The sequence below is a fragment of the Pipra filicauda genome, unplaced genomic scaffold (genome assembly GCF_003945595.2).
Source record: "Pipra filicauda isolate LSUMZ 115617 unplaced genomic scaffold, ASM394559v2 scaffold544_size365909_pilon, whole genome shotgun sequence".
Lineage (NCBI taxonomy): Eukaryota > Metazoa > Chordata > Aves > Passeriformes > Pipridae > Pipra > Pipra filicauda.
In genome coordinates this window covers 184,429-255,330 of record NW_024104692.1, presented here as the reverse complement: position 1 = coordinate 255,330, position 70,902 = coordinate 184,429, and the positions used below count along the sequence as shown (strand labels likewise).

General features: G+C 54.1%; 1 protein-coding gene across 3 annotated transcripts; it reads right to left on the bottom strand.

The window, feature by feature from the left end:
* Positions 1 to 31,497: 31,497 nt before the first annotated feature.
* Positions 31,498 to 67,604, bottom strand: LRFN5 (leucine rich repeat and fibronectin type III domain containing 5). 3 transcript variants are annotated; one of them, XM_027742083.2, is made up of 4 exons: positions 67,388 to 67,604; positions 40,431 to 41,838; positions 38,731 to 39,443; positions 31,498 to 31,903 (listed from the first exon to the last, which is right to left on the bottom strand). In XM_027742083.2, exons 2-4 carry the CDS (start codon positions 41,816 to 41,818, stop codon positions 31,794 to 31,796), a joined length of 2,211 nt encoding a protein of 736 aa, XP_027597884.1. In that variant the 5' UTR covers positions 41,819 to 41,838; positions 67,388 to 67,604; the 3' UTR covers positions 31,498 to 31,793. The 3 variants fall into 3 exon arrangements, with proteins under 3 accessions (XP_027597884.1, XP_027597881.1, XP_027597882.1); XM_027742080.2 differs by lacking the exon at positions 31,498 to 31,903 and having other exon boundaries at positions 36,412 to 39,443; positions 67,388 to 67,603; XM_027742081.2 differs by lacking the exon at positions 31,498 to 31,903 and having other exon boundaries at positions 36,412 to 39,443; positions 67,400 to 67,603.
* Between the last annotated feature and the right edge of the window lie 3,298 nt (positions 67,605 to 70,902).

The following is a 70,902-nucleotide window of genomic DNA, read 5'->3' as shown; positions in this document are numbered from 1 at the left end:
GGATTTATTTCTGGCAGGGTAATTAAGACACCTGTTAATTGCCGCACTTAAGTACCGCAATTAAGATCTGACCTGATAAACAACAGGTGTGGCAGGAGCCCAGTGCTCAGATTTGTTTTACAGTAGGTGTGGGTGTCTGCTTCCCTTTTTGTTCATTTTAACCTACCTTAGCAAATTATGCCCAATTCCTGTTTCCAGTACAAAGACAGGAGAAAAAATAAAAAAGACGGCTGGCAGCACTTCCCAACACCTGAGACCTCGGCTATGGAAATCCTGGGTTCTCCAGTATTGGGATTTTCGGGGTACCCTCGGTTCTGTTTAACCCCAGGTTTCCCTGCGGATCACAGGCAGCACTTGCTGCTGGACACCTTCCCATCGCTCTCCCGACAGGCATCACCCAAGGACAGTTCCTGCAGCAGCTGTCACCACCACCGATCCCTGTGTCCCGATGGAGCACAGCAGCCCTGACAGGATGGGCCAGCTCCCTGCTGCTGCTGGTGCAAAGTCAATTAATTCTGTTTTATGGGGCTACTGGAGCCTCAGTGCAGCGGCTGCAGAATTGACATCACCAGAGTTTCTCCTTATTATAGCCCTGGAGTAAGGAAAACATAATTACTTCACTTGCAGCAAACCTGGGTCCCTAGTAGCCCACCTGGAAAGCCTTTCATTCCAGCTGTTCCCCTCAGGCAGCAGGAGCAGCTCCTCAGACAGGCTTCCCCGACAATAATGTGGGATACTGTGGATGGGCTGAGGTCAGCCAGGCTGGTCACCTCTGCAACAGCTGCTTTTATCACTCACTAAATTTCAAACAACCATTCCTTTGTACTTAGGCTTGAGTAAGACCCTGACCTTGCAGCAAGGCTCTCAATCCATACCACAGCCTGCGGGTGGGATCACCAACTGCCTTCCCTCCTTTCCTGCCCCGGGAGCTGCAGCTCGTTCTCTACCCAGAAGTCACGGAAGGAATCACCTGCAGCTCCTGCGAAAGACAAACGGCCCCAACCCCAGGCACGTCCCTGCAGTGGTGCAGGGCAGTGTGTCCGTGCACCCACGGCGGGACTGACTGTGTGGATGCACACGGTGTGCGGACCCCGGGAACACTCCGGATCCCGGGAACGCCCCGGACCCGAGAACGCCCCGGACCCCGGGAATACTCCGGATCCCGGGAACGCCCCGGACTCGGGAACACCCCGGACCCCAGGAATGCTCCTGATCCCGGGAACGCCCCGAACTCCACACTGCACAGTGAGCAGGGTGAGTGCTCAGACAGGGCCATATATTTTCACTTCCTTGTAAGCAGCTTTTTAGGTCCTGCAGGAGGGTGTGGGGGTGAGGGAGGTGGTGCTGCCCAGCCGCACCCAGCCGGGCTCCATCGCCTGTGGCAGGGTGACAGGGTGCTGTGCCCTGCCCTGGCTGTGCTGACCTCTGCCTGGCCCTGATCGGCCTCCCCTCCTGCCTTCAGTGCTGTACCAGGGCTCAGGGAGAGCCACAGTCCCCTTCCATCTCCTGTGAGACCCCACTGCCCGCAGGGATCCCGACAAACCAACTCACCCGTAAGAACAGGTGAGCAAAGCTGGGGCTCAGGCCCATCTGTGATGTCCCCAGGAGCAGGCTCTGAAAGGCCACCTTAGACAGACCATGGATAATTCATTTATTGCCACTTGCAGATAGAGCTGAATTTGCAAAGAAATTCTGATAGTCCAGGTGATATAAGTGATAATCCAGGTGATATATATGATTTAAAGTGTTGAAGAGCCTCAAGGTAACAAGAAAAAAAACTAACCAAACAAAAACCCCACCAGCATGAGCAGAAACCAACTGAAAAATCTAAAGTAAACAAAGACAAGAGGAACATTATATCTTCAACCTTGTAAAGCACAAAGCATTTGTAAATAGATGCTTAAGGCTATAAAACAGTAAAAAGATACAAAAGGCACAAAGATGATGTTTCTTTTACAACAAAATAATTAATATTATTATTATTCTGTTGGCCTCAGCTGAACTTGCAGGTATTCAGGCAAGCTCTCATACACTACAGACTAACAGTGCTCCACCACTCCGTACTCCTGCTGCTCCCTTTGGAGGCAATACATCAACTTCCTGGAATTTTATCTCCATGTAATGAGCCAAACTGTTATGACAGCGAGACATATGCCTCTTGCATCTAAACACTTTGAAAACCACCTGTTTTGGGTTCCTTCATCATTAAATGGTTTCAATGAAAATAAAACACAGCTTCCTCCAGACAGAATACCTCAGGAGGTGTCAATGTTTGGAACTTTGGAACAAGCAGGATGTTGTAATTCTGACGCTCCAGGAGATAAAAGGAGCAGGGAGGAGCAGAGGGGCCAAGGCCTAGGCTTTATGGAAAGGAGCATAAATCAAATCACAAGAAATGAAAGGTTCTGTGCACGACCTGCAGTTGGTCACTCACTGGGAGGACGCAGCAGGTCCCGGTGGGGCTCACAAGAAGCCTGGAGAAGGATCTCTCAGGACAGCTCTGTGCACACCTCCCCTTCACAGCCAACACAAATCACCTCATTCCAGGTGAGCAGGGGCAGAGCAGGCAACTGGGATCATGATGTGGGAGCGAGGAACATATTCCAAGGGTCTGTCATCAGACACTTCATGAGCTTCCATGGGCAGGTGAGGAGGAGCCTGCCCCCAGAGACCCAGATCCATACACCTGAGCATCCCACTGCTGAGACCATGGGGAGCAACTGCTGGTTCCACACTTCCAGCTCAGGGCTCTGCTCCCAGGATCAAGCCAAGGGGGAGCACAATCATGTTTTAGGGGGATCCATTGTAAAACCAGTCTCCTGAAGACCAATCCAACTGGGATGCACAGCACACGTACCCCTAGTGCTTATATAGACATATATATGCACATATAAGTATAATTATACACCACGTATGTGATGGAAAGAGCTGGAATTCTGCAGTCTGGATGTGGCGAGAGTTGGCACCTGAGACCTTCAGAACACTCAAGAAGCTTCTCTTCAGCAATTGTTTTATTTCCTATTTGGGATAAAAAGCCACAGACTCAGACACGAGGACAATACATTATGCATGCTGAGACTTTGGACTTTATTCCAAATATGTAATTTTGTAGTGAGTGACATTTTCTAGAGAGATTTATGAAAGAGCCAAGGCAGTGCCACTCACGGCTGTGCAGGAACACCCTGACGTGGTGTGTTTCTGGGAAGCAGGGGATTTGATTTTCAGCCAGAATTTCCTTGTAGGTCCTGAGCAGCCCAGGGTTTATCCATGTCACACATCACAGTGACCTTCTGTGAGCAGAGCTCTGAATAGGCTGCACGTTGTGTGAGAGCTCTGCCTTGGCTGCTGTGAGATAACTGCACATCCCCCTGGAGAGCCCACCACCGGCACTGCCGAGGTCATACGGTTTGTTCCATAACCATGGATTAAAATATTCCTGGCCAGCACTGAGGGGGCTGGAGGGGATGTTCCCCTGGCTTGGAGCTCATGTTTCTCTTCACAGGTGCCCACAAATTGGCTTTCTCACACCAATTTCATTGAATTCTGGCCATCTTGTAAGTCATGTGAGCTCCCAGATCCTTTTCTGAAGAGCTGCTACTGAGCCAACCATTTACCACCCTTACCTTACACATGATTATTTCCTTTTCTATTCTATTTCCACCAAAATAAGGAACTTTCCATTTGTCCACACTTTTTCATACCTTTTTTCCAGTTCATCTGCTTGAAGACAGGCCAGAAAATTTCCTCCAAAGCATCCTGCATCAAATCCAGAGAATCTGGCTGAGACAGGACACACTGTTTCTCCAAAAGACATGCAGCCTTGGGTTAAAAAACTCAAATTATAAAAATTCATTACAAGAGAGCTGGAGAGGGACTTTAGACAAGGGCCTGGAGGGACAGGACGAGGGGGAATGGCTTCCCACTGCCAGAGGGCAGGGTTGGATGGGATATTGGGAAGGAGTTCTTCTCTGTGAGGGTGGTGAGGCCCTGGCACAGGCTGCCCAGAGCTGGGATGCAGCTGTTTGAAGAATAACCTTCTTTTCTCACAAAGTTTACACTGTGACAGAATTTCTTTCAATTCAGTGCACGAAGATTAAGATTTGAGTTGGCAGAAGGGAGGAATTGGCCCCATTTTGCAGTGATTGGCAGCCACAGGTGCCACAGGTGCTGCTTCCTGCACTCACTACGCCCCATTTCCTCGGAGCCTTTCCTGCCGGGCAGCATGGACCTCCCTGGAGCAGGATCTCGGGAAGTTCCCATGGATCTCTGCTAGAGCTGCTTCCTCCAGACTCCCAAATTCCACCGTGGCAGAGGTTTCACACTGCTTTTGCACAGAGTATCAGGGCAGTGAAGGGTTTGTTACAGTTTATTCCAGCTGTCCCTAAAAATCACTGTAACCGCTCTGCTGCTGACGGAGGCAGCTCTGACACTCACCTGGACCAGTTAAGTGAGTCAGTAGAATAATTCTTTCAGTGCTGAATATTTGATATTACTCCAGGACCCTGGTGCCTGGACTCTTGTCCTGATTTTTGCTGCAGGGACGTGAAGATATCTCAGAGTGGCTGATGGAGACACTGGATCACAACATGCCCTAAGCCCACCACCGGGAGACACGTGGTGCTGGCAGCTCCCCAGGCAAGCCAGGGCTCCCGAGCATCCTTCCAGAGACCCTGCTGGCATCTCCTCAGCCTTGCTCTCCTCGCCCTCCCCAGCTGCCCTTCAGCAGCAGTCGGGGGGGTATGAGGTGTCCTGCTGTGACATTTTCTTGCAGATTTTTGTTGCTCTGTTTTCAGAGCACACTTCTGGTTGACACTCTGCCAAAGTGAGCTGGATATTCTATCCCTGTTCCCTTTATGCTGATATTTGAGGCAAACTCCTTATCAGAATCATCACCAAAACTATCAAACAACCGCTGCATCACCCACATTTGCCATGTTTCTAGAACAACAACAGCTGCAGTGCCTGAGAAATCGTCTCCCTGTGCCAGCAGCAATAAACTGTTCTCTGCTTTGGCCACAGAGCTGGAATACACGGGTCTCTCAGCACCGTGTCTGTTGTCTCACCCTCTGATGCTGGTTCCACAGTCCACTCTGGAGTGTTGTTGTCACTTCTGATCAGCTCATATGCCCAACCCCAAAGGGTTTCACACACAGGTTTTGCCATCTGGTGAGTTCCAGGAGGAGGAGGCAGAGTGGTAAGGAGTGGGGTCAGAAGGGCCAGTGGCACTGTGCTTCCAGTGTCGGGAGGACTTTGGGCACTGCAGTGGTGCAAAACTCACACTGCTTCTGCACTCGGTCCTCCTCCTGCCTGGAGGGACCCAGAGTGGAGAACCACAGAATGGTTCAGATTGGAAAAGACCTCCAAGATCAAGTCCAACCATTCCCCAGCACTGCCAAGAAATGTCCAGGACAGGGCAAAGGGATCTAGGCAAAGGGAAGCACATAAGAAGCATTTTCAAAGATACTCCAGTGAGAAAACCCAGGCTGTCCTCAGAGTGTGGTGAAGGAGCACCCAAGCTCACCTGCTTCCCAGAGTAAGAGCCTGCAGAGCTCACTCCTGCTGACTGCTCTGTGGTTGGAATCCTCAGCAGCAAGGTCTGCCCTTCACCTTTGCTCTTCCTGGCTGGAGCACCTCAGCCAGAGCCACTTACTGAGGTCCCACCTTTCGGATGAGGTTCATGTGGGTCATCAGCTCCTCCAGGGTGGAGCCCAGCTGTGCAAATGAAAGGATTTCCAGGGAAATGCCAGCCCCCCCTCCATTTTAATCCCCATCTTTCTCCAGATCTGTGATTACTGTGGCTCTACTGTGTCTCCTCCTGCCGTGCCACCTTCCCACACGGGACCAGTGCCTGGGGGATGCTCAAAGGAGTGAGGCTCATCCCTCCCAGACACTGAGCCTCCAGGCTGGCAGCCCTAGAAACAGGCAAGCCAGGCTGGAGGCAGGCTCTGTGCATCCCTTGGAATGGCCTGTGGAGAGGAATGACAGCCAAGGGAAGGTGATCCTGTGCCGTGCTCCCTTGGCAGAGGTGGCAGCAGATGCCTCACAGCCCCAGGATTCACAGACACAAAGCACTCGAGGGGGGAGCTCGATATTTGGGCTTCCTGTGGCTTGTAAGGATGGGAACCAAGACAAACACCTGACCTGTGCTGGTGTATGTGACCTTGGGTTACAAGGATGCCAGGATTTATTCCATCTGCTCTTGCTTCCATGTGTTTAGTTGGTTGGTTGGTTTCTCCAAGCGTTAACAGGATCACCTGAAGACTGAAAGGAAATCTGAAAATACATTAAAAAGCCCTTCAGGCCAGTGTGAACTGCTTCAGCACCTCTGCCTCAAGTCTCCACCACAATCTGGTGCTCAGGCAGGCGAAGTGTAGAGTTGTCATGCACTGATATCTACATGTTAAATTATTCATCCTAATTGGTATCTAAAGCTTTGCAATATTTGTTAATTTTATAAGAATATATTATTCTTTTTTTTCTTTCATGGTAGCAAACAGCATTGAAATATTAGAAAATGAAATAGGAAAAAGGATGTGTTATACTCCTTGTTGTAAGAATATTCACTGGAGACACACAAAGTTTTAATGTTAATGTCTCTGCATCACTACTCCCTGCATGCTAAAGTAGGTTTGGAAATGCTTGAAAGGTTAAATCTTTTGCAAATGATGAAACCAGACCATTTTGGAGCTATAAATCCTGCTCATCTGGGAGAGTTGTTCTTGTGTAAAACCTCATGTTTTCTTGAGAGACTGAACTGAATATTTATGCTTAGCACATCAAACACAAGGAAGGCACAGAGGTTCACTTGTCTGCGGTGGGTATTTAAGAGTTTACTGTGGATAATTAAATCTAGAAATCATAATTAGTCACTTATCCAAATTGGAGTACCCAGTTTTTCCCCATTTACCCTTCCAGCATAGCACTGGTGTTGGTCACTGGCTGTCCCAGAGCGATGACTTTGTAAATCCAGCTGTTGTCACTTATGATTTCACCATGCCCTGGTGGCTCCCATGGCACAGAAGCTGCCTCAGACAAGTGTCCTTCCTGGTACAGGAGCTGATGAGCCAAACCAGGAGACTTTGGGGAGCATCTGCCAAGAGCCCCCACATTGCCCAGAGCCAGTAGAGCTCGGGCAGAGGGCAGGGCTGGTCCCCCCTCTGGGGGGGGCTCATGGCAGCACCATCTGTGTTGGGAGCTGGGTCTGCTCACAGATGAGGCACCTGCAGCCTCTCTACAACTCACCCCACTGCTACACAGGGCTGGAAAGGGAGGCTAAGGAAGGTGAGCATGGGGACCACAGGTGGAGCTGTGAGCCAGCAAACAAGCAGAAGGGGGGACAAGCATCCTAAGCAGTGTCTGAGGAGGCGTTTGGGGTGGCCTCAGTGCTGGGCATGGGGAGGCACAGTTCTTTTTTTTGTGGAGGACACAGTGGCTCCAAGCAGCTGCCAAAGCACAGCCAGCTGTGATCAGCAAGTGGGAATGGTGGCACTTGCCAGGAAAACATCTACTGGAGCAGCCTTTCTGGGGTTTCAGACAGGCAAGGACAGAAGCATGGTGCACACTCAGAGTGCTGCAGCAGAACCCCAGCCCTGTACACCCAGCTGATGGGGCAGCCAAGGCCATTCCAGGCCATTCCAGGCCCTGACACATCAACCCCAGTCAGCTCATGAGGCAGCCCAGAGAACCAGGAGAAACCAAATGCAGCAGGAGGACCTTCTCAGCTCAGGCTGAAACACCTGGCAGAGGGAGGCAGGAGTCACATGAAGCTCCAAACCTGTCCTGGCACTGAGTGTCTGCAGAGGGCAGGAGAGGACCTGCCAGGGTGCAGTGGTCCCCACTGCCAAGTGCATCTCTGCAGCCCCAGCTCCCACCTGTGGATCTCCCAAAGTCTAGAGCTGTGCTCCAGATGTCCATCCATACAGCCCTTTACCAGGCAGTGCAGAGCAGCCCCTGGGCCCTCCAGCCCCACTTCCCAAGCCATGGCAATATCTCAATAAATATCTCTTCTCCAGGTCTCTCTGCTGCTACCTGCAATGCAACCCCACCTGCCGTGGGCCTCACGAGTCCTGGGTTTGTTTTCTGGGTTATTCCAACACCTCAATGCTCACAAAAGCAATTTTGTAGAAACTTGCTCTTGCCAAAATACATTTTGTGTGTTTTCCGTTTCTTCTTAAATAAATACCTTCCCCGTGCAGCAAAATAAAATCCAGAGAGAGAAAAAGGCAGAAGAAAGCAAACAAACAAAAAAACCCCAGCTCCTCCACAAACACCTCCACCAACCACCAACTATTTGTGGCTCTTGCGACTCTGATAAGCCGGAGCAGGATGTATGGATTTATTGATTTGGTTGTTGCAGGGGGATTTTTAAACATTTTCTTGGCTCAGAGCAGGATTTTAGTGTTTCTCTGGGTCTTATTGCTGCTTTCCAAAGCAGAAGCAAAATAATGGAGGCCTTAGTTTGGGACATTTAACCTGCCATGTACCCCCCTGCCCCTCTGGGTTGTTCTGACTCGCAGTCTGGGAGGGCATGACAACAGAGTTGTCCCTGTTTGGTCCTTTGTTCCTACTTCTCATTCACCCAAACAGAACACGAGCAGAATATATGCATGAAAAAGCACCTGCACACCAAAATCATCTCACCCTAAACCCAAACACCTCGTGCCAAAACTGCCTTCACACAGCTGCAGATAAATTCTGTTCTGTCTCAGCCCGAGCAACTGGTCTTCATTTGCAGCAGAAACAAACAGTATTCTAGAGCCACGTCTCACTCCTGCTCTGTAAACCTGGGCCAACGACTTTCGTGTCAAGAGAAATCCAGTGCTGTCACACCAAGATGGAGAACGAAGCCTCTCACAGCAGCTCTGAAAAACCTCAATTCCTCCTCCCTGCAGAAGATGAGTGAAAATACCACTTTCTCTGGAGGAAGGTGAGGGCTCGGCTCTGTGTGGGAAACCCAAACACCTCATCTGCGACGGGATCCCTGCTCAGCCGGAGCTGTCAGACTGCCTCCACCTCCCCTCCAAGATGAGCATCCCAACATCACTAAAAATAGACACTGGTGGTTAGGTTTTATGCAAATGACAGCTGGAATAAGACATGGTTTCAACACAGAATTTTAAATCTCCCAGAAGGGAAGAAATGGATTGAGAGGAGCCCCTTTTCCCCAGTTAGGGCACCCCTGCAAAGCTAGGCCTTGTGCCCCAGTTTTTTAATTTTATGGCCTTTTTAGCAGGTGTCTTCTGCTCTCACCCAGCCAAAGTAGAGTCTGTCTCCTCCCAGCACCCCACAAGAGCCATGACATGATGCATTGTTGCTTTTGTGTGCATTTGTAGGAATTAAACAATTAATTGCTGAAATAATTATGATTTTATACCAGTTGATTCTGAATCGAGGTTCTGCTTCACTTCAACAATTTGTGCGTCACGAAGAGGGAGCAGGAGGCTCAGCCACCACACCAGCTGGTATCCACAGATCCCAGTCCACAGAGAGCCACTTGGATATTCCTGTTGTGCCATGATCTCCCCAAGGGAATGCCCTGGCTCTCACCACGTTACATGAGGCTGCTCATCACAGAGCTGCGAAGCCCCAGTGCCCAGGGCAGTGCCTGTACATTTGCCACCTGCCCACCAGCATTCCTCCATTTCCCTTTGGCATTTAAGGAGCTCAGGGCTCAAGCCCAGCGCTGGTCAGGCTGATGTGGGGTGAGGTGGAGCCCGTGGCAGCCCTGCAGCCCCCAGCTCTGCACAGGGGTTCCCCCTTTCCCCCCTGCTCCTTCCAATGCCTGCAGTTGCCCTGGACACTGAGGGAGGGGGGCTTGGCCCTGGGGGGCACCCCTGACCTGTCAGCTCCCTGCAGAGGGGGTGAGGTGGTGGGGAGAGCCTCACAGCCCCAGCCCTGCTCCACCTGCCTGGTGGAGACCTCTGCCCCCACAAACTGCTACTGAAAACCAACCAAAGGGAAGGGAAAAGGTCAAGAAACAACAAATAGCACAAAGGCTGCACGGGAGCACAGGAGAAACGGGTCCAGCTGTGACCTAAGGCCAGGGATGCTCAGTTGCACCCATTAACACAACCATGGGACCTTTGCCTCTTCCCTGCCCTGTGGCAGAAGACCAGAAGTTCTTCTCCATGTAATGAGCTCTATCCACCTTTTGTGTGTCTCATTCCTTAGCTCCATCTCCTGAGCCATGACCAGAGCCAGCTCAGCCTTTTCTCTGAGCTCACAAAAGCATTGCCAGTGCCATCCCTTTTCCCCTCCCTGGCCTCCTGCAGAGGATGCTGAGTGGAGAAAGACACAGCTGGCTGCTTTTATCTCACCAGGAGTGCAGGAGCACGTGGAGTCCTTCACCCTAAAGTGAGTCTTTCTTCTTCTCTAACCCCAGCAAGGCCAGGTGTCACAGAGTTCAAGCCATGCACAGACCCGAGTGACCACAGGTTTATGGTGAGGATGTGCTGATGTGATGCCAGAGGGTAGAAATGATGGCTGCAGGGGAGCTGTTTGGATGGGAAGGCAGCAGCAGAGCTGGTATGAATCACTGCCAATTGCCAGGACATCTAAAATTACACAAAACATCTACACATAGTCTGGAGAATCACAAGCTAAGTGCCAGTACCAGGCAGTTTTCTCCCTGATGACAGCAAGTTACAGACACGAACCCATTTGCCTTTATGTTTTCAAAGCAAAAAATATTATGATTGTTCTGCCTGGGTTGTCACAACAAAAGCATCTCCAGGCTGTGGCCACTGGCCTGGGGGCAGGAGCCAGAGGTGTCTGCCACAGGGTTCTTCCTCTGCCATTGCTCTGTTTCTTCAGGCCACTCTTGTGATTCTCCCTGGTGTAATAAAAAACGTCTTTGTTGAGCATCCAAGTGCCCTTTGGAAAGGGTGTTTCTGGGGCCTGGCACAGACAGACTCCATGCCCTGGCCCGGGGAAGCCGGGAACAGCCCTTGCTGGTGAGGAGCACCCTCACTCCTGACTGGAAGCACAGACTGACACCTGCCCCAGGTACCCACGTGGGGAGGAAGGAAGCAGAGTGGGGTGAGGAGGAATTAACCATTGGAAGAGTGCTATGTGTGTGCTTTGCACAACAGGCTACCACGAGCACTAGTTTCTAGTAAGAGACCGATAGAAATGCTCTGAAATCTATTAAAAATAAGTCTAAATATCTTGGAATAGGTAAACAAAGAGGAAAAAATGCAGACTATGGCTCTGACCACTTCCCAGCCACACACAGACATTCAGGGCAGAGCCAGAAGGGTTTTACCATCACATCTGCACAGGGACACTTGTGTGGCTCAGCTTTACAAATCAACCTCTTTGATCACACAATCCCTGAGGCTGGAAAAGCCCTCCCAGCCCATGGATCCCCCTGTGCCCGATGCCCACCTTGTCCCCCAGCCCAGAGCACTGAGTGCCACGGCCAGGCCTTCCTGGGACACCTCCAGGGCTGGGCACTCCAAACCTCCCTGGGCAGCCCCTGCCAAGGCCTCACCACCCTTTCCATGAAGAAATTCTTCCTGAATTTCCTTCCTGATGAAGGAAATTAGGCATCTTCATTAATTTAAAAACAAATTATTAGATCTTCTGGTGTTCTCAAATGTTTTCACCCCTTTACTGGAAACATCTGAGGAATGAGTTTATAAGAACTATTTGTAGAAACCACACAGCAGCCTGCAAAACAGCAAATAGAGCCATATCCTTGGGAACTGGGAGGGAAAAAGATATCTTCTAGTCCTTGCACTACAGGTTCAAAAACATAAAACTCATCAAAAAGATTATTTGAGGAAAAAAGAACCTGTTTAATAAAATTGCACCTGTCAAGGAGCAGAAACACAATTACTTAACATGCAAAATCAATTACACCGTGGAAATAGCAAAGCTCCTGACTGCAGTGTTGTTAGAAGTGTTTTCACATATCATGTGAAGTAGCTGCAAAAGCAGATTGAGAGTTTTTAGAAACACAGTTCTTAGCAGATGAAATCTCAGCCAGTAGTAGGCAAGAGCCAAGAAGTAGGAGCATTATCACCATCATCCCTAATTTAGGAAAACATTCTTGAAGAAATTGCTCCAGCCAAATGTGTGTAACATTTGGCTCCAATGGAAATCTCACCTAAGCCAACATGTCACAGGCAAGGCAGGGTGGAATTGGAGATCTTTGGTCTCCAAGGTGCTGAGCTGGCATTGCCCTCAGGCTGGCAGACCCCCCCAGAGGCTCTTTAAGGGGATCATGGTGTGAGGTGAGGGATCCGTGGCCCTTTCAGGGCTCAGCTCCCTTTCCAGATCTCTCGGTCAAGCTGAGGGCTCTGGCCTTGGTGTGTCCCTCCAGCCTAGGCAGGGTTCTGTCCCAACACCTCTGTGCTGCTGGACTCCTCTGGCCCCATTCCATGCATCCTGCACCCTGGGAAGTGGCTGCCTTAGCTCGGGCTCTCACATGGCTCATTCTGGCTTCCAGCTCAAGCTCCAGCTTTGAGAACTTCCAGCAGCTTTCACATCTCCGGGACAAATTTAGATTTTTTCATGCTTTGCCACATTGCAGAGCAATTAAACATTAAACATCAGCAATATGGCAGAGACAGAACTGCAGTTTCTGTTATCCTTTTGCTGCAGCTCTGTGACACCACATGGCTCCTGTGCAGGTCCTGGAAAGTCTGGGATGTTCACTTCAAGTGGGCCTGTTCAAAGGTGATGAACTAGAGTAAAACCTATACGTGATCCCAGAGCTCTGGGCACGATGGTGCATCACCCACCCAGGGCACTCCAGCCCTCTCCACCACCTGCTTCCCACCCTCTTTCCCCTCCTGTAGCTGCTACTGTTGCTCCATCTGACTTTCAGAGGGCAGCATTTCCCCAAGGATGAAGAGACACGAGGATTAACCTGTCCACGTGGTCAAGGCAAAAATTACCCAAGGCAGTAAAAGCCCTTTACAGCACAACTCTTATTGTCGATTCACAGCAACAATTATGACGAGAATCACACACAGATGGGAGTCAGAGAACTTCAAAACTTCACCTCCACCAAAACCACGGGTGAGTTACGTCACTCCTTCACACTTGGCTCTGCCTACCACTTTTGAGAGAAGGGGATGTAAAAATACAAGCATATCCATGTTCCTCAAAAGAACTTAAGAATCAGGGCAGGAAACAGGTTCTAAAGTGTTAATACACAGGGAGCTCTTTGTGACACATAATTATCAATTTGTGCAGTGACTGCATAATTAATGTGTGGTCTCATCTCATTCTCTTTTAAATGTATTCCCACACTGCCTAGAAGTTGTTGGCTAATGAATTAAACAGTTTGATGTTGATGAATCACAATTTTGCCTATCAATATTAAAATATTGCCAGAGGTATGTTTTTCAGTTTGGGTCATGAAAGTTTAAATTGTAATACTGTCAGAAATACAGACATCCTGTTTTCCCGAGCTTTGCTGCAAAATCAGAAGAGTCCAGGTTTTGTTTTCAGCTTTGGGGCTTTTGGACTATTTTTATTTGCTTTCTTCCATTCAAGAAGTGACAGGAACATAAGGTATCTTGCAAAACTTCAGACTTATCAATAATAGCATCTGAAACAGAAGAAATCCAGTTACTTGGGAAACCTCAAGTCGAAACTAGTTTGTTCCTTGGACTATGACTAATGTGGTAAGTGGGACCAGATGGTGAACGCTTCAAGAAGCCTCTGCTCTCCAAAGAAGTGTTAATTACCACCAGAGCTGCAGCAAAAGGATAACAGGGAAGAACAGGTCCCAGCCCAGTGTCAAAGTGACAAGGAGCAAAGGGCACCTCGGCAAGGGAAGCACAGAGGGCAGGGATAGATGGGATATTGGGAAGGAATTCCTGGCTGGGAGGGTGGGGAGGCCCTGGCCCAGGTTGCCCAGAGAAGCTGTGGCTGCTCCTGGATTTCTGGAAGTGTCCAAGGCCAGGTTGGACGGGGCTTGGAGCAACCTGGGCTAGTGGAAGGTGTCCCTGCCCATGGCAGGCCTGGCACTGGATGGGCTTCAAGGTCATTTTTGAACCAACTCATGGTTCTATGAAAAGCCACCCCACTCCAGCATGGGGAAGCAGAATCCAACACATCTGCTCAGCGTCAGCAGCAATTCCCAGCCATGGTCGCCTGCAGGGACAGGACCCACAGCACCAGCACATCCCAGCACTGCCCTGTGGTGTCCCAGCACCAGCTGCCTCTCTGCTTTGTGCCCAATGAAGACGTTTCTTGCACACTCACAAGTCACACAGATTTGCTTCCAAGGCTCTGTGAATGATGAACTGCCCAAGTAAAATCCACACAGGGTTGTGGATGAGTCTTTGGGAAGGAGGGAGAGCAGGCTCAGGCAGCAGCCAGGGAGGAGCAGGGCTGGGCTGCAGAGCTCTGGGATAGCAAATCCAGGATCCTAGCCTGCTGGACTCAGACCAAGAGCCATGCTCAGAGGAGGAGGAAAGCCAGAAAATCCATGGAGGCCAGGGAAACTAGCTCCTTGGAGAGCTCAGCAGAGCCCAGGCTGCACAGGGAGATGGAGAAGTGTGAGTAGCTAATGGTGCCCAGGTTGAGAAAAAGATGCTGTGGGTGAGCTGAGCTCCCCCACTGCTTCAGTGGCCACCGAGGGCACAGACCTGGGTGAGGGCAGAAATTCCACAAGATCAGGTCTCCCAAAGCCAGGCAGGACTCACAGACCAGTACCCCATTTCATGAATTAAAGGAAAAGAAATTAAAACAGATAAGATAAAGGACATAGAGAGTATCATCTCTGCCTCTTTGAGCAACACTGACAGAGTGTCAGGTGGGGACTTCTCAGAGGTACAAAATGAACAGCCCGAAAACAAGCCCAAGGTAAAGCAGATTTCAATCCCACAGCAATGAGAATTTGCTGTTTCATTATGGATTTCCTGGAGGGGAAGAAAAAACTAAACCACAACTGCCTCATGAGGTACCACGAATAAGCCACGGGCAGCAAACACGAGCTCAGAGGGCTCAGCAGCCCCAGCAGCTGCGAGGCCTGGCTGCCACCACACCCCCAGCCAAGGGGACGAGCAGGTCCGGGGTCAGATACTGATGACACGAGCAGATCCATCAGGCTGACAGAGCACAGTCTGCAGGGAACCAGGGAGCTCCTTGCAGTGCTTTAATTTAAGACAGAAAGCAAAGACTTACTTGGGTTATTTTACAAGCAGAAAGAATAAGTCTTGGAAGGAAGTGTGATGAGAGCTCTGCTGCTTCGGTAATTTCACAGCTGAAAAGGTCACATTGCAGAAAAGCCAGTTCTTTAAAAAACCCCTCCAGAGGTGAGGCTGGACTGAGTGCCCAAGGAAAGTGGTTGTTAATGTACTCTTAACCTCTGCACCACTGAGAAGGTAATACCTGAGAGCAGCTGCACCACCAGCAGTCTGGAAAAACGTGAATTCATGAAATGCCAGCTAAAACTGGAACAGTCCCATCAGCACCGCTGGGGCTGCAGGATTGGCCCAAAAGCTCCAACAGGAAAGGCTCCAGAAAGGCTGGAGAGGGATGTTTTGCAAGGGCAAGCGGTGACAGGACAAGGGGGAATGGCTTTAAGCTGAGAGAGGGAAGATTTAGATTGGAAATCAGGAAGAAATTCTTCCCTGTGAGGGTGATGAGGCCCTGGCACAGGTTGCCCAGAGAAGCTGTGGCTGCCCCTGGATCCCTGGAAGTGCCCAAGGCCAGGTTGAATGGGGCTTGGAGCAACCTGGGCTAGTGGAAGGTGTCCCTGCCAACAGCATGGGGTGGATGGATGAGCTTTAATGTTCCTTCCCACCCAAAACAGTCTGGGATTCTGTGATCTGAAAAGAGGGTGAGCCTCTGTTTCACAAACCTGGTTCTCTGTCTCCTGCCATGCCCTGAAAGGCAGACAAAGATCCCAGCTCGTGCAGCACAACATCCAGCAGAGCTGAAGCCCCTCAGTATGGACATGGGTGGTGTTGCCCACCCAGATGTGATTCCAGACACCAGTCCAGCCCTGCCTGTGGATCCACTGGCTTCACTTCCACCAAGAAACAAGGAGCCTCCTCAGGGTGCAGTGAGGATGTCAGTGATCTCAACAGCTTTTGGATATAACGAAACACTGAAAACTCCAAGAAAAATCTACACCCAAAGGACATGTCAGTAGTCCATGCTGGCATCTGGTTACAGCCCGGTCCCCCACCTGGGGAGGGGTTTGGAGCAGGGACACAGCCCTGGACACTGCTGACAGGAGGAGCCAGCAGAGCCACCCTGGGGGACTGTCAGAGTGAGGGACGAGGAGAAAACACCCCAGTGTCAGAGCTGAGAGGGGTTGCACGAGCCTGCAGCGAGGGGCTGTTCCACAGGGACACCGTCCGAGCCACGCTCCAACTGCTTCCCAGGGAAGATCTGTTTCACCTCTGGAATCAGCACAGTGCAGAGGGAGGGTTGCATGTCCTGGACAAACTGCTACACAGGGAAGAAATGGTGGTGCCTCATCACACTGCAGCTGTCTCTGGCACCCTGCCATACACCCAGTGTGTGCTGCACATCCAGCAGAGCAGGAGCTTTCCTGAAGCCTGGAGTTAAGGTTTCCCACATAATTCATCACCCAGCACAGTTTGTCAGGCATGGATGAGCGATGACTGGACAGTTCATCCTGCCATGCTTCTCAGCCATCGATCAAAGGGATTGTCAATACTCATGTCATTGATCACTAAACCCAAGGAAAGAGGGGACTATGAAAAGTCAAGGTACGGATTCCTCTACCAACATTTCACAGTCACAGAATTAGAAGGTTGAAAAAAGGCCTCCAGGATCATCAAGTCCTACCGTCAACCCAGCACCACCATGTTCCCCACTAAACTGTGTCCTCAAATTTGAGTCCCAACAGCTCTGAACCTCACAAAAAACATCCCAGTCATTCAGTCCTGTGTGTGCCATCCTGCCTGAGTTTGTCAGGTTTTAGCTCCCACTGACTGGCTTTTGCTAGACTTTATTTCTGCTGGATTAAAAGAGCTGTTAGAAGCTGTTTGTATTTCTGGCTGCCAGCTCTGCAAACCTCTCCAAGGCTCTGATAGCTGAGCCAAGTTTCTTCCTGGGAAAAGGGAAGCGTGAGCTCCAAATAATAGAATTCATATGCTAAACTTAATCTTCAGTGACACCTGTGCAAACAAAAGGCCTCCAAAGGCATCCCCACAATACAACTGACCGGGCACGCCAGCGGGAGCCGCTGGAGAGGCAGAGAGAGCTCAGCTCCAACTCAGCTCAGCTGAGCTCAGCTCCAACTCAGCTCAGCTCACTGCCGAGCTCAGCTCATTGCTCCCACAGCTTGGGGACTCAGGGGCCACAGCAGCAAGAGGGAGCTCAGAGAGGTTTTGTGTCACAGACATCAGGGAACTACTCATGGGAAGCAACTGTAAGGAATGTCCTTCCAGCACGCTGGTGCACCCAGTTCCCTGACCAAGGGGTCCAAGGAGGACGTGGGACCAGCCCTGTGCAGTGGTACCCGAATGTGAGGGCCCCGTGGGGACAGCACAGCAACATCACCCCCCTGCAGAAGGAGAGGGGACAGGGCACAGGACAGCACAGGAGGCCCTGCCAGGGCAATTCCTCAGACTCCTCACACCCAGTTTGGCCCTGGCAGCTGACAGACAAATCCCACAGGTCCCAGCATGCCCCCACTGGGGCTCACAACTCACCTACAGCATCCCTCCAGCACACTCAGTATCTCTCCCACACTGATTTCCAGGTACTTACCCAGAAAAGTGCAGTGTAGCCAATTATTTTGTGTCTGTGGCTCTGTGAAACACATCGTTCAATTGACAAATTGACCAAGAAAACAAGCGAGGCACTGCCCCCCTCCCCACACCTCTGAGCTCCTGCAGCAGGGAGAGGAGCCTTTGAACAGGGAGTGAAGTGTCACCCAGACCTAGAGGAAATCTTAATTGGATATAAGAAAAGATTTTGTATATTCAGTGTAAAGGAGACTAAGCCACTTAGAAAAGGATCAAACAAATCCTCTGAAGTGGGACGGTATTGTTTGATCAGCACTCGGTGCCTTCAAACCGAGCGGAGATTTTCCCCTTTGGTTGGGGAAGGAGATGATCCAGTTAAACCGCAGGTTTGGAGCCTGTTGTGCTGCTGTGCAAGCAGGAGAGCATTATTCCCAGGGCAGGAATTACCAGCCTCCTATGCAAACCTCATCCAACAAAGGATTCCTGTGGTTTGGAATCCAGAGCAGGGATGAACCTGCAGCCTGTGAAGGAGGAAAGGCTGGTGTCACCAGGCTCAGGACCTCAGCAACAGGGCAGTGCTCCCTCCCCTTCCCTCACACAGGATAAAGGAGGAGCAGAAGCACTTTCTGTCTGTGTAGAAGTAAATGCCCTGACTGACCTAGAGGCGAATTTTGTTGGACACCATCTGCTCTGGACACTGACAGGAGATACCACAGAGCATTTATTTCTGCTTCCAGCCCAGTACCCTTCCCGTCTGCACAGACAGGAACAGCCTTGCCCCGCAGAGCTCAGGCTGTTTATTGATTTATTTTCACATATGCTGAGCTCGCAGCCTGGCAGCTCATCAGAGGGTTTGTTTCAGGAATGCCCTTGATCCCAGCCTGGAGCCACGCCCTCTCCAGCCTCAGCACTCAGCTTCCCAAACGGCTGGAGAGTGAGCAGGGACTTATTAACTCCCATACAAGCACAGGGCATCGTTTTGGTGTAAGCAAGGCTCACTCCTCTCTCCTGACACACCTCAAACAGAACTCAAACCCAGCATCCCTGCGGAAAGAACCTGCAGAGCCATGTGCTGTGCCAGCCACGCTTTTCCTCACCACCATCCCTTGGAGGAGCTGCTGGCAGGGCCAGAGCAGCGAGAGGGGACCCCAGGCAGAGATGAAGCCAGCAGGGCAGTGCTGGAGACACTGCTGTGGGACACAGCTACCCTCTCACCACCCATGGGACCTCACAGATCCCCGGGGCTGGGTCTTTCTCCACAGCAAAGGCTGCCTGGGGCAGGTTCACAGAGGATCAGCAGAGATTTCCCTCCCCACCCAATCAATACCCTGTCCCCAGATCCCAACAAATCAGCAGCTTTCCAGAAATGCTCCAGTGTGTCTGTCTGTGCAGGACAGCTGACCCCCTGTGCCATTATGGAGAGAGTTTCATCTGGAGGCTTTTCCGAGACAGAGAGAGGAAAACACTTTTCCTAATAGCAACAGCACGGAGACACTGGGACAGGGTGTGCCAGGCACCCGAATCAGACAGGCCAACTTAGGGATTGCTCTTTAAACCAAATTGCAAAATTTAAATTAATCGAGACAGAACCTCATCTTCAATTTCTGCAAAACAGGTGTCCTGCACCTCAGGACAAAGACCTTTTCTGGAGAGGAACAGGGTTGTTCTGGGAGGACAGAGGCCAGGGGCTGCCTCTGCACCTGAGTGCAGAGTAAACCTGGTGAGAAGTGTGAGGTTATGGCTCTGCAGGCAGAGAGATGTTTCCGAAAAAGTAAACAACATTTTGTCCACACTGGGTTGTCAGTTTTCTCAGGCTGGGCCAGTGCTCTGTTCTGTCAGTGAGCCAAGGTGGATGAAGGTACCTGAGGCTGAGGTAAAGTTCTTTTTGGTTCAGGGGTGAGACCAGCAAGGCACCAGCAGGACCAGAAAAATCCCCACAGCAACCCTTCAGCAGGGTCTTGGCACAGCCAGGAAGCTGCATTTTCTGCCCCTTTTGTTTGACCCTATCCTGACTGTTCAGCAGTCACTCCATGCAAAGAGCCCCCCAGCATTCCCAGAGCAGGGCAAACACGGGTTCCCACAGGCCATACCATTAACTCATCCCTAGGACCAGAACTCTGCTGGTTCCCTGGGCCTCCCTCGTGCTCCCCACACACAGCCAGCACTGAGCCATGTCAGTCTGGTTCAGTCTGATCACGGGTTTTACATCAGTAGGAGTGGAAAGTTTTAAAGGATTTGTAAAACATCAGTTCAGTGGCTGTGTTTGGTCCTTACGTGTTCTCTGCTTTGCACCTGTTCTCCTATCAGAAGGCCTTCCACAAAACCAGGGTAAAACACACTCAAATGACAAACTACTCTCTTAAGCTCTTAGTCTTTACATAAGTTAACATAAATCAGATAATAAGAATGATTATTTATATCCTTAAATTGTGCTGTATTTTAAATCCTTTCTTCACTGAAATGCCAACAAGAATATAAAAAAAAAAAGCAGCCATCTCAAAAAGCTGTGCCCCCAGTGCAGGTGTCTCATTGGCCTCTGCAAATTCCACTTTTTGTTTGTTTATTTTGTCTGTGTAACATAATCACCATCACTTTCATATGTTTATAAAATAATTCCAGGGAATAGGGTGGGAATTATGAACAAAAGCTGCTGTGAACTGAAGAGAATTGCCCTTCCAAAGGATTTTGGGGCCACACAGTCCCTGCTTTGAGGGAGTTCCCATGGGACCACATGGAATTAGTTTTCCACCAAGAGGAGTCATAAGACAAGCCCCACTCCAGCAGGTGACAGAGTAATGATAACTCCCGTCTTCACTAACAGAAACAACAGAGGGATGCCAAGGTGTCCAACCCCAGAGCTGCAGTAAGGAAGTCTGGCAGGGTATTGCCACTGAACAGTGATTTTCCCTGCCTCAAAATCTCCATCATTTCAAATAACAGCAGAGAGTTTTCTCAATAATGAACTCAAGGACAATTAGCTGGAATCATCCAGTGAAACCCAAGATACCTCAGAGGGAGTGTTATGGCTTGCCATAAAAGTATATCCACTTCATTTATTCCACTCCAGGTCGTGTCACGGGCAGAGGCAGCGCGGTCCGAGGGGCCGGATTTGCTGCCGCTCCCATTAACGTTCCACCAGCTCATCGAAATATGAGCAGCAGTTATTATTAGTCCAGTTACAGCAGCACTAACACACTCCAAATTAGCTAGTAATTATTTAAAAATTCATTAAAAATACAGTTAAAACCTCTTTAGGTGAACTCCCTGGTGTTTCTGGAAGGAGGAGCTCCCCGTGCTGGGGCCCAGGGGAACCCAGGGTCTGGCACCCTCCTGAACCTGCACTCTCCACATCACACTCATATTAACTGGGAGGTCACAGATGGGTCGAACCACCCGCCAGGGCCGTTTAGTGAATTCCTTGCTTATGCTAACAAGGGAAGTTAAAGTGCAGCCACAGCAAACTCTGGCAGCAGGGTTTGTTCTGCCAGGTATCAGTCGCTGCCCCAGTATAAACCAGTGCCCCCAGCTCAGATCTCCTGGTCAGTACGGAGCCCACAGTGCTCCCAGAGCGACGGCAGAGTCAGCACTAAAGAGATATTGGCTGGTTAATCGGCAAGGAAAAATGTCAAGAACCAGCTGAGCCATTATAAAATCCTGGGGAAGATGCTCCGGGAAGGAGGAGGCACACGGGAAGCGACGGCCAGACGTACCAGCTGGCCCAGAGCCACGGCCACTATCCCCATCCTGATTTTGCTGGGAGCAGGGAGGTGACCTGCACATGGCACTGCTCCCACAGGATGCTGGAGCGAGGGCAGGAGCATTCCCACTCCCTGTGGATCTACTCCTCAGGGAGGAGCGCGGGGCAGGGACGGGCACAGCTGTTCCCAGGCTCCAGGCTGCTCATCCCCACCCTCCGCAGCCACACAGCAGGGGGAGGCTGGGACAGCACAGCAGAACAAGGACACTCCTGGCCTGGCAGCGTGACAGGCGCCAGCCGAGCTCCCTGCCCTCGGGGAGCCCTCGGGGATTCATCCACCATTAATGGGGGGTGACGACTGAACAACCAGCCGAGTGTTGCTGGATGAGAACGGGAGCTCAGATGGCTTCTCCTGGGGCACTCCAGGGTTGTACCTCCCACCTGAGCTCACTGTTGGAATAATTAAGAGTTTGCTTGGGTTTAGAACCTTCCAAACACAACACCCTCCTAGGTTTGGCCCAGCAGTTTTGGCAGCAGCATTTCAAAAACACGTTTGTGTAAACCAGCCTGTCACATCCCAAGCAAAGCCTTCGGAGCTGCCAGGAGGAACCCTCTCCAATCCCAGCTCCGGCTGCCAGTGTGGCTCTGGGCTATCCACAAATGCAGGCAGAGGGAATAAATTCAAATTTTGTCTTTTAAGAAATTCATACTGTCTCATGCCATCGATATCAAAGCAACTGGATGCAAATTTGATATTCAATACTTATTTTCTTCCAGAAAACAACTCCAAAGGGATGACTAAATTACTTCTCATTCCAGCTTGGATTTATGACTTTCTCAAACATCATATGGATGCGTTTGTCTGCCTCTATTTTTTTCACCCTTCCAAGGTCAGGAAACTTCTTTAGCCCAAGTTTACAGGCAGACAGCCAAGGACGCAGCGTTTTCAGGGTTTTACAGCACAATATCCATAACAAGCAGCAGCACTGCCCAAAGTGTCTGAGCAGAACTAAAAGTAAAATATTGAAGTAATCCATCACAATCTGTTTGCAGCCCAGAAGAACATTTGATCCAAGCTCACATGAGGCCTCAGGCCAGCCAATAACCCACACAGCCACGGCTCAGCCAGGCACTCCCATTCCCTCAGCATCGTATCCAGGAATGCACCAACCGCTCCCCCTGCACTCACCTGCCCCAAGACTGGACTAGGTGGCAACTCAAGGCACAGGATTTATTTCTTGGCTCATATGAGGCAGGAAAAGATGAGGCTGTGTGGGATAAAAGGTCCAGCAGCAGTGACCTTGCTTTGCCCCTTTATTAGAACATTAGAAATAAAGTGGTGCCTTTCCCAAGAATGAAGAACAACGCATGGAAAGTCAGCTCTCACCAGACAGGCTGGATGCCCTGCCCAGGGCTCGCTGCTGATGTCCAGGTACCAGCACCCCAGTTCCCATGCCAGGGACTCTCAGGGACTGCGTGTGACACTGACAGAGCAGGTGACAAATTCAGCACCTGGAGTGTTTGGTCTCTCCCACCCATCACCTGGTTTGCCACGTTTGAGCCTCCTCTCACCAGGAGAGGAGCTGGGGAACACCTCACACGGCTCAGTAGAACCACTGAAGGCAAAAGCCCACACACAAAAAGGCACTTCAGAGGTGATTTGTTTTCTTAACACATTTTGATGGGAAAAATATATTTGAAAGGACTTTGATATTAGTGAGAACAGTGGGAAATGTACGAGAATTGAAGAGGTTCCAGACAGAAAACAACTCGGAAAAAAGCAGGTTCTTAAAAAAAAAAACAAAACAAAAAAACCCCCAAAGAAACAAAGAAACCAACAAAAACAACACCCAAAGCAAAACAAAACCGAAACACCCCAAACAAAAAAATAAAACCCAAACAAACCAGCCAAAACACACCACACCAAAAGACCTGGTCATCCCACCTTTTAAATGAGCCAACTATCAGGGGAGCAGCTCCAAGTGCACTTGCTAAGATACACAGACTTTCCCATGTAAACCTCTCTTTTTCACCACCTCATTGATTCTGAATAGGGGTAAAGACAAATGACACTGAGATTAAATTTAAAGCAAAGTCAGAGATACCAAAGAGAAGAGTAAATCTTTTTGAGAGGGGGAAAAAAACTCCCAACAGATGAGATTAGAAAGAGCTGTTAAAGACAATTTCTTTGTCCACATCAAACAGTTACACTCTCCATAAAGGTAATTTGGGAAAGCAGAAGGAAACACCAGCTCCTCCCGCTCACTCTATTAACTCTGGAGTGCTTTTATAGCAGCAGCAGACACGGAGGCACAGCCAGGGAGAAGGGAAAGGGGCTTGATGTGAAGAGCCACAGATATTCCATGTTAGTTAAATATTCCAAGGCAGCTATCAGTGAGCAGGGGCTATCAGAGAAGCTGGTGAAGAGCCACAGCTATTCCATGGCAGCTGTCAGTGAGCAGGGCCCATGGGAGCAGCTGGTCACTGCTCTGGGCTGCACGGTTGGGGCAGCAGGAGGTCGATACCCAGAGATGATGGGGGTGGCTGGGTGGGGGTTTGGGTGGTCTCCCCATCGCCAGCCCTCTCCCTCAGCAAAGGGAAGCACCACAACTCACAGAAGCACCTGCCTGGGGCCACACTCCAGGGATGCTCCAAGGATCCAGCACAGCAGGGCCTTGACCTCACTGTGACACCCCGTGGGACTCCCTGCACCACTTGGGCCGGACCTCAGCAGGGCACCAGGAAGGAACTGAGACCCCCCACACCCCCCCAGCCCCCCCCTCCTCCTGCTGACACTGCCAGGCCATGCTGGAGTTCTCCAGGTTTTGCTGTGCTCCAGAGCATCCAGCTGTGCACAGCTGGCAAAGCAAGTGCTATCACACAATCCCAGTGGGATAAAGATAATGAAGATTTAATGGAAAAACATGATATAAGTGTTACAGAGTCCCCTCCCTTTCTTTTTCTTCCATCAAAGCATCAGTACGTGATTGGGAACTGGAAGGTGTTTGCCTGGGTCAGAGAAGGACTGGGTTTTACTATTTCACCATGCGAGGATGGAATCCAAAGAAAAAAACCTGTTTACTCCATCCATAGTTCCTCCACCCAAAAAAGAACTACCAGCACACAACCCTCTCCAAACCTCTGCTAAGCTCCAATCCATTCCTTTTTAAAACAACATTGAGTTTTTTGATTTTGTTTAAGGGACTGCATGATTTTGGGTTCTCTGAAGGCCCTCTCCATCCCAGCCACCTGAGGAGTGGAAGGGCAGGGAGAAGGCACCAAGGGCATGATCCTGGGGCTCAGGCTGCCAGGGCAAGGTTGCTGCCAGATCCAGACTGCACGTCCTGCAGGCTGGAGACATAACGAGCCCTTTGGGATTTTCCTTAAGGCACTAGTGAAGGGGAGGGAGGGAGCTTGTTAAAAGAGAAATCCTGGCCAGCTCCACTGTGAAGTCTGTTGGGTGAAAGAAAACCATCACGAGTGCTGGATGCTGAGCCCCCGCTCAGCATCCAGCACTGCCCACACCCGGCGTCACCGCTGTGAATGCAGTGAGGATTTCATCCTAAGTGACACTCACTGACCTCTGTTCCACACCACAAATGCACTTTATGTGAAGCAGAAGGAAAATGCCTGAAGAATCGTAAATGCCTTTTGAGCAGATCCCCACAAGAGCCTATTAAGGACATTTAATTTGACTCTGCAGTTGTTATTGACATCAGAACCACGTGGGAAGAGCGACTGAGGCAGCAGAGTCCCTCCCTGGTGGAACAGGCACATCCTGACCTGGCTGTGGAGGGACAGACAGACAGCACAGAGAGCAGATGTAGCTTCCTGGGCAAGGGAAACTTGGAGCCACCGTGCCGGCGCAGCCCAGTGCAGTTCAGCCACTCCAGAAGAAACACTTCTATCCAGAGGAACAAACCCCCGAGCCCAGGAGCCTTCAGCCTGGACTTGTCCAGGAGCTGGGAGCCAGCCATGTGGTGACCACGAGTCCAACAGCAGAGTGTCACAGGCTGACTGCCACCAATGTTTAACCGTGTTATAAAAGGGGCCTTAGGACCCACATTAAGCCCTTGCAAAGTTTCCTGGGATGAACCCTCTGAGAAGCTTCTCATCCTATCACCCGCCATCCTGCCCTGTTCAGGCCAGATGTTGCCTTAGGGAGAGAGGAACAGGACTCGAGGCCGCAGCAAATTCGGACACAGGGCAGGCACTGCCACCACTGCAGACCTGGCACACCGTGTTCCTCTGCCAATGTCAGCACACAATTAATAACCTTCCTCTGTTTCCAAGTGAGAAACAGAACCCCAGCTCCAGCTCTCCTATATTGCAGGGATTTTTTAAGCTCAGTTTATTGCAACCTGTCAAGATGCTCTCTGTAATTTGTACCCCACTGCATCACTCGGAAGCACGACCAGCACCCTCAGAGCCAAGCTTGATGGGTTATTTGTTCAGTTAATGTGAGGGAGTAATGGGGACAGAAAAGACACTTGTGCCCCACATTTATCTATGACATCAGCAAAAATATACAAATATATTTCAACCCTGTTTAAGAGGCAGCACTGAGACTCCACAGAGCTCCAGACACAAGTTTATCCAGAGAGAGAAGAGGAACAACGGCACAGCATGTTCTAAAGCAGCAGTGCTCCTGTTGTACTCTGCAGCACCATTTTTAACCAGAGACTACTCCAGCTGTGGTGTCAGACACAGCCACTGACTAATGAGTCCAAAAGGTCCCCTGCACCACACTGGCCAGGCACTGCAGAGCATCTGACCAGGACTGTCACCACCCCCAGAGCCACAATGCCCCCCAGCTGCCTTCCCTCCTCTGCTCCTATGCCAGGTTTTGTGACTGCTGCGACAGGATTGTCAGATCAGCCTAAATCCAGGCTGGATGGGATACAGTGAGAAGCCTTCTTAGAAACTTACAACTGATTTTTTTTTTTCTTTCAAGAACAATTTTTAATGTCACCAGAAAATAAGCGTTCTTTAAGTGTTTGCCTCCCATCCACCTTCTTTAAGTGGTTACAACCCAAAGAAACCCACTGGCCACGCATACTTGACTTTAAATTTTCTCTGGTTTCAGTGAACTGCACAACAAACAACGCACTTGCGGGGAAGGAAATGTTCCCTTGGAGGCTGTTCAAACACACTGACCCAGAGCACCAGCAGCTCCCATGCACACCCACCTGTCCATGGCAGAGCCCTCCCTGGCTCCAGGGCTGCCCTCGCTCCCTGGCACAGGCAGAGCTGCTGCAGGGCCCTCAGTATCTGCCCCAAGGCAGAGGATATCCTAGTCAGGCTTGGAGATGGAGTCTCTTCCTTATAACCAAGCAGGCGAATGCCTCCCACCTGCAGGGAGGGTGGGCTTGGTGGGCTCACCCCAGCACCACTTCTGGCCCAGCTTCACCCAGAAAACCAGGTGCAGCCCCTCCTCCCTCCTCACATCCCCATTCCCTCCTGAGCCCCATCTGGGCCAGTTTCACACCAGTGGCTGATGGGCTGCTCTGTGGAGGGGCAGCTGGTTCCCATCACCCTCATCTCTCCTGCTGCAGTTGGCACCCCTGCTTGGCTGGCACCAGGTTCCATCACCCTTGGACAAGGCACAGGCAGTGTGAAACCCTTGGAGACAAAGGACATGCACGTTTGGTATCTGGGAGATCCGTCTGGCATCATTTTTGCTTCCCCTGGCAGGGTCAGCTCCCAAAGGCAGTGCTGTCCCCTCCTCTGCAGGGGCTTGGGTGACCTCTCAGAGTTGCCTGGATGGACAGGACCTGGGGGGTCTCTGCCCTGGTCCTTGCTTGGACCAGGTTACTCAGGGCCTTACCCCCTTGGCTCTCACAAACCTCCACGGACAGAGGTGCCACAGACTGTCCTCCCTGCTCCACTCCCAGCAGGAGGGTTCTCCCCACATCCAGCCCAAGCCCCTCCATCAGCAGCTGGAAGGGCAGCAGGACCACAGAGTCCAACCTCTGCCTGCCTCATCCAGAGCTCTGGCACAGAACACTGAGTACAAAAACCTGTTCATCTCCCTGATGTTCTGGGAAGGCTCAGCCCCAACAGCAAATTACCCACGTCTGTCCTCTGAGTCAGCGACAGGACATCAGGCCAGGCACAGATTAGATTCCACCTATTTCAAAATTCAGTAGGGCTTTAGGACTTTAAGGGAAGAACACTCCTAAATAATGAAGATGAATAATAGACCACTTTGAAAGGATGAGTGTTTAAGAGCTGTGTAATTAGTGCCCCTCAGCAGTGTGAGCACAGATGTGGTGGTGCATATTGCACCCTGAAATGATTCCAGAGGACTGTATCATTTCCAGTATAACTGGAAAAAGGGATTGCTGTGCCATTAAGCAGATGACAACAGTGTGGTGATGCCCTCCTTATGTCACCCAACTTTTCTTGACTGGTCGCCAGGGAAGGTCTCTTTTAGGAGACTTGACAATATGATCCAGTGGCATGTGTCAGTTGACTTCTGATCCTGTGTACACAAGGGAATTTATGGAAAAAAATTATGGGAAAGCATGGTACCTTAAAGGGTGGCCCACAGTCAAAGCTGAAGGGTCTTTCCCACTGTCCTCAAAAGTCCCCAGGTGTCTCTGCCATGTCTCTGTCCACGTGTCTCACCAGCCTCTGTCTGGGCAGGTCCTTGGCAGCCCCAGAGACTCGGACAGCAGAGAGCTCGTGACCCAGACCCCGAGCCCACCGTCACACAGTGGGACTGCTCCAAGGAAGGCACCTTGTGGATGTCTGCAGCTTCCTTGTGCTGTTGGCAAGGTCAGTGCCAGCTCTCCCAGGATGTGCTCTCTCAGGCTGAGCAGGATGTGCCCAACTGAGCAGCTTTCCCACCCCCTGAGCCCCCTCAGTGCCCTGTGGGGAGCTCGCCTTTGGTTGGGGTCTCTGCTGCCATCTCTGTTTTTCAGATTCCATGAAAATGCCTCTGGAGATCCCAGCTTGCAGCAAACACAGCTCCCACGCAACCACATTCCCTGCCCAGTTGGGAACATCCCAGAGGAGCCAACTCCATGCTGCCCCAGGACCCAGCAGTCCTGAACATCTGGAATGTCCTGCCTGTAAGTGCTTCTCTGGTCTCATAGTTTTCAGGCGATAAAAAGCAAACAGAAAACCCCCCAAAAATCAACCAAAAACCAAATGAAAAAGACCAAGGAAGTTGTCAGCAGTGTCTGCCAATATTGAGCGACATTTGCATCAGACATGGAAAGGGAGATTCACATCCCCACTACAAATCCAGTCCTATATGGAGCTCCTGCTTCCCAGGGTGATCCTCCTTGGGATGCTCTGGGATCTGTCTCTGAACAGCAAGTTTTTCTTCAATTAGTTTTCCCCTACGAAAAAAAGAAGAAAACAAACCCCAAAAAACCAGAACTAGGCCATGATAAATCTGTGTATTTCCAGGAAAACAAGGTTTAGTTTGAAGATTCCCAACTAGCTTTCCCTGGTGCCTTGCAGGATGGCAAGGGCCAAGTGCCCACTGCAGTGAGGAATGCTGGTGGGCTGGAATGTCCAGGCTTTTCTACCTGAGGATGCCCTGGAATAGCACAAGACATGAGCTATCACACACCATCCTTTGGTCATCCCACAGACCCCGAGAGCAGCGTGCCAGGCTGCCTGAGCTCCCCAGGAGGCTGCTGGGGCCGGGGCTGCTGCATCCCATCGGCCTCTCCTGGACCCCTGACTGGCCACCAGCTCCCCAGTGCCTAGAGACACATTTCCTGACCTTTGTCAACCTCCTGAGAGAAGCAATTCCAAATATTAACCCGCTCGCTCCCTGCAGTGGGTCACTGACCCCGAGCGGGGCCAGGCCCATGGGGCCACTCACGAGGAAGCCCCCGACGCTTCCCAGGGGGAGAGGAGCCCAGCCACAGCCCCGGCTGGCACAGCACCCACCAGGTGCTAAGGGAGGGCTGCTTCTGGGCCGGAATTCCCTTCAGTTTTACAACTGAGATGATTTGCACAATTCTTCAGTAAGCATCCAAGTTCTCAGTCTTATAACAAGTCACTTTTGCTTGTTGTTATGATGATATTCCTCTAAACCTTTTATGAATGAAACACCACTAAAGCCACCCTGGGAAGTGCAGCTCTGGTCCGCCAAGAGGAACACTCCTGGCACCATCCAGCTGGCTCACTCTACTCCACAGACCTCCCAGGTCTGTTTCCCAAATCTGATTCACAACTTCATAGGATTTTGCCCCATGAAAGCTGGATTTCCAACTAACACCAAGCTGACAGGTGGAACTTATCTTGACAATTAATTAAAGGGTACAGAAAGGAACCAGCAAGAGGAAAGCAGCTCTGCTCTGTTCATGGAAGCCTGAAATTGGAGCCACTGAATGAGGGGAATAACATGATATTCATGTGGAATGAAATCCTGAGCATGGACATGCTCTGTGCAGCCAGAGCTCGGAGCATGTTGGTGTAACAAAGGTTTTGGCAGCAGCACAGACAAAGGCAGGATGTCAGAAGGAATCCGCAGCCCCAGCCATTCCCATACCTCACACATCAGGGTCACGGATTCGTCCTGCCTGGCTGTTCCACAGACCTCAGTGTCACCTGCTTGCTCTGAGTAAAGTCCTGAACTTCAGCGTGGGAGTCACTCCAGACTGCAGTGAGGAAGGGGATGGGTCTGTGGACTCAATGTCCACTGAAAATTTTATTGAAAAGTGATTTATTTGGGCTCATCCTCTTCCAAAATTCAAACCCCAGTTGCACTGCACAGCAAGGCAAGGGAAGAGCAATAGGTGCTGTTACTATAATCCACAGGAAATCCAGGCTGTGTGCAGAGCCAGAAGGATCCCTGATCAGGCTTCGTGGGAACGAGTGATGAGTCCAAGCCCTGATCAAATCCCATGGTTTTCCCCCAGAAGTCTCCACTCAGTGTGGCATTCCATGCTCTGGATGAACCATGGATGGTCTGTCCCAGGGTCTGTGGGGCCAGACCAGCACTGAATTTTTCACACAGGCACAAGCACTGGGTGCCAAGCTTGGGGTCCCCTTGCCGACGCCCCAGGGTGAATTCTTGCTCTGCAGCATCAGAGGAGACCTGACAGGTGAGGCTCCTGGCTCAGCTCAGCCTCTCCTTCATGGGCTGCCATGTCCTGGTTGTTGCCTCTGCTGGTACAGACAAGCCATGGGCAAGTTGCTCAGGCAGCTGCCTGGGCTGAAGTCCTTCATTGGCACGGCAGGACAGGGGCCATCAGTGGGACCAGCCCCCCCCAGGGAGCAGTGGGGCCGGGGGAGCCCCATCCAGGCAGCCCCAGCTCCTGGCACAGCCCCTGGGAGGCCAGTCCAGCCGACAAGACACGCTCTGTGTAGCTGTGATCTGTTTTCCTGAAGTTGTGTTAAGCCTGGCTGATTCACTGTGGCTCTGAGGAGGCTCTAATTATATCTGTGAGCCAGATGAGATGCTGACAAGGGAGAAAAGAAAAAGCAAAAAACCAAAAACACCCTTAGTCTTGTTTGAGGAGCAAGACGAGACAGGGAGAGCTGCTGCCACACCAGGCTGGCAGTGTGGCTGGAGGGGCTGGGGCAGCATGAGAGAGGAAAGTCCCACACCAGTCCCCACTGTCCCCTTGCCCCAGACTGTCCCCTTAGGGCTGATATTGCACCAGAGCTCCTGGCACACCGTGCTCGGCGCTTTGCCTGTTCCCTGGCACTCCTGGCACATAGTGCTGGAGCAGCCCATGGTGCCATCACCCAGCACAGCCCAGGCTCCCCAGCTGGTGCAGAGGAGGGGGGCTCTGCGGGGCAGCACCTGGTGCCCCAGGGCTTTCCCTCAGGGGCAGATGGGGCTCCCTCTCTGCCCAAAGCCTGTGCCATCACCCAGCACCAAGGGGCAATGCTGGGCAGCTCTCCTGCAGCATCAGTGCCCAAACCAGATGGTCATCCCAGGCCAGTGGCACCAGCAGCCATGAGCTGGGGCTGGGGCAGGGCACAACTCACTGCTGCCACTCAGACACGCAGGGACCCCCCACCATTGCCCGCTGCAGTGCCCAGCCCCATCCCACCCAGCACAGCCGGGTGACAGACCCCTCTCTGGATCAACCAACCTGCCAGGCACAAGCCCCTGGATCAACCAACATGCCCACGCTGTTGTAGTAAAACATTTATTGTTCAGGTGATAGAAGCTACCGTGTTTACAGCTCGTGACCTCACCACTGGCAACATGGAACATGACCTGGGACTGCAGCTGTTGCCACCAGATTTTTTGTCAGAATTTTTAGTTATAAAAACCTTGGACACCAGAAAAAAAGGTAATTTAGAGTGGCAGATGGGAGATGGGCAACCTGTGAGGGGGGAAGACAGTTTTATCGAGGCAGCCGACCTCGCTGTGGCCTCGGCTGCAGCTTCAAGTAAAGGTTTCAGTGGGGTGAGTGCGGTGCGACACGTCAATCCTTGGAGAGTTGGAACCGGATTGTTTTCTGCCGAGTAAGAACGTCGGTGGCAACGTTTTCAGGGAGTGGAGAAGGGCTGGTGTCCTGCAGAGAGGCCCCGGCTTCTGCGCAAAGAAACAGAACAGACAGTGAGGGGACAAGGAGCAGGACCAGCCCTTCCTGCGGCCGAAGCCGTGCTGATGTGGGACCACACTGACAGTCCTGGGAGCTGCTGAGGGCAACCCAGGCACAGCACCACTGACAGCCCTCGGAGCTGCCACGGGGCTGGTCTGGACACGGCACCCACTGATGGTCCCAGGAGATGCTGCATGGCCAGCTCAAGAATGGCCTCACACCAAGGGTCCCAGGAGCTGCTGCTCCGGGGCCAGCCCGGGCAGGGAGCAGCAGCAGAGCCTGCCCTCGGCCCCAGCACCCACTGCGTTGGTGCCACCAGCACCACGGGGGCCAGGGCACAGCAGGGGAGTGTGGTGAGTAATGGGAGATTGGGCTAATGGGAGACAGGGCTAAAGGGAGTCAGGGCTAATGGGAGAAGGAGCTAACGGGAGACTGAGCTAATGGGAGACAGGGAAAATGGTACCAGGGTCCCCAGCCCCTGGCTCAGCCAGCAGCTTCAGCACCGACAAGGAGTGCTGGCACAGCACTGCTGCTGCTGCTGCAGCAGGGAAAACCCAACTAACAAAACAACCCCCAAAACCCCTAACAGAACCAGCAAAGCTCATTGTTCCAGAACCGGAGACTTCTCCAGTTTCTAGATTTGCTCCTGCTCTTGCCAAGGCCAAGGCTTTGCCCCCGGCAGGGACCCCGACCCCGCACAGTGCCAGGGATTCCCACATTGCTGAGGATGCCAGAGCGGAGCAGAAGGTGGGCACGGACACAGCACTCGCCTTCCCAAGGTTTGCATGCATGAGGAAAGGTCACTGCAGCGAGGACATGCCATGTGTCACTGTCCTGCCCCGAGCCCCCACATCGACCCACGGCACAGGGAGAGCCCTCGGGGCAGCTGTGCCACCGCCTGGCCTGGTCCTGCCGCCCCGGCACGGCTCCACTTACCTCGGGAGTGCAGAGCTGCCGCTGCCAACACAAACCAGGCACCACGGTTAAACTCATCCTTGGTTTGCTGCGGGTTACAGCCCCCAGACTACAGACTGGCCACGGGGAACCTGGGCTCAGGTCGGGCAGAGGTCCCTGCATGCCCACCGAGGGGTCTGGGCCCCTACCCCAACTGGTTCTCTGCATTCCCTCTCCCAAAGGGAATTTCCCCTCCAGAGGAGATGGCACGGCTTGGTGGGTGCCTCCAGAGCAGCAAACTGGCAGTGCAGAAGGAAAACCAGCTCAGACCCAGCCAGGCACACCAGCCTGGGCTAATCTTCCAGATTCCTGACTTGGATGCTTAAAAAGTTCAGTGCTTGAAACGACCTGAGGCAACACAGCACCACAAAACCAGGAGCTTATTCTGTCCATTTTCATACAGACACAGTTCCCAACGTGGGGTCTGCAGCCATGTGCCATGTTTGCTCTTTTCCTTTTGAGTTTCCTTCCTTCTCAGCCAAGCTTCTCTCTCCAGCAGCAGCCTTCACACCAGCTCTTGTGAATAAATCCATTGTATGAAAAGTCCACAGTCAGCAAGACCAGTAAACTTCACCTTTTGCAGGGCTCATGTTACTGGTGCGGGGTGTAGGTGCTGTAACCGGCACCGCAGCCACCCCATGCACCAGGACTCCTGTCCCACAGGATCTGTGCTGCTGCGACAGGCAGACCCCAGCCACACTCCAGACCTCAGCCACACTCCAGGTCCCAGCCACACTCCAGACCTCAGCCACACTCCAGACCTCAGCCACACTCCAGATCCCAGCCACACTCCAGACCTCAGCCACACTCCAGACCTCAGCCACACTCCAGATCCCAGCCACACTCCAGATCCCAGCCACACTCCAGACCTCAGCCACACTCCAGACCTCAGCCACACTCCAGATCCCAGCCACACTCCAGATCCCAGCCACACTCCAGATCGCAGCCACACTCCAGACCTCAGCCGCACTCCAGACCTCAGCCACACTCCAGATCCCAGCCACACTCCAGACCTCAGCCACACTCCAGATCCCAGCCACACTCCAGACCTCAGCCACACTCCAGATCGCAGCCACACTCCAGACCTCAGCCGCACTCCAAATCCCAGCCACACTCCAGATCCCAGCCACACTCCAGATCCCAGCCACACTCCAAATCCCAGCCACACTCCAGATCCCAGCCACACTCCAGACCTCAGCCGCACTCCAAATCCCAGCCACACTCCAAATCCCAGCCACACTCCAGATCCCAGCCACACTCCAGATCCCAGCCACACTCCAGACCTCAGCCGCACTCCAGATCCCAGCCACACTCCAGACCTCAGCTGCAATCCAGATCCCAGCCACACTCCAGATCCCAGCCACACTCCAGACCCCAACCACTCTCCAGACCAGTGACAGCACAGGGCACAGGTGTTCCTGCTCAGAGCTGACTTCCCTGGCACTCAGTGCTGCTGTGTCCCTGCCCACAGCCGGCACTGCTGCCGTGCAGGTGAGGTGCTGCTAGTCGGACCCCTCCGTGGTGCCTGGTGGCTCCTGGAACAATTCAGCAGCCATGGGGGGTGCAGCACCACACAGCCACTGGCACAGGACTTGGCACTTCGCCTGTGGGGAGCCCTGGCTGGGCCAAGGGGCCATTGTGGGCGACTGACCCAGCACAGGCCAACCTGGTAGCACCAGCTCTGCCCCAGGCCCAGCACCCTGACACACATCCAGGCACACGGGGACACGTTTGCAAAGGGGAAAGGGGGGATCCACATTTTCTATAAGGACCCTGTGGACTGGCCACAGTTTGCTGCTTTTAAACCAGAACTCTGACCAACAACAAAATTACTGCCAGGGAAGACACCGTGCAACCAGGTGGCTGCTGTTAGTGCAGCTTTAGGGGAGCAATGGTGCACCCCAGGTGGGCAGCAGCACCCTGGAACACACTGGTGAATGTTCCTGAGCGATGGCAGTGCAGAGGTGTGTCCACTCTGTGAGTGGTCCTGCTCAGGCTCTGGTACCACTGACACTCCAGGGTCACCGAGGCTCCGGCACCGCCGAGGCTCCAGGGTCACCAAGGCTCTGGTTCCCCTCGGTTGCTGGGAAGAGAAGCAGTCATGGTAGCAGCTGTGGCTGTTACTCCTGTTGAAGCCATTCCCGGGAAAGCAGTGTGCCCCTCTCTGTGCCGGGTGCCTGCCGTGGCTCTAGGCATGGTCTTGCCATGGCACGGAAAGGGCCTTGCTGCACCTTCTCGAGGGCGCACGCGGCTGCGCGGGACTGTCACCTGTCACGGCTCAGTGTCACTCCACCGGCCCGGGATGCTCCCAGAGCAGTGCCCAGCAGGGCTGTCATGGTTCCCAGGAGGCAGGAGCATCCCTGTGCTCCTGGCATCAGACCTCTAGCCTCCAGCAGCTCTGTCACTGGCAGGGATGAGACCACCTCATGCCAGTGCCCCAGCAGGAGCCCTTGGGCAGGCGGCATGTCCTGGCAGTGCCGGGCCCTTCCCAGCCAGAGTGACGTGTTCCCAGGAGCTGTGTCCTTTCTTCCAGGCATGGGGCACACAGCTGTGCTCCCCAGCTCCCCCTCCCTGTCTGCAGGGCTGCGTGGGCATGAGGACGGCTGGCAAACGCACGGGGACACGCTGCAGAAATAAAGCCACGTTGGCACCAGAGCGGAGCAGCACCATGTATTGATGGTAAGGACACGCCTGGGCACAGCAGGAAAGCAGCAGGGAAACAACAGACACAACACAACACTCTCCTCCTCCATCCAGGCATGGCTGCACCAGCCTCTAACACAGCACCACCTCCAGAGAAGGCCTGGGCCCAGGGGTGTGTTTCAGCCATTTCAGTAAGAGAAAACTTTCTGAAGCAGTTTCTCCTCCTCCAGTGCCTGTGAATAAAGACCCTCTTACCGCTAAAACCTCGGACAATCTATATCCGAGCAGGAGCACATGGAGCCGAGCCAGGGGTGGCACCAGGGGCTCATGTCCCTGCAGACCCCTCTGCAGCTGGGGGTGACACTGGGGCCACAGTACATCACACCTCCCGTCCCCCTGATATCCCCAAACTGCCCGATGCGTTCACACCAATCACCTCCAATGGTGAGCAGTTATTCCAATTTGGAGAAGATGACCGATGTTATTCTGATCCAGGAGCATCTCAGCACTTTTTCTGCCTCATACTCCTGGCAAACTCTGATTTTGCTGAACAGAAAGGACAGAGAATTTCCTCCTCCACGAGGCTTCCCATACTTCGAATCAAGCCCGAATAAAACACGATGTCCCACTGCACAGTTACTCCAGTGGGAACAGCCAATTTCGTGCCTGAGGCATTCCCAAGGGATGCTCCTCTCAGTCAGGGAGAGGAATTGGCACCAGAGGAACCCACAGCTGCCCAGGTCTCCATTCCTGCACTATCAGCAGAGAATTAAATCGAACATAGGGCCATGTGGTCCCTCTGCGCTGCTGACGCAGAGGCACCATAGACAGAACATCAGCTGCAGTGCTTAGAAAATTACTCCTTTGAGTAAAAATTTAAAAATATAAAAATAAACTTCCCTAAACCACAAGAAGCCATTAATATTTTAACACTTTCACAAAACATCAGACACATTTAGGTCCAACTTTAGACAACATATAAAGCATTTTCATTTGATGTTTTTAAAAAGCACAATTAAACCCAACCCCTCAGCAGCAAACCTGTGATGCTCTCCCTGTGCCCCAATACAGAGGGAAGGTGCCTCTGCAGCCCCTCACCAGGGCTTGGACCTTCGTGTTTGTTCCATGCTGGGCAAAGCCTTAACCATCATTTTGCCAGTCCCTGGACACACCATCCCTGTCCTTGGCAGCACCTTATTTCACAGCTCCCTTCTGTGCATGCAGCCCTTGAGGAGCACATGGGCTGCCAGAGCAATCCAAGGAGGGATTTATTATAATTTTTTCTAACTTTCCCAGCAGGAAGTGGTTTTTCTCATTTTGTGGCTTCGTTTCGTATTTGGTCTCTGCATTTCCCAAGGGAAGCAAAAAGGGTTTCTAAAAAAGAAACAAGCCTCTTCCTTTTGTGTTCTCTACACAACCCTCATCCAGACTTTGTTCTTCCATGATGGGCAATAAAATCACCCAGAGCAACCCACGACGGCCAAGAACACCATCCTCACCCTGCAGAGTCCCAGAGACAGAGGCAGGGATACCAGGGGACATTCCCCTCACAACTGCCTGGGGCCAGCTGCTGCCCTGGGTAGAGCCAGGTTGTCCTCAGGCACCTGGTCTGGGTTATGTTGTCCCCAAGAACAAACACACAGGGCGTAAAATTTAACTGTTCTCTCACTTTAATGGCTGCAAAGCCCATCTCGAACCTATTATTTGGCATCTGAGAATGCACAATGCACTAATGTTCAGAGTTAAGCTGTCGCTAATTTGAACGTGATGACCATATGAGTTTAATTAATATTAACTGCAGGCTTCCCTTTGCAGAGCAGAGCAGCACACGCAGGGCTGCCACCCACCCAGCGTGGGGTTTGCACCTGCTGTCCCCCACTGCTGCATGTCCTGTCCCTACAGAGTGGCCCCAAATCACTCCAGCCCACGGGCTCCGCAACCAACAGCAGGTTAAAGGTGAGACCATCATCTTTAAGTCCCCTCACTGTGCTCAGGGACTGAAGAGAACTGGAACAAAACATAAAGTTTACAGTAAACATGCCCAAAAGTCTAGGACAGCAGGAGATGACCATCATCATCCCGATCAACCACCAGCGAGGCGCTGAACAGCCCCGTGCCTTCCTGCTGCAGCCCTGCCTGCACCCCCGGCCCCGCTCGCTGCCCTGCCCGGCCCTGCCCCACAGCCCGAGGAGCCCCAGCCCGGCCCCAAAGCTCCAGGGCGGGGGCGATGCCTGTGCCGTGGGCTGCGGGTGCTCAGGGACCGCGGGTCAGACACCCTCCTGAGGAGACCTGGCGGGGCCCTGCCGCTCCACCTGGACCCCTCGCCCTGGCACCTTCCTCGTCCTCGTCCCGGCCCCGCGGTGGGACCCGGCCCGGCTCCGGCGGGGCAGTCACCGCGAGGCTGGCTGGGGTACCGAGTGAATATTTTATTTTACACAACATAACAACACAGTGTTGTTGCTCCTGTACAGCATCTGCCTAAAAACAAAGGCAACACCATTGTCACGGAAAAGAAATGTACAGTCTGACCAGTTTAAAAAATATCATTTTACTGATTGATCCAGAAGTGGTTATTTGTTAGCTTGGAGGAAATTGCATTTCCTTTATAAAAGGCTTTTTCTGTGAAAACTCTCTCTTTTGTTTTCTGCTACTGCAGAACCAGGAAGCCAGTCCTAGAGCAGGGAAGGCACTGGTGCTGTTTCGTGCTTTTTTTCACCCCTTAATCTTTTTTTTCCTTTTTTTTTCTTTTTTTCTTTTTAAATCTCTGAATGTTGCCTTCAATTTTGATATTAAATAAAACCAAACAAAAACTAAATAAACCCCTGTGTGCACTGGGTGGCTTATACAGAACCCCGCATGAACAAGCCATTAATCAGCGAGATAGCAGTGGACCTCCAAATCCAATTCCCCTGGAGAGGGAGTTTCACGCAATGTTTGGTGTTTTGTTTATCGTTAAAATAAAATTTAAAAAAAAAAAAAGAGAAAAAGAAAAAAAAAGCAGGTCACACAGTGCTTTCCAATATCCACTCAGAACTGGAGAAAGTTGCTTTTCCGCTATCGGCACCGGCGCTGTCTGCCTGGACTAGCATCCCGTTCATGGACAAGCTCCGTTTGGAGCGCAGTCCGCCGGCACCGGCGCCGCGGGGCTCCAGCAGCTCCCCGCCCAGCGAGCGCCGGCGCTTGGCCCGGGATGTGTCGGCCGGCAGAGTGAGGAACTTACTTGGCTTTGATTGTGCTCTTTTGTACGTGGGGGCGGCGGGGGCCGCGGCGGGGGCGCGGCTTGGCAACTGCAGGGCCGTGGAGTTATTTCTGTTCGAGTTCTGGGGCTCGGCGCTGCCGCCAGCCTCGCCCTGCGGCTCGGGGACGGGCTTGGGCCCCGACTTTCGCTTCTGCTTCTGCGAGAGGGAGGTGCTGGAAGTCCAGGTGGGAGGCAAAGCGGAGGTAGTGGTGGCCGAGTCCTGGCTGGAGCCGGTGTCCGGCGACTGCATCGTGCCATCGCCGGCAGCCTTGCAGCACTGGACACCCTCCTCGTGCCCCACAGCCTGCTTGGACATGGACTGCGACAGCACCCCGCTGCAGCCCTGGATCTGAGCCCCGTTCGTCTGCGAGTACACGTTGCTGACCTTGGTGGCCTTCTGCTGCCCGTTGTTGTTGCACACCTTGTAGCGGATCATGAGGATGATGATGAACACGAGCACCGAAGCCACGATGATCCCACCAATGATGATAATCATGGTCCCCCCCAGGAACTGGGACTGCATGAAGTGGCAGCGCACGTAATCCTGCTCGGTGGTGAACTGTGTGCAGCCCACGACCCTGGTGGCCGTCAGCGAGGTGATCCCGTCGTCGTAGATGGCCAGGACGCACAGGTCGTACATCGTCCCCGCGGCCAGGTTGTTGACCAGGAAGGTTTTGCTTGTGGGAGGTATCATTCTGGGGGAGAAGGAAACCAGCGTGAATGACCCTGGCAGACACACAGGCACCTCCTGGCAGCCCTGAACATGATGAGCACCACGGCTTGGCTGTCCCACCTCTGCCACAGCCCCCACAGGGCTGATCACTGTCCCCCAGCAGCTGCTGCCCAGTGTTTGATGTGGCGCAGTCACCACCAAGCTCCCCAGCACAGCTTGGCACGGCAGAGCCTCCCATCAGAGCAACCACATCAAAAGCAGAATTACAGAATCCCAGGCTCGTTTGGGTCAGAAGGGACATTTAAAGGTCACCCAGTGCCACCCCCTGCCATGGGCAGGGACACCTTCCACTAGCCCAAGTTGCTCCAAGCCCCATCCAGCCTGGCCTTGGACACTTCCAGGGATCCAGGGGCAACCACAGCTTCTCTGGGAAACCTGTGCCAGGGCCTTCTCACTCTCACAGCCAGGAATTCCTTCCCAGTATCTGATTTGTATCTACCCCCTTTCAGTTTAAAGGCAGCACCACTTGTCCTATTAATGGGACAAAGAAATTCATAGAAGAAATAACCAAACAAAGACAGTGTTGAAGGGTGTGATGGCCACGCCCAGCAGCACAGATCTCCCCTGCACTTCCCCAGCACGGACACCGCCGGAAAGTACTGCAAGGAACACGGTCACGGACACTGTCCTCCCTCTGCTTCCAGAAAGCCGAGCACATTAAGATCCATTTAATCCATCTACTCTCACAACCCTTCTCGGATCAGTTCAGAGGATTAGAGGTCCGTTTGGATTATCTAAAAATAACACCATCCAAGGTAACTTCCCCATCTGTGAGTAGAAAATGGCATGAGTCCTTCCCAAGGCTCCCACCATGAGCTGCCAGGGGCCAGGCTCTGCTCGGCCAGCCCAGCACGGCACGGGAAGTCTGGCAGATGAGCTGCCGGGGCCGGGGGCCCCACGCCAGCACCGAGCACCCGGTACAGCCCTGCACAGGCTGGGGCAGCCTTACCTGTAAACAAGGGAGTCATCGTAAGTACCATTGTACTGGATTTGGAACATACGTATCCCAGGTATATTCCTCTGGAAATTGAATTTCAGCAGAGCAGTGGAGGACGTTGCTTCCGCAACAACCACCTTCTTATCCTGGCTGACTTTTGTATCCCCGTTGCTACTGCTCGCGTTGGAGCCCGACTTGGTGGACGTGGAGATATCCGAGGAGCCCGGGTCGGGCTCATGGATGTGGTTTGTGCTGTTCAGCAGGTGGGGGAGTTTGATGATGTGCAGGTCCACCGTCTGAGTGGCCTCCCCTGCCGGGTTGGAAGCAATGCAGGTGAAGGAGCCTGTGTCCTTCACCGTCGTGATGAGGATGTCGAGCGTCCCGTTGTCATACACCACGGACCTGGTGGCATTGGAAATCAGTTTGCCCTCAGGTGAAATCCAATGGATGGCTGGCTCAGGGTCGCCCCGGGCCTTGCAGCGCAGGGCTGCCCGCTGCCCCTCCAGCACCCGCAGCTCGTGGGTGTGCCGGGTGATGAGCGGGGGCTCGCAGAGGAACTCCTCCTCGGGGATCGACCAGAAGTACCGGCCAGACAGGAGTGTGGGAGAGGCACAGGTCTCCAGGTCGTCCTCCCTGGAAAGGCGCCTCAGCCACAAAAGCTCACAGTTGCAATGCAAGGGGTTCCCACCGAAGCTCAGCGCAAACGTCGAGGGGCTGATAATTCCTGAGGTTGCCAGCACCTGAGCACGCTGGAAGAGTGGGTCAGGAGGAAGCTTCTGCAGTTTGTTAGACGTGACGTCCAGCCTGGTCATCTTGTGGAGGTGGGAGAAGGTCCCCTTAGGAATATGGTCAATCATGTTGTGGTCTAGACTGAGAGTGTGCAAACTGACCATCTTCTCCACGGCATCCCAGGGGATGGTTTCCAGATTGTTGTAAGACAAATCCAATTCCTCAAGGGCTAAAACATCGTCAAAAGCTGTGGAAGAAATTAAAGTCAGCTGGTTGTTGTTCAGTATCAAGTGGTGGAGATTGGAGAGCCCGCTGAACATGTCATTAGTGATCTTAGTCAATCGGTTGCTGTTCAAATGCAGAGCCCGCAAATTGCGCAGGTCGGCAAACGCGTGAGGGGTGATAAAACTGATTGTATTCCGGGACAGCGTCAGGTCCACCAGGCTGGTCATGTTGGCAAAGTCTTTCCTTTTAATGTTTGTAACAAAGTTGTCTGCCAGCCGCAGCTCCACAGTCCTCCTGTCAATGTTGGGAGGAACGAACAAGAGCCCTTTCTTGGCACAGAGGGTGGCGAGGTTCGGAGACAGGATCTGACAGACGCAGCGCTTGGGGCAGATCTGAGCTCGCACTGCTATGCCAATGAACAGCAGAAACAAAAGCAGTTTTTCCATTGTAGATCAGGTTCAAGAGCCTGCAAGGGAGAGCAAATGGCAGTTAGTCTCTGTGAGACAAGCACAGGACACGATAAAAAAGCCAAGACAGACTGTGGTTAAGCCATGAAGGTTCAAGTAGCAGTGTGCCCCTCTCATTGCGTTACCTGGTTCTTTGTCATTCCCTTGTCCTGACAGAGGAGCGCCTGTGCTGCCTGCCAGGGGACAGCTGAGAGACAGGCATGTTTGCAAACACACAGATACACACACAGACTCTCAAATACAAGGGACAAAACGACTGGGAAGCCACTGGTGACACTGCACATGCAGCCTCTCAGGCCCCTCCTGCTAGAGCCCATCCCACCACACAGTGCACCTCTGCATCCCAACAGATCCCTCAGCCTCCTGGGCTGGAGATGCTTGGCCATAATGACAAATGTCCAGGTGTGGAAAATGAGGGGTGGTTCATGTGTGCTTCACTTGCTAAGCTGAAAGTCCCAGTTGCCTTGAAATCACTGCAGCTCCATGGCTTTACAGTCATCTCCACTGAACGTTTAAGCTCTTAATGCTATTTTCAGAATAAACTCAGAAGGAGCTAATTTTATGTCATTCAAACCCCAAAAATGCAAATAAAACAAAAAAAAATATATATAAAACAAAACCCAAGAATAGCCCCCACAACAGGGATCTAAATAAAAACGGATCATGGGCTAATTTTAGCGGATCACAGCTCTCCGGCTGCCGCTGCTCCCCCCGGAAAGCCCGGCGGCTCAATTATCCTTATCGCTTACAGCGCCAGCCCCGGCTCCTCACGGCGTGTGGGAACAGGGCCGACAGCAGCAGTGCCCACGCCAGCTCACTGAGATCATCCATCAGTGACTACGCCAAAGGCTCCGTGGAGGGAGGGACGGGGGATGCTCCTTTGTGGAGCAGGTGGGAGCACCGCGGAGGTCCCGTGGAGAAGCACCCACGTGTCTGAGAGGGAATATGCCATCGTGAGCAACATAGCTCAGAGGGGCTTCACACTGGGAATGAAGCACCCAGCTCCCTTCGGGACCAGCACAATTACACATGTTCGGATCGGATTACTCAGACCCATTATCATCCCAGAGATGCATTAATGAAGATCAGCTAAAATACAGTTTCACAGCCAGCCAGGAGCAGGAATCTTAAATTGTCATTGATATTTAAAGCCATTTAACGTCAGAACAACAATTACTGCTCCTGTTGTCCATCCATAACCCATCGGTGGTGCCACGCAAGCCGGGGAGGCAGCAAAAAGGATGAGTGAAAATACCAGCCTAAACTCTGCTTTTCAGCACTATTAATGTATTTTTTCCAGATACTTCTGAGGACTGCAGGTATTCAGGACTGCTGGCTCCAACTCTTGAGTCCCCATTGGAAAAATAAAAGATCGTGTTACCAAGGTCCTCAGCGGAGTCTGCTGCAGTGGGCAGTGCTGGGAGTTGCTCCCATAACCAGCACAACCATCACCATTCCTGCTGCTGTTAGCTGTGGCAGGAAGTAGCATAAAGGTATGTTCTGTGGACTCAGTTTCGTGCCAGCACTGCAGGTTGGGGTGGCCCCACAGGTGACAAGAACCTGGAGGAGAACGGCAATGCTGAGCAGTGGAGGAAAGCGCCTGGTGAGGCCCCCAAACCCCACTGGTGTCACCCGCTGGCCACCTCCTGACCTGGCATCTGCAGTGACAGCCAGGGGCAGCCACCTGCCCTTTAATCTACATCTGGCACGCACCAGATTGGAAGGGGCTCGGTGGCTCAGGGCATCTGCAGCTCGGCCACCGGGGTCCCCAGACAGCCTTGGCTGGGGACACTGCGCTCATTTAGATTTGCTAACTTAATGCTGCTAATTTAGATTTGTGGCTGTGATTAAAGTCATGTGCCTGGATTCAGCCAAGTCCACTTGAAGAACTGCACAAGATTAAACCAAAATCAGCACATTTATAAGGTTGGAAATATCGTTACAAGACAAAACAAATTAAACCATAGCTGGAATGACAAGGTTACGGCAAGGTTACCCACCAGCAGAGGTGGGATTTTTGGATTTTAGGAGAGTTTTTGATATTTTCTCTGTCGGTATCCTCTGGACAAATGCCCAGCACATGGCCAGAGCTGGGTGCAATGCCCCTCCTCTCCCAGCACACTTTGTCCCCCACACAGGGAACTTGCAGGGGCAGCAGCGCTGACATGGCTTACAGCTTCTTGCAGAAAACATCTTTTCCAATAATCAAATCACGATCTGATTCTTATTAACTGCTTAAAAGATTTTAAAAAAAGGAAAAGAAAGTGAATTCATACATAAAACAAATGCCAGTTTCCTAGGAAAGTGGGCATCACTCATTTACTGCTTAGTGCCTGCAACAGGACAGGGGTTGTCAAGCTCCTGACGTGACTTTGGGATTCACAAAAAAAGCCTCTCACACTAATCTTCAAATCCATTCTGTTGCTACATTTGATAATTTTGAGTGATTCATCTCTCTATAAAAATTAAGTTTGAATTGCCATGGGCTGCACAGCTCATGGCCACACAGAGTAGGAACTGTGTCTCCAAAGAGCAGAGAACCTGTGAGCCTTTGCACACACTGCCAGGGGGCTGGGAGCCCCTCCCCTGCTCCCCCATCAGCCAGAGGGGACTGAGCATACCTCAGGCTCTCAGCCCCAGACCACTGCTCCTGTCTCAGAGCAGAGGAACTCCTTCCCCTTACCCCTTTTCCCAGGTAAGGAGCAGGTATGACTGGCTGGGCAGGGCCTGGGCTCATGGGGGCAGGGACCCCTCTGCACTATCACCCCATCCCTCCCGCCACAGAGCCTTTGGCGTAGTCACTGATGGATGATCTCAGTGAGCTGGCGTGGGCACTGCTGCTGTCGGCCCTGTTCCCACACGCCGTGAGGAGCCGGGGCTGGCGCTGTAAGAGATAAGGATAAGGGGAAAAAGAAAATGTTCACCTGCTGGGGATGGAGGAAGGGAAATCCTGGCATCAGCCACCACAAGCACCCCACAGCCATGCTGAAATGGGGACATGTAAAGGGAGATGCTGGGATCTCTGGCATTTCAGCTGCTGGGACCAGTGAAGTGGGGAACGAGGAGCTTCAGTTTCCCAAAGCTCAATGGTTTGTAAACACCAGGGAGTGTTTTGCTGAATTGGAAACAAAGTACGTGAGAAAACAAACACTCGGATCAAAGAAACTCAACATGGAGGAGCCCTGCTGGCCACCCACTGCTGCCCCAGCCAGGACCACGTGCTGGGACCACAGCCACCGCATTCTCCACCTGCAACCCTTGCAGTAGGACTGGACGGGTGAATCCCTGGGGATGCCTCTGGGAAATCCTCTCCCCTTGGCTTTGTTAAAGGGCTTCAGACAGGCACAAACACAACTGCACCCCTCAGACCTCTGGGAATCTTAAAGCAGGAGCCATGTGAGACCCAGGCCCAAAGCAAGGGCCAGGGGCAGCACTGCCAGCTCACGTGGGGATGCTGTCTCTCCTGGCATAATGTGTAAGGGTAATTATCCTTTCTTTACTTTTTAAGCACTTTATTTCAGAATTGTTTCACATTGTCTGGAGCAGACAACACTCAACAATGTCAAGTCCTTAGAACAGTGAAAGCAACACGAGGTCCCTGCAGTGCACATGGGTCACAGCTGAAGTTTTTGCAGCAGGAGCAAGGACACGGGCAGGTCCTGGGGACTCCCCCCTCACTTCTGTTGACACAGCTGCCTGTGTCCTGCATTTCCCCGGGAGTGCTGCAGCCTTCCCAGGAGGCATGGGCAGGGTCAGGATCCTTGTGCTCCAGGGGGATGCCCAACACTCACCACCCTGGCCAGGAAACCCCGTTGGCTCCAGCACCGCTCACTGCAGCTCGTGGCTGTGCTCACCTGGGACAGGGACACAGTAAGCACAGTCAGTACAACAGGGCCATGGGATTTCCAGGGATTTCGTTTCTTTCCCTTTCCATTCTGCTCCCCGTCACGCCCCACACCGTCTCTCTCACACACGTGTCCCAGCACACACATATATCCCCGTGTTCCACTCTGAACACTCAGTGAGCAGCACTCCCAGCACCACTGCCTGCTATGCACTGACAGTGGCAGGCAAGGTGGTAGCACGCTCCCAACACACCTCCTGCACACTTCCAGCCCCACTCCCTGCACAGCTGCTGCTGGTGTGGCCCCGAGCCCGCGGGCACACGCGGGAGCTCCGCACGCGGCTGCCCTGCTCCCACCACCCCAGCTGAACTGGGCACTCCTGCCACGCCCGGGAATGAAGGCTGAGCCAGCTGGAGCAGAAGGAGGGCTCCGACACGACACCCGGGGCTGCAGAGGAGGCAGCTCGTCAGGCTTTAGTGTCACAGACAGGAGCCCAGAGTGACCCACAGGATGAGTGAAGGCGGCAGCGTGGAGCACGAGGCAGCTCTGGAAGGTGTTCATGGCTGTGCCGTGAGATCTCACCGGGCGATCCCGCGGCCCTGGCACGCCGGGATGGGGGCACGTCCCGCTGCTCCACCAGGGGCAGGGGAGAGGGACACTGAAGCCAGCACAAGCCAGAGCAGCTCATGAGAAACACCCTGTGATAAAAACACACATGGAGAGATCGTCTCCTGTTTCTAAGGGACAACTCTGCACTCCCACCTCACCCACTGTCAAACCCAGCAGGCTCTGCTTTAGCTGTGTAACTATGCTGGGCTCTCCAGGCCTAACCAAGAGCCTGTTTGGGCTCCTTTCACTGTATCCTCCTGCTCCCTGGGGCAGACAGTCTTCATAGAGCTTTCCAGCTCCCAAGGAGTCACTGTACCAAATGCTGCACAGAGACACCAAACACTGACAGCAACATCAGGATCAGCTGCTCAGCTTCCAAACGGGAGCAGGCCTAAGTGAATAATTGTTTAAACAAAGCAGCTTTTAACTTATCAAAACATTTTTACTGAATTGGAGTATTGTGGCATTTTAAAAACTAAGTGTTTTTGCAACACCAAAACACAACACAAATGTGAAGGGATTTGCTTTGCCACTCCTCTGTCGCCCCCGTGCCATAGCCATGCTCCGACAGCAGCGCTCCACGTGCTGCTGAGCCACACCATGAGGAAATCCGGGACTTCACTGTTATTGTCAAACACCCACCGGCACCCAGGGAGTGCCAGCTGCCGGGGCTGCCTGTATCGGCACCACAGCCCCTCCAGGGGAGCGTGGATTTGGGAGGGGGAGAGCGGTGGGGCAGGAAGGGCAGCAGCTGCTCCAGCGTCCAGCAAGGCCAAACCACATCCCATTCCCCAGTGGCCACTGGAAGTGGGACAGGGGCGAAGGGGGACCCAGGTACAAATACAACGTGCCCACACACAGTTTAATGGGGGGAAATCAGAAGCACAGGAAGCAGCACTGTGAAAGGGGAATTAGCAGCAGGATGCATCAGGGTAAAACTGGGAGCTTAACCATAAACAGATTTCCAAGCCTGAACAGTTCATAGGTTTTATCAAGTACTCTAAAAATAACTTATTTCTTCCACAGCTTCGCTTCTGCACAGCCCACCAAATTAAATGAAAAGTAAACTAACAATGATTTACTCCAGATGGACATTTATTATCTGCGTAATAATATCAGGCAATTGTCACAGCATTAACTGAGGCCAATTCTTTTCTTAGTCATTGTACTCTTACATAAACATATAGTAAATTAAACAATCTAAAACCAGACGGGCATTTATTAGGGTTGTCTCTACACTTGCCTGAACATCACTTGGGGATGTGAGTCATAAAACATAAGCTGGATTTTAAGTTCCAAAGTTTAATTTAATGTCAAGTAGTACCAGGTACAAACTGAATATCCCTCTCATGGAAGAACATCTATTTAGTATTTAGGTCTGGTCTATTAACTGGTAAATCAAACAGATGTGGCCAAATCAGCTACTGAGATGATCTAAGATGTGCCATGTCTACAGCAGCCCTGACACTTCAAAGGCAAACCCAGGGAATCTCAAGGAGATGAAACATTTCCATCACAATAACGGGTGACGTGCGCCGGCAGGATACATGTAATAAAGGAAGGACAACAAGAGATGAAATGGAAATTTGTTTTGCAGAAGCCAAGAATAGAACATGATTTATATGCACTTATTTTAATTTATTTCAGGCTGAATGTAATTTATCTAAACTCATCAAAAATTAATAGGCCATACAGAAAGGAGTAGTAATAAATCCAAACTTGGGGCACAGAGAGTACATCTCTTCTCAGTCACTATTAGCACTTCACTATCTAATTAATCCACCACGTTATATCTCGCCTGGAAACCCAGGCAATCCCACTTGGTGGGACGGGCACTGACCACACAGCCCCCAGCACAGCCCTGGCACAGCCCTGGCACAGCCCCCGGTGTGCTGTATCATTAAGGACACCGACACGGAGACAGAGACCACTCCGTGCAGGGAGCCCCAGCAGGACCTGCTGCCCTGGAATGGGCCCCAAAGCTGTTCCAGCCCCCGAGGGCTCCAGGCCACAGTGCCACAGCTGGAGCACCACGTGTCCCTGGGAGGGAGCTCCCCAGGGGAAGGCACAAGGCAATGCTGCTCCAGCAGCTGAGCCCCCAGCAGAGGCTCTCACCCACCCCAGAGTAAATTCCAAGCACTTTCAGGAGAGCTGAAATCCCTGGGATACAGGAGCACCTCACAACTCGGTTAACACCTAAAAAGCCCGCGACAGCCACGTACGGCACCATCCCCACACACAGCTTGTGCCCAACACCAATGGCACCAAGGGCAGGGACAGAGCAGGGCCAGGGGCAGTGCCAGGCCAGCCCCCAGCCCCAGGCCCAGCCCCAGCCCCAGCCCCATCCTGGTTGCCATGTGCTGTGGTGCAGCTGGGGCAGGACAGGCAGCACATCGCCCGTGCCAGTCCCAGCTCAGTGGGACCCCGGGGATGGGGAGCGGTGCTACCTCCCCTCAGCCGAAGGCTGGGAAAGAAATGAGGGTGATGCTGTCCCCAGCAAAGAGCAAGCACAGAGCAGAACCCTCCCTGCCCCTCCTCGTGCCGATCCACAGTGGCTGTGCCAGAGGGGCTCCAGAGCCCAGCACAGGCAGCCCATGTCCAGGGGCTGCCAAGGGGACAGGGCTCTGGGCAGTCCCTCCAGCTTCCCACAGCAACTCAGAGGAGAGCTTGGCCATGGAGCCAGGCTGGAACAGCTGCTTGACACACGGACATGGAGCCCACTGACCACACAGCTGGAGCAGGAACCCAATGGACCCTGGTCTGTATTCAAATCCAAAAGAAATCAATGGGCACTCTAAAAGGAATATTTTCCTTTACCAAGGATGACAGTTTTAGTGAAATACTGGGACTCATATTTTTTAAAACTTCAGATACATCTTTCAGGGTTGGGCAATTTTGCCTAAAAGAGAAACTTTCGATGTGCCATAAGGGAGAAACTATTTTTGCAATCTTCCCTTTGGCTCAAAATCTGCTGCTGGGATTTTTCAGGAGGTAGCGCTCCGCACACTCGAAAAAAATGACGGCTCTAAAATACATATTTATGGTTTCCTGATATAGGGAATAAGAACAGAAGAAAGTAATGATAAGCTGCAGGAAATGTTAGAGAACTCCGGCAGCAGGACGGACAGCAAACCAGGACCAGCGGTGAAGTTGAGGGAAAACAAGAGTGAAAGGAAGTGTTGCTGTACTCCAGGCACTGCCCCGGTGCTGCTGGACAGGGACAGCACAGGCAAGCCCAGGGGTGCTCGGGCACAGGAGTGCTTGGCCACAAGGATGCTCGTCTGCAGGGATGCTCCAGTGCAGGCATCCTCAGACACACGGATGCTCCAGTACAGGAATGCTCTGGCACAGGGATGCTCAGGGGGGTCTGTCAGGGATCCTCGGGCACAGGGATGCTCAGACACAGGGATGCACAGCCACAGGGGTGCTCAGGTGGGTCCTACAGCAGTCCCCAGGCCTGGCACCACACACCAGCTCCAGCTCACTGGCTGCAATGACCCACAGCCGCGGGCGGGAGCCCCATCCTGGCAGGACCTGGTGTGTCACTCCCTCGGGTGACACAGTGTAACTCACTGCACCTCCACTGGGTTCCAGACTCAGGGAGTTGACCCTCCCAGAGAAAGTGAAATGCAAATTTGCAGAGCACAGGAGATAACATGCAGCAGAAAGTCAGGAGGCCAATCTGTTGCACAACTGGGAAATCACTGAGCCTGCGCTATCAGCTCCCATCGGCTCCTCCGGAATCAATGCCTGGTTGCTTAAAGGCAACAGAGTAATGATTCCAAAGGGCTTAAAAACCTGGTTTGGAGAAGATCTGAGGTCCTCGGGTACAAGGAAACATGTAAGGAAAGCTGTGTTGGGTGGGATGGAGACAGAACCTCCGAAGGCTGTGAAAGGCACAGCCCGGCTCCGGAACAAGGACCGGTGAGCCGAGATCGGGACACGCGGGAGCACTGAGGCCTCACCAAACCCAACACTGAACTAAACCCTTGTTCAGGGACAGGGACTGGGTGTTTGCTGGGTCAGTACCTGCCACTGTACCATCACACAGTCACATCCCACAGGGGTCCCACTGGGACTTCCAAGGCTGGGGACACTGGAGGTTGGAGGGAGTGGCAGCAGCCAGAGGCTGCAGGGCTGCCATGGGACCAGCGTCCAGCATCAGTAACCCTCACATCGACCCTGATGGCATCAGCCAAACCACTGCCAATCCATCAAATATGCCAGGACAGGGTGGGAGAGGGGCTGAGCATGGCTGTGCCATCCCGGCACTGCATCCCAACAGGAGCAGGAAGGACAGGAGACCTCACTGCTCTCCATGGCCAGGTCTGTGGGAAGAGCCTGTGGTGGCAATGGTGAGGGATGCGAGTGGGAGGAGAGCAGAGCCAGCAGGAGGGGGATCTGGCCCAGGAGGAGCTGACGACACAGTTCCCCCCGGACCCAATCATATTTAATTTTTCTATCAATTTTCATTAGCCTTTTCCCATGCCTCTAGTTCGTCCACAGCATTGCAGGATTTGTTAAAAATAAACCATTACTGTCTCAGGGAGCTCCTTGGCCAATTATTTTAATACTCCTGGGTACCAGTTATCCAGCTCTGCCACTTTTAAACTGCCTTACTTAAACTGTCACTTTTTAACCTTTTTCTTAGCAGTAGAAAATAGCTGCCATGAGCTTGCATTTTGCTGCTCCTTTGCAAAAGGCAAACGGAAATAATCACAGAAAACTTCTGCATCACCCCCACGTATTCCCTGCTTTGTCTTGTGAGGTCCAGCCCTGTGACAGGCTTCTGTTTGTACCTCAAACGTAATTCCCCTCCTGCAGCTGGTACCTGACCCAAGGATATTGAACATTTCAATTAAAAAATTTCCACCAATCTCAGAAAACAGATATTCAGGCATAAAAAAAAGACCTTCAGTGTGATGAAGTGTTTTTGGTGAGCGGGGCAAAATTAACACTATTGGACACCAGGAAGAATTTCTTCACTGAAAGAGTGGTCAGACATTGGCAGGGGCTGCCCAGGGAGGTTTGGAGTGCCCAGCCCTGGAGGTGTCCCAGGAAGGCCTGGCCGTGGCACTCAGTGCTCTGGGCTGGGGGACAAGGTGGGCATCGGGCACAGGGGGGATCCATGGGCTGGGAGGGCTTTTCCAGCCTCAGGGATTCTGGGATTCTGTGGTCTGGCAGAAACGCGCCTCATGAAAGGGTGGCAAGACAGGGGGCTCCAGCAGCAATCCCTCCTGCACCCCAAAAGCCCTCCAGCCCCAGTGCCAAAGGCTCCCCAGCTGCTGCTCTGGACCCACAGCTTTACAAGTCTCTGTTGGAACAAGTGCCTCGTTACCTCATTTGTTAATTGGCCACTTCTCCATCCCCTGTCGCCTCGCATTAACAAGCGCCACTGTCAGGGCCGCTCGGGCAGTGCCCACACCGGTGCCCGCCGGTCATTAAGCTCAGAGCTCTGCTAACGAGCACAGCCTGGAGCCGAGCGGGGCTGTTCCCTTAATGAACCTTATCTTAATTAATATCAGGAAAATTACACCGTTCCCCTCTCACAAAAGGAGGCAGAGCAGCATTGTGCAGGGAAATGCTTGTAGAAACAAGGAACCTCCAACTCATACCTCAGGTAAATTAGTGTGACTTTACTGCAGCTAATTGAGTTATCCTTAAATTATGCGCAGAAAAAAGCAGGGACTTTGCTCTCCCCACAATGTCCTCGTTAAAAATGCATCACCACTCCTCATCTCTCTGCTCAACAGCACAGGAACGTGTGTCTGTGTGACGTGTCCCTATCACACCCCACCCACCAACCTCAGCAGGTCTGGCAGGAAGGGGCTGAACAGGAGGGAGAGGGGACACAGGGGAGAGCCCCAAGCTCCAGAAGGCAGGACGGGGCCCCAGGTGCCACCAGGGCAGAGAGCAGCACACAGACACCATTCCCAGGCACTCCAGGTCCCCCACAACTACTCCTGCTGCTCACACACTCCTTGGATTTTCACGGGGAGGTGAGAGAAAGAGAGAGACAAACCCAGAGATGATGACGGGGGATGTCACTGGGAGTTTTTTAACTTTTGTTTCACTCTGAATGGATGAGGAATTCACCTTCTTCTTCAGAATTACTCCTGGGGAGCCTGCACACCCCGGAGCACCAGGGTTCAGCACCCCCAGCACTGCCCACAGCAGCATCCCCAGTGCCAGTGGGGTGCCTGGCTCAGCCAGTGCCACACAAAACCCCACCCCGGGCAGGCCACTCCAAAACTTGGCCTAAACGTAAGGAAAAGCCATCAAATGTGAAAAGTTTTGAGTGGAGTATTTTGTATTCCAACAAATGGCATTTTTTAGCAGAGTTGCTTAAATAGAAAACTTCCAAGGTATTTCCTGACGCAGAGGCAGCTGCCCCTTGGTTACACCTGCAGGAAATGTCCAGAGGTCTAAGATGTGGATCTAGTGGCCCCAGGGATGAGCACAGGGGGCAGGTGCTGGTGCAGTGCAGGGGCACACTGGAGCAGGGCCCGGTGCCAGACAAGGCCACAGCCATTTGCCAACATTTCAATTGTTGTTGCTGATTGGTTTTTTAAGTTTTTTTGCTGTTTTTTCATTTAAGTTTTGTTATACTAAAGAAAGCAACAGAAAAGCAAAGGCATCACATCCTTCCCGCTGCACTGGAGGCTCCAAGATACACAACTAATTTCTCCTGCACTTAATTTCTGCTGAGAAGAACTGATGCCAATTGAATTTCTTTTAATAAAAAAAGCCTTTTGCTGAAAATAAAATTTTATTTTAAGGAATACAAAACTTTTTCTAAAATATTTTCAGCTTTGCTATCAAAGTTCTCCCTTGCCAATCTCTTTTGCTGTCTGGTCCCCTTGTTTAATTTTGTAATTAAGAATGCAGTAAAGGAGATGGAGAAAACTAAAGCACTTCAGTGTCTCAGTAAGGGGACAGAGCAGAGCAAAGCAATGCCCTGGGCAGCACTTCCAGTGCTCACATGACTGACTCATTTTCAAGTCCATTCAACACTCAGAAGCTCCAGCACAGCCGATTCTGTGGGCATGGTGACCTTACATGGCTCCCAGGAACAGGACTTGTGAGAAAGGCCACAGAATCCCAGAATGGTTTGGGCTGGGAAGGACCATGAAGACGATCCAGTTCCACACCCTGCCATGGGCAGGGACACCTTCCACTAGCCCAGGTTGCTCAGGGCAGAAGTAAATTTGACAAAAGTAAAATATCTTGGTGTCACGCTACCACTCTCAGAATGACTGTGACCAGGAAAAGCACCTGGAGGCAACACCAGCAGGGCTGGGGCTGCCCAACCCCCCCCAGGACCACCCAGGAGCTGCTGGAAGGAACACAGCCACAACAGGCTGTGCCAGAGACAGTGCAGGTGAGCTGCCAGGACCACTGCCTGGGAAAACGTGGACCCTCAGGAGTCTCAGGAGTGAGGCTCCTAAGGCATGAAATCCCCCTCTGAAGTCAGGGAGGAGAAGGAATGAAGCCAACACCTTCAACCCTCTGCTCCAGCAATCTGCCTGGGTGCCCGAGTCACCCCGGGGGACCCCACTGTCCCTGCTGGAGGCCGTGGGTGCCCCCGGCAGCAGTCCCGGGGGGCTGCCTGCACCCCAGCCCAGCACAGGGGGACCAGGATGGTAACAGGCAGCACCAGGACGGCTCCTCTGCCAGCTCTGGCACTGAGGGATGACATGGGGACAGTGGGTTCCAGTCCAGCTGTGTCACAAAGCCACAGCATAGGAGAGTTCCCAGGGATATGGCAATGCTCACTCTGCTTTACCCGCTGAAATTAGGGAATGTGCTGCTTTGCTGTGTGCCATCAGTTAAACTCTCGTTTACATATGCACAGAGGAAAACATTCTCAGATTTCCCAAAGCAGGGTCTCCTAGGGCAGGATCTCCTGCAGCAGGATCTCCTCGCTCCCAGGCAGCCTTTCCTTCACACCCGAATGAGATCCGACTGTCCTCCCTGCATCCTCCCCGTGTACAGAGCCACCTTCACATGCCATTTCCTTCTGACACATGGACACTCCACATGTGCACCCACCAGCACAGCTGGAGTTATACTGGAAAAGACTTTTCACAAAGCAAAGTGACTCCATTTGGAAGCCTGGTGCCCCTCATAACCAAGGCTGTTGGAACAGCAGCCCGGCCCACACCTACAGAGGAAGGATCATCTCTGTCCCCTGTGATAACATGTGGGAATACTCCGATATGATGTGACAAAGAGGCCCTGTGTGTGACACAGGCATCGTCACCTCTACAGCAGCCATGAGATACTGTGGCCCAACAAGCCTGCTGCTCAGCCCTGCCCTGCCACAGCTCCAGGAGCACAGGGATCCTGCCCTCCAGGTCACCACGAACCACCCACAGAGGAAGCCAACATTTGCAAAGGATCAGAGCATAAACTTTAAATTCCCAGAGATGTGGGGATGTGGCTGTTTCCATTCCTGTCCTCACATGCTGGGAACTGACTTCCCTTTTCTGTCCCTTTCCCCTTCATTAACCAGCACCCCCAAGCCCCAGTCCCTCCAACTATCATGAACCCCTTCATTCCCGTTGTCTTGGCTGGTCACCAGGAGCACAGTGGTGACTGCTGTTCCCAGGTGCCCAGAGGTTCTGTACCTGCAACTACTTTTATGGTGAAACAGCATTTGTGCATCAACACAAACGGATGTCTCGAAGGACCAAGATTCCATCCTCCAGCAACGGGACTGAACCACGCTGGTGCACAAATCCCTGTACGGGCCGGAATGTCATGGCCAGGTCACAGCCCCAACCAGCTGCACCTGGGAACAGCAGGACACAGGTGAACAGAAAATCAGGCACCGCATGGCATCGAGATGGGAACGGGAAACACGTCAGGAGAGCGGATCACTGCCAGCACGAGTGTGACGGGAGAGCTGCCAGGCTGTGACTGAGCACAGAGATCCTGAACTTCTGCTTTCGTCCGCCAAGGAAACGGCTCAAATCTTGTCATTCTGGAAGGATTTGAAGAAGCTGCTCGAGCTTCATGGACAGAAGCAGTACCTGAGAGGTTTCACAGCATCACAGATGGGGCAGATGCAGGCAGCAGCCCTAGGAGGACAAGGCTGCTGCGGTGAGCACTGTGCTTTGGGCAGCCCTGCTGCCTGTGCCACCACCTGGTAGGGGGACAGCCCCACATCCCCCTACTCCCCAGAATTCCCATCCTCTTGGGAAAGGTGTTTAAAGGACATCTCTGTGGATACCAAAGCTGGGAACAAATGCCAGCCCAGATGCCAGCCCAGCAGCTGGGAATTGCATTAATTCCCCCCAGCACCAAAAAAAGTACCTGCTCCCTCCAAGAAGGGTGTTCTATGGGAGATCAAGGGTGTAACCATCCAGCATCTCAGCACCCGGCAGGGTGGAAATAAAGGCCTTGTAGAGGCCTGGAGAGCAGGAACAGTCTGCTCAGGGCTGGGGTTTCCTTTGCCCCGCAGTGGGCGAGGGCGGCGTGGCCAGGGGGGCTGGGCAGTGGGGGCCAGGACAGTTCCCCCTTGCAGTGTCCTCAGCCTCTCTGCCCCACTGCCCCCAAGACCACCATCCTGCCCCCCTCTACCTATTCCTTTTTTGGAAGGGGAAGAATTCACTGCTGGGGCTGTACCCGTCCCCTCTGCCCAGCGCAGAGCTCACCAGCTGCCAGCCCCTGGCACTCTGGGATTTCCTCCTGACGGACAGGAATTGCCAGACAAGCAAACTCCTGCAAAGCGCAGCCGAGCAAGTAAGTGCTACAAAATAAGAGCAATTTATTCCAGGGTTTACGAGTCAGTCTGTGGTCCTCAGAGATAATTCTGCTGTCAGGTGCTTATGTTCCTCCAGCACTGCCAGGCTACACGAGCTGCTTTCGTGTCTCTATTAGCCACACATATGCAGATCCCCCTTTTCCACATTATATTTGCATTCAACACGTAAAGCTTTGCTTGGTCTGTGCTGCAAACTAAGCACAATTCTGTCATGAGATTGCATGGAAAACCATAGTGGGCTTCTGACCAGCATTTGCTATTTGGGACACTGGAACCTACTGGTCTTTCTGGAAAGTTCTGGCAGTCTGGAAATGCCTTTTGAACCCACCCTGTCCCAGCTACACACTGGAGTTTTGCTGGCCAAGTTGCATTGTGTCTCTCACTTGGGAGCAAACCACCCCTCACTAAGATTTGAACTTTAATCTTTTCTGTGAGGGTGGTGAGGTCTTGGCATAGGTTGCCCAGAGAAGCTGTGGCTGCCCCTGGATCCCTAGAAGTGTCCAAGGCCAGGCTTGGAGCAACCTGGGCTAGTGGGAGGTGTCCCTGCCCATGGCAGGGGGTGGCACTGGGTGGGCTTTAAGGTTCTTCCAACCCAAACCATTCTGGGATTCTATGACTCTATAGGGGAATGTGGCAGAAAAAGCCACAACAAACCCTCATGGTTCTGTGCCAGGCAGAGGGAGCTACGGGAGGGGCAACTGCTCCCCTCAGGTCCTTCTACTCTGGTTTGGGGGTGACTCCCCATGACCCCCCATGCTGGAGAGCACAGCTCGAGACCAGCCTGGCTGGTGTCCACACAAGACATCGGCAGGTCAGCCTGTCACTAATTGAATTATACCTGCATTACTTAATAAACAAAGAAAACTCTCCACATTACAACGATGTAATCCTTTAATTGGTTTATGAGCACAGAGTCCCACAGGAAGTGTCACAAATCCATCAGGATGCCCTGAGCACTGTGTTTCTGAGCTGGAGAGATAAGGAGTGTCATATGCCAGCGGTCAGCTCTGGGATCAGCTGGCAGTGGAGTTGAGCCAGCACTGTGCTCTGCTCCACACCACCGAGCACCCCCAGCACCAGCACCCCCAGCACCAGCACCCCCAGCACCAGCACTCCCAGCAGCACTCCTGAGAGCTGTGGAGCCACCTGCACCAGCAGGACCCGGCAGCCAGACCCTGTCCCCCAGCACCGCTGCCCCTCCATCATGGGCTGCTGCCCATCCAGTGTGCAGGGTGACCCCCCTGCTCTGGTGTGCACCACAGAGCTGTCCCAAAGGGCACCCAGGGCCTCTTCCAGGCACAACATCAGGGGCAGGTAAGCACTGCAGACCCTCGGTGCCTCCAGCCCCTTGTCTGCACTGGGTCCATCAGGCCTTGCCAACACAGTCCCATCTGACTCCCCAAATGCACATGAGGGGATGCTGGGTCCTCCTCACCCATCACCTCAGCCTAGAAATCCCCTTCTAGTGCCCCACACAACATGCTAACGCAGGTGTAGACCAGAACCATGTCCGTGAAACTCACCCCACTTTGGAAGGGCACAGGAGCCTTAGCAGAGGGAAACCGCACTGCAGGAGGCAGATATCCTGCTCCACGCTGCCTGGCAGGAGGCAGGTATCCTATTCCATGCCACCCCATGCATGCACGTGTCAGCTCAGGATCAAGCCTCTGCTGTAAAAAACCTACATTGGCATGTGAAGCATCAGCAGTGTTGCTCCAGCTTGCACTGGTAGCCAGGCCAAGGGCGAGGAGGGGACAGGGCACAGGCACTCGCTGGCCACACCAGAGGGGATGGGGCGTGGGGCATGGGATTGCAGCTGGGACCCCACAGACTCTGCTCTCCCCACCATCTGCGCTGCACGGGGACACCTGGATTGCCAGGAACGTGTGTGCTGCTCCCCGGATGTTTGGGGGTTTTCTGTGCCTGGGATCACAGGAACAACACACTGCACCCTTGGACTATGAGTGATTCCTCTGATCCATATATGGTAATCAAAGTGCTCTCGCCCTTCACTTTTCTCCTTTATCCTTCACCTCTCTTCCCATCCCCAGTGCGGACCAGGGAAGCATTACTGACCACTGGGGAACCATTTGGTTATCTGATTTCACCCATTTGCTCCAGCTGGCGAGGAGCAAGTCCAGCCTCTCCCCAGCATTACTAGTCTCACATCCTGCTGGCCACAATTTCACTCCTCATTACTGTTCTTTATTTATTGTTATTATTTCAGCTTTCCAGATGGAATTTAAATGCAGTCACACACTCTGTACATTGGCTTCTTTAATGCTTCTTAGAAGGAATGAAGCTTATTCAGCTCAGCCCTTTGTGCCTGTCGCTGCCACTGCAGGAGGCCCTGGCAGAGCCGGCGCGGGAGCACCGAGGGGCCGCGGAGCCGAGCGGAGCTGAGCCCGCAGCCGAGCGGCGCCGCAATCACGGGCATTCACCAGAGCAGGTCTGCCGGTACCCTCTGGATACACAGCACAATGCTACCCAGGAATGCTCATTTAAAAACTATTGTCCTGATCTGCTCCCTCAGGAATTAGCACAATCCTCAGCCAGCAGTAGCAGCAGCTGTAACCATCCATCCCGACCTACTGAGTCTTTTTCCACAGTGTTTATCACGTTTTCCTTCTAGAACAGGGAAGGACGTGGAGGTTGCTTCAACCCACAGAAGGTGTGTGTTTGCTGAATGCTTCTTTAATAACACAGGTTAGAAACAGCGTGTCTGACCCAGGGTAGGAACGGGCCATAATGAACATAACAGGAATACCAGCCCAGGGGGAGGCAACCCCCCATTTCAACTGTATCAGAACACTGTAGTGACGTCAGGCTGTGTGTGCTTGGCCTGTTACCAGCAAATAGAGCAAACAGCCCCTGAGCGGGGTGGCAGGGAGAGCCCAGCACCACTATGGCACACAGCAGGGCGGGCAGGGATAGCCCAGCACCACTATGGCACACAGCAGGGCGGGCAGGGATAGCCCAGCACCACTATGGCACACAGCAGGGCGGGCAGGGATAGCCCAGCACCACCATGGCACACAGCAGGGCGGGCAGGGATAGCCCAGCACCACTATGGCACACAGCAGGGTGGGCAGGGATAGCCCAGTACCACCATGGCACACAGCAGGGCGGGCAGGGATAGCCCAGCACCACTATGGCACACAGCAGGGCAGCAGCCCCAGAATCTCTGTCTCTGGGAGGTTCCCTGGTGCCCAGCACTTTGGTGCAGGTCAAAGGGGACACCCCAAGACCCCACATCCACAGCAAGGTGGGGTAGAACCCTGGATTGACCTCAGCCCGAGGTAGCCGAATATCCTACAGTGGAGCTGGAGGTGCCTGGGGACAGGGGAAGACGGCAGTGGGCCAAGGCCAACTCTGCTCTCCAGACTCCTGGCTGTGTCTCCTCTGACACCCGCCTGGGCAGCAGCTCCCCCAGGCCCCTCTCTGCACCCCTAGGACTGTGGTGGTGGGCCAGCACAGCCCCACCACTGGGCAGAGCTCACCAGGTGCCCACCACTGGCAGCCCCCATGGGCAGCTGCCATCAGGGCAAGGCCACCGCTTCTCAGGGCACGGCCAGGGCATTCATCACCTGCTCAGGTGAAAATGCCCCTCAGGCCAGGCACCATGTCACAGATCCTCTAGGCTCAACACTCAAGGCCAATGCTCCCTGAAGACCATGTGTCATGGAAAGAAACTCAAACTTCTCCTGGGCTGGCAGCCTCTGTCGAGACAGGTGTTGCTGTGAACCTCCCAGCCCATGCAGACAACCCCTGGGCACTGCCATTTGCTGTGGCTTTCTATGAAATGTTTAAAAGCCAGTGCTTTTAAAGCTTTTGCAGCACACACAACTTCATGCACAACTCCTCTGCTACTTCCAGGAGCTTCTCTACGCTGAGGGGTTCCAGAGAATGCCCTGTGCCCCCGCCCCAGGCACCACGACACAGCAGAGACATGGCAGGCACACGCAGGTCCTACATGGGTGGTGCTGCCCAGAGACAGGAGTCACCTGTGGTAATGAGGGCAACGGCACAGCCAGAGCCTGGAGCATCCCGGGCCATGTGAACGGCCTAAGGACTGCGGAGGGATTAATGACGTGCTGCCTAAGCCGACACAAGTACGTTAAGTGCCAATCTGGAAGCAGGACCGCAATGCTCAGACACCTCACCATGGACAGACCAGGACAAAAGCATTGCTCTGCAACTCCAAATTGCACAAACAGCTGTGAGGGTCATGGGGGACTGAACAGCCCTTACACCGAGCTGCTTGCAGGACTCACCCACTGCTACACATGTACCTGGCTACACTTGTCCTGCTGCTGACCAGATCACGGGCTGAAATCTCTCCCTTGTGTCTCGAAGAGGAGCAAACCTCCCCGCCTCGGACAACTAAAGAGCTGCCATGGGGCACTAACCACGTCCCCATGGTTACTTCCAAAACACACCAGACCCTGATGGAGGGCTCCTCACTGCTCATCAGTGGGGGATGCAGAGAAGGGAGGTGTGTGTGGGACATCTACAGGGTCCAGCTGCAACAAGAGGGGGGTTCCCTGCAAGGGACATGGAGTACTGGAAAGGAGGCTGCACCCTCAAAACCGCTCAAGAAGCACAGTCCTTGCCACATGCCTGGGGACAAGGACACATCTGTTTGGAGCGGCCCAGGGCAACAAGTGATGAGCAGCCCACAGAGGAGGCCCCTTGTGGGTGCTCTGCTGGCAGAGCCTCTGCAGCTACACATCACCCAGCAGAGGCTGGTTCTCCCCACAGGCACCCCCAGCCCCAGTCCCCAGAACAGCCCATGGGGCCTGAGTGCTGCCAGACCCACAAGTGACGCAACGAGGACAGGTCATCACCTGAGTCCACCCGCAGCACGTCCCCAGCCCACCACAGGCCATACCAAGGATCTGCACAGTCCCTGCTGGGACAACCTGCCACTGGGCACTGGCAAACACCACGGGAGGCAGGACTGGGGCTTGTGCTGTTCTCATCCTGTTTCTTTACACCATAGAGGTGGAAGATGCTCGACTGTCTGGGCTCAGTCGTGGCACTCAGGGCTCCGCCGCTCTCCTGGCCAGGGTGCCATCGCTGTGCAGAGCCCTTCCCACATGCCTGCAATACAGTCGGCTGTCTCCAAGGCAGCCTCGGCCAAAGCTGAGGCTTGGAGGCAGGAGGAGAGCAGCAGTCACTGCTCGGGAGATGCAGTTTGGAGCCTGGTCCCCAAGAGCAGCATCACTGCAGCCGGGCACCAGCGGAGATGAGACATGAGGCTGACGTGTCAGGAGGAGCCGTGAGCACAGCAAACCTGCCCACGGCACAGCGACACCAAACCTGCCCACAGCGACACCAAACCTGCCCACAGCACACACAGCACAGCAACACCGGCTCTGCACGGAATCACAGCCGGCAGCAGAAGGCTCCCTGTGAAACACCACGTACCCGGCGGCACCACTGACTCACAGCTGACAAGGCGACAAATCCCGCTCGCCTTACTCAGACCCGCTCCCACGAGCCCTATCAGGGAGCTTTACATCAAGGGTTTCAAAAGTGCGTTGGAGAAAACAACAACAAGGCAGCTCCCAGAGCCCCGGCAGCGCTGCCACCAGCACCTGCCCTCCTATGCCACCAGCACCTGCCCTCCTGTGCCACAGCACCTGCCCTCCTGTGCCACCAGCACCTGCCCTCCTGTGCCACAGCATCTGCCCTCCTGTGCCACAGCATCTGTCCTCCTGTGCCACAGCACCTGCCCTCCTGTGCCACAGCATCTGCCCTCCTGTGCCACAGCACCTGCCCTCCTGTGCCACAGCATCTGCCCTCCTGTGCCACCAGCACCTGCCCTCCTGTGCCACAGCATCTGCCCTCCTGTGCCACCAGCACCTGCCCTCCTGTGCCACAGCATCTGCCCTCCTGTGCCACAGCACCTGCCCTCCTGTGCCACAGCACCTGCCTTTCCTCTGTCCACAGCACCTGCCTTTCCTGTGCCCATGGTACCTGCCTTTCCTGTGCCCATGGCACCTGCTCTCCTGTCCTGGGCAGAGACTTCACATCCCAGGCAAACTCTTAACTCTGGCTTAAACCCAGAGAAGTTTAACTCACACCTCACCCACGTGCAGCAGAACATGTTTGCATGACTCGGTTTAAAGCAATCTCATCCCAACCCTGGGACCAGCAGCGCTGTCACCAGGGGACTGAGAACACATCCTGAGGATTCCCATTGGTGTGACTTTCTCCACCGTCCTTTTTCCTTGTTGTATATGTTTTCCTCACACACCTTCTGTCCCACAGCTGGTCAGTCCTGCTGCAGGAGGCACAGAGCTGCCACAGCTCACTACGGTGGGCTCCTGCTTCTCTGTCCCCCATGGCCAAATACAGAGACCAGGGAGTACAAAGAATTAGAAACAAATACACAGGGAATTTCAGCTATCTGGCAATGAAACAATGCTGAGCCAACAAAAACTGAAGAGTTTAATCTGTCTCCAATCCAAAAGAATTCCAATATGATCTTGACAGAGAAGCCTAAACAAAAACTTAAAGGGAAAAAAGATATTCCATTTTAAAGCAAAGTTACCTAATCATGTGCTTTCATGGAAATGTTTTTGGCAAGAGACAGTTCCCAGGGAGAAGCTTTTTGTAGAAGAGCAACCTCAAAAGTACAGCACTGGACACAGGCTCTGCAGCATCAGGAACTGGCTCAAATGATCCGAGGTCCCGCTGGCCATGTGCTACGCAACTAGAGGCACCCATCAAGGTTCCCATTATTGCCTCAATTAGCCATTTGACAAATCACCTTCTGCATTATCCTGCCTGTTGGGGCAAATATTACTTGCAGAGCCATTTATTCCATGAGAACACAAGAGCTGCTGCCCGGCTCAGGAGGCAGGCACAGGGTGCCCAGCCTGTGCCTCAGTGGCCAGCGAGCCAGCCAGGATGGGGCAGGGAGCCCCTCGGACACCAGAGAGACCCTCACACAGCTAAATAATGGGATAACTGGGCAGTTAAAGCAGCTGCCAGGGATACCTGCACCCACGGTCCTTGTCAGGGCACAGCTCCTGGCACCACACAGTTTCACACTCTACGGACCCACGGAGTCCTGGCTGAGGGACCAGGGGTGGCCCAGGGGCTCAGCACCTGTCCTTGGCTTGAGGGGCTTCAGGCAAGGGTGTCCTCCGAGAGCCCTGCATTCACCTCTCCTCACCCCACCTGCTCTCCCCGAATGCCAACCCCTCTCCCTTCCTCTGCAGCCTCTTAGTTCTCCAAGAGCCGACAGTTAGAGCTCCACAGAAGACAAACGGGTGCCATCACTATCCCACGTCAGGCTGCAGGCACTCAGCCAGACACTGCTGGCACCACAGCCCCGTGAGCAGGCCTGCGGCTCACTCGGAGGTGTAGGAGAGGTCTCCATCCCTCCTTGAGAGCCCCACCAGACCCATGCCAGCTCCAGAGAAAGGTACATAGGGACACAGACCCACCCCTGCAGCAGGACTGTGTGGGAACACCTTCAACAGCCTGGATCTGGGCACTGCACAGAGGAATTCCATAACCTAAGTTACTTCTTCAAGATTTGTCATTTTGTTTTCAAAATGACACCTCAAACTCCAGGGTACCAGAAGGTGTATCTGACTAATTCTAAGCAAATGTTTCTATTTCGCTGCAAAGTACATGATTATTTGACATATATTTCTAGAAAGAATGGTTCACTCTTCAGCAACAAAACATTATACTTTGGATAAGGTTTGGATTTGGCTTTCCAGGCTTGAATATGTCTCCAGTGGTGCCTCTGTTCAACCACATTTCTGTCTGCTACCCAGCTACATGGACAACAACAAGCTTTTGTTTCCAAAGCATTTTAGGTAACTACCTCAAGAATAGTTTTTTTTAAAACACACACACACACAAAGCCCACTCTTAGCACAAACTTCATCATATAGTCTCAGCAAGCACATTTTAATAGTGTGATATTGAAAAGTAATTTTACTACTAGCTAGAAAAGTCTGAAGACTGCAGAGGATATATTTAGATGCGTATAAATAGACAACACTCAGTGATGTCTGGCCCAAGGAGTACAAATCTTCCCTAATGCATAGAATGTGCCTGGCCCAAAACGCTTGAGCAGCACTTAGACAGCCTTTTCAGTTTGGCTCAGGCTCTGAGCCCGCTAATAGCGAGGCCATTAGAGCGGCGCTCCGGCCTCGCTGCTCGCGCAGGGAATATGCAAAGATCGCTCTATAAAACCCAGCCTGTTACCACATCTGAAAGCACAGGCAGTATTGATCAGCGATGGAAAGTCATTAGCTCTCCAGCCTCTGAACCACCTCCACGTGCCCCAGAGGAGAACGAGCCCTCCAGGCACCTCAGGGTGCTCCATCTTCCCAAGACAGGCACCCCATGTGCCAGGCCCATCCTTCATGGTGCACCCGCCTTCATGTCTCTAATCTTTCTCAAAAAATTGGGGAAGATCTGGTTTCTTCTTGACACGCTGCTCCGCCACATCTCTTCTGAGTTCCCACCATTCTGTCCCACACCACCAGCCAGCCTTCCTCCCCCCATCAGCACTCACACCTTCAGCTGCCAATGGGAGCCTCTCCAGACAAGAGCCATATGAAAAATTCAAACCAATCCCCTGGCATGGCATCCTGAGCACTGCTGCAGCCGAGCCCGGTGCTTCTCCTGGCCACAAGGACGACAGGAGCACTCAACCTGCCAGCTCTCACTGAGACAGGACAATCTGGAGCCCACTCCCACAGCTGAAGGTGTTTGGTGGAATGGGACAACCTGGAGCCCTCTCCTGCACCTGGAAGTGTTTGTTGAACTGGTGAACTAGTTCAGCTTTGAACTTGCACTGGGCACTTGAGATATCCAGGATTTGCTTCCACTGACTGCCCTGCCATGATAAAATCAGAAACTGCTCTTTCTGAAAGCAGAAAGATGATCTAATATGCCAGGAGACGTTTCTTAGCGAGGCTTGTGACTGCAGGCCGAACTGGCGAGCTCTGGTGTTCATTCTGATCCAGCCTTACGCATTTAAACACATTTATTATGCATTTAAACAAATGCATAATCCCTTGAGTACAGTATATATATAGAACCATGGATCGGGAAGGTGTTGGGCACCAAGAACACTCAGGCTCTGGTACAGCTCCTTGTGCAGAGTCGAACCTGGCTCCCAGATCAGCAGCAGAATCACCAGGCCTGGCTCCAGAGCCCACTGGCACACACATCCCCCTGCCAGGACCGACTATGGCAGCACCACGGAGCCTGCTCCGATGTGGGGCCCATACACAGGAGCGGGTGCCCAGCCGGAGTCCCTGGGGCAGCACGTGCAGCCCCGAGCACACGGGTCCAGCAGCGGGCTGTCCCGGGACACAGCCCCGCCACACGGGGACAGACCGCTCCCGGCACAGGCGGCTCCGCCCCGCGCTCCTGGACACAATCAGGGCCAGGATCGGTGCTGCCAGAGCCATCCCAGGGCCCTCCACCTGCAGATGCGCACCCGGAACCAAATGGGCTAAATCCCGGGACGGATCCATTTTGCCTCGCCAGCGTACTGCCTGGCTGCGCTGGCCTGAGCAGCCCTGGACACGCAGCGCTCGCCCGAGGATGCTCAGAATGCACGAGCTGACACCACGTGTCACGCAGAACATGTGAAATGGAAGCGTGGGTGGGGAGGATCACCAGCACGACAGCACGATGGCCAAGGGCAGGACTCCCGGCTCCACGGCAGTCACCTGGAGGCTGCACAGGGCTGGGCTTGGCTGGGGGCACCTGCTGTCCTACCCCTGGTCTCCAGGACTGGTGAAGCCGTGTTCATGACCATAGCTGGGACCAACACCTTCCTCTGCTCCAGACATGCAGCGTAATGAGAAACGGTCCCTGCCCCGGAGACGGGACAGACGGAGGGAGGGAGGGAGGGAGGAGGTGAAGCGCTGCTGTCCCGGGATGCAGAGGAACTGCAGAGCCGGTGTCCTCCAGATCATGTTGGCAAAGACCAGCCCGGAAAGGGGCTTCCCCAGTCCTCCTGGCCCAGATATGCCCGTGCCCATCTCACACCGGCCCGTGCCCGCACCCGCTGCTCGCCGCCAGCTGCTCCAGGGCTCCAGGAGTCTGTGTGCTCCGGCATCCGCTCCTGGAGCCGGGAGGGCTGATGCTCCGACATCAACATGGCTGCGAGGCTCCGCCGGCTCCTCCACCGCTGCTCTGCCATCTCCCCAACGGGAACCTTCCGGCGGGGAAGGTCCATCCTGTCCTACATTCTCTCTCCCGCTGACAGCGGTGCTCGCCACGGAGAGGGCGAAGGAGATGGAGGAGAGCGCACCCGCATCCCGGGACGCGGGGGACCGCGGCGGTCCCCAGGAGAGAGGAGCGGGGGGAGCGGTGTGTGTGTGGCGGGCAGGGGCGCCGGGACGGGGCAGGGGGAACCGGGGGGTTCCTGCTCCCTCCGACACAGCCCTTCACCCCCTGAGCCGCGGCCCCGGCCCCGCGGGAGCGCCCCGGGATGGTTCCGCGCACAGAGGCGCCTCCGCCCGCTCGGGCAGCGCCGCAGCGCCAGCGGTGCCGCGTAACCGGGCGGCGGCGGCGGCAGCAGCGCGGTGCGGAGGGGGCGGCGGCCGCGGCACGGGCGGCCCCGCAGCATCCCCGGCCCGCAGCATCCCCAGCCCAGCCCAGCCCAACGCGGGCGGCCGCCGGCGCCGTCCCGCGGGCAGCGGCGGCAGCGCGGCCCGGCCCGTCCGCGGGGTGCCCGCCCCGCCGCTCCGCTCCGCGCCCCGCGCTCCCCGCCGCCGACGCCGCCGCCCTCCCGGGAGTGGCGTCCCCCCACCGCCGACGCCCCCGTACCGGCGCCCCCGCCGCGCCGCGGGCTCGACCTGCCCGGGCCGTTCGGGACCCGCCGGCCCGTCCCCCGCCGCCCCGTCCCCCGGGCCGGTACCGCGGTGCAATGCAGATGTGCCGGGCGCGACTTCCCCCCCCGCGTTACCTGGAGCCTCCGGGGACGGGCGGCGGCCGGAGCGCGTCCCCTGCGGGTGCGGCCGCGGCCGGGCCCCGGCGGGCTGCGGGCGCTGGCGGCAGGCGGGCTGCCCGCCGCTCCGCCCCGAGCCGGCGCTCACCACCCGCATCCTACCGCGGCTCCGCGGCGGGGCTGCCCGCGGCCGGGGCGGGCAGGGCGGCCCGGGGACGGCCCCACGCGGCGGCTCGGGCGGGCGGCGGCACACGCACACACGCGCGGGCGGGGGCGGGGGGCGCGGGGCAGCCCGTCCGCATCAGCCCGCCGAGCCCGCCCGCATCGCCCCGCATGGCCCCGCACCGGGCGGCCCGCCCCGCTCCGCGCCCGCCGGTGCTGACCTTGCCGTGTACCTGCGCCAGGTTAATCCTCGCCAAGCGCTGCCGGTCCGCGCCCCGCTGCGGGATCCTGCGCGCCGGGCGCTGCGCTGGACGGACGGACGGACGGAGAGATGGACGGACGTGGCCGGGGAGCGGGCAGCCCCGCCGCCGGGCCGGCGCCTCCCGGGTGCGGGTGCCGCTAGCGCGGGGCGGCCGGCGGCAGGGCCATGCGGCTCCGCGCCGCTCCGCGCCGGGCGCGCTCAGGCGGAGCAGCCGCGGCGGCGGGGCAGGGCGGGGAGCGCGGCGCCCGCGGCTCGGCCCTCCGCGGCGGCGGCTGCTGCGCCCATCCTCCGCGCCGCCGGCCTCCGCCCGGCCCCGGCCCCGGCCGCGGGCAGCCGCGCCGCTCGCTGCCGCATGGAGCAGCCGCCGCCTCCCCCGCGCCGCGCCGCGCCGGGGCGGGCTGGAGCAGCCGGGCCCTCCCCGCCCCGCCGCACGCACGGCTGAGCCACAGCCGCCCGGCCGCAGCCGCGCAGACGTGCGGCCGGGCCGCCCCCCGCCGCGCCGGGCTCCGGGCTGCGCGCCGCCGGGCGGGACCGGCACCGGGCACCGGGCACCGGCAGGGACACGGACACCGGCACGGACACGCCTCCGCCTGGCCCGCCGCGCCGGGGCCAGGCTACAGCGACGGGGACCGAGAGCGGCCGCGGCCCTCGGGCACCCCCAAGCCCCCCTAGCCTCCGCCCGGGGCCCCGGGACAGGAGCGGGCGGCGGGCGGGGCCGGCGCGGGGCGTGCGCCGGGGTTTGACCTGATGGTGGATCCGACAGACGCACCGGCGGAATCGTCCCGCGGAGCGGGAGCGCGGGGTACGAGCGCGGCGGCGGCTTCGCTCCGCGCTGCCCCGCATGGCGAGGGCTCCTGCCCACCCCCGGGGCGCGCAGCTGCCCCGCACCCTGCCCGCACCCTGCCCGGTCCGGGGACAGGGTCTGCAGCACCGGAGTTGCAGGAGTGATGATCCTGCCAGGAGACAGAAAGGCTGGGTCACCTTTGGGGGCAGTAAAGCGGAGAGCTTTGAGGGATTTCGGGGTCGTTACCTGTCTCCTGGATCTCTAACGGGGAAGAGAGTGCATTTCGTGCTACGGAATACTGACATCCTTTTCTAATGCTCTTTTGTGGGAAAATGCCGGGGATGTTGCAGGACCCGAAGCAGAGAAGCGCTGCCTGGAGAGCCTGGCAGAGGAGCTAATTAACGAACCTCGTCAGCGGCCAGTGACCCTGCACCTGGAGGGATGTGCAGGCACGTGCCCTGCGGCCGCTTGGCAACGGCCCCGTTTCCTCCGACACCCTCCCGCCGGGACCGGAGGCAGCTGCCCGCTCCTCCGGGGCTGCCCCGGGACTGTCTGCAGCCGGACCAGCCCGCGGGGCCGCCGCCGCTGAGGGAACTCCGCGTGCTCGGAGGCAGCGGGAGCGATGCTGCTGGGACACACCGGCATCTCGCTGGGGATGCACGTGGGGGGAGCCCTGTCCCAGAAAAGTGAAGATGCAGTGGGAGTCCTCACACCTCTCTGCTGACACTGTGCCAAAGTTTTTTGTGCCTTGGGATGCAGCGTCTGGTGTCGGTACGAGTGAGAAGAGGGAACACGTCGGTGCTCCCGAGCTCGGGGCTGTCCCTGCGACCTGAGAACATTGAAGTGGAAAGAGATTTTGTTTCGTTGGTCTCCACAGCAGCCTCTGCCCCTGGTCTCAGGAGGAATGCAGCTCCCAGAGCCGCAGCATCCTCTGCCCTTCTGGCAGCCTCAGAAGCCGCACAGAGCCAGGCAGGTGGGCTGGGCCTGTGAGTTAGGGCTTATCTTCTAGTCCCAGCAGCTGTTTCATGGAGCTGGTTCAAGCTGTTATGGGGACAGACAGGCTGGTAGGAGGGAATGAGTCTAATTCTTCTGCTCCCTCGAGGGAAAACTCACGTCAGCTGGTTTTGCTGGGGTGGGCTCTGCTGTCCCTCTGCCCACAGTCCTAGCGTAGGTCTTCTTTGGAGCTGGAGAGCATCGTGCTCAGCCCTCATTCAGCATTCACAGTGTGCTCCCCTCTGGAGAGAGCAGGGAAGATGCTCCCTGGTAAAATGCCTATGGTCTTGGCTGGTGTCCACCAGTGTCTCAGGCTTCACTTTCAAGCATTTGCTGCTCTGTCAGTTCTCTGCTGCTCCAGCAGCAAGGGGGCTGATGTGCCAGTGATGCCAGTGGTGCAGCTGGCACTGGGAGGGGAGACAAGTCTCTGGTACGGCTTCCCTGGCTATCATCATCATCATCATCATCATCATCATCATCATGGCTGGGCTTCGCGAACGAAGATTTGGGGAGGGCTCTACCCACGTTTGTTATAAGCACGCTGGTGGCTAAAAAGGCCAATACGAGACAGGCACGTCCAGTTGCAGAAGGCACAGGGACATGGAGAAACTCAGTGGGAACTCGGTGGAAGCTTGTGCTCAGAGCCTGGAGTGTACTGGAGAGTGCGCTGGTTTGTACCACCCAGCACAAACATACCATGAGGGCTGGTTCAGGACCACTCTGAACTGGTACCAGGACAGCAGAGCACAGGAGCTCCGTGTCCTCACAGCTACAGCAACCTCCTGTGCTCTCTGGCTTCAGGGCTTTGGGCAAAGGCTGCTGCTGCTTCTCTGCCAGCCTGAAATCCCTCTTGAGACTGAGACGACACCACGGCCTTGTTAATGTACCCAGTGGGAAAACTGTTGGTCCCTGGCGTGTCTGGGAGTGTGGGAGCTGTGGGTGTGCTGGGGAGGTTCGCTCCCTCATGGCTGGGATGGAGACCTGGCCTCTCTGATCCTGGACCCAGACCTAAGTGACAGTGTGGGGGGGGTGCCTGTGCCTGAACGCTCCCTTCAACGCCCAGGGTTGGGCTGTTTTGGGGCAAACTTCAGTGCCCTGGGAAGGGGCAGGTCTGCGTCCTGGCAGCATTATCCCTGGTGCCTGGCAGTGTACCCCACGGATGGCACTGTCCTGCATGGCCCCAGCACTGGGGATTTACTTAGGTGAACTCCCCCCTAGCTCTGGCCAGGACTCACCCTGCCTCGAGGACCCTCCCTACTACTGGGGCTCAGCTCTTCCCCCATTACCCTTCTAAACAAGCCTGTGCGGGGGTTTTGTCTTGCTCTTGCCTCCAAGCAGTGTTAAAATGCTTTTTTCCTGATAGAGCCAGTAACTCCTTAACCTGAAATCTTTCTCCTCAGGTATCATTTTAAAATTTCATCATTTCTTTTTTTGGCTGAAATAAGGAGAGCTTCTTGAGGAAAGTGCTTTATTCAAATAACACACAGAGCCGCTTTTATGCACTTTCTAACCCTTAGTCACGCATCAGGGAGGGACCTGGGGCCTGGGCACAGTGCCATTGCCCTGCAGCGGGCTAGTGACGGGGTGCCGTGCTCACCCAGCCTTCTGCCAACAGCACCCAACCCACGTTGTCACAGGGCTGCCTGTCCCTCGTCCCTTCAGACCTCCTCCCCAGCCCCAGCATGGACCAGAGCCAT

Bases quoted from the DNA above. Each gene is read 5' to 3' on its own strand.
- LRFN5 (XM_027742080.2), bottom strand. From the start codon at position 41,818: ATGGAAAAACTGCTTTTGTTTCTGCTGTTCATTGGCATAGCAGTGCGA. The intron at 39,444-40,430 runs GTAAGGCTGCCC...CTTCTCCCCCAG, and splicing joins GATGACTCCCTTGTTTACAG to AATGATACCTCCCACAAGCA.